At 41.5% G+C, this 72,089-nt stretch overlaps 2 protein-coding genes across 2 annotated transcripts; both read left to right on the top strand.

The window, feature by feature from the left end:
* Window positions 1–25,236: 25,236 nt before the first annotated feature.
* LOC131997957 (uncharacterized) lies at window positions 25,237–31,290 on the top strand. The gene is made up of 4 exons (XM_059369863.1): window positions 25,237–25,299; window positions 30,589–30,675; window positions 30,733–31,071; window positions 31,138–31,290. Exons 1-4 carry the CDS (start codon window positions 25,237–25,239, stop codon window positions 31,288–31,290), a joined length of 642 nt encoding a protein of 213 aa, XP_059225846.1.
* Window positions 31,291–41,093: 9,803 nt separating this feature from the next.
* On the top strand, window positions 41,094–41,756 carry LOC131997958 (uncharacterized). The gene is made up of 3 exons (XM_059369864.1): window positions 41,094–41,150; window positions 41,208–41,546; window positions 41,604–41,756. Exons 1-3 carry the CDS (start codon window positions 41,094–41,096, stop codon window positions 41,754–41,756), a joined length of 549 nt encoding a protein of 182 aa, XP_059225847.1.
* The last annotated feature ends 30,333 nt before the right edge of the window (window positions 41,757–72,089 follow it).

Below are 72,089 nucleotides of genomic sequence, written 5' to 3' on the forward strand. Positions count from 1 at the left end.
TGAAGTAAAAATTGCATCAAATGAAAAATCACTTATTTATATTGTCAATGTACCGACTACGAATTTAGATTCCTGCAGTAAACTCTTGATTAAACCCACTAAGAGTGGGGATCTTATTAATAAAATTGATTATAATGAAATACTAGTTTGTAAAAATGAATCCTATGGGATCCTTAAACCATGTAAATCTTTCAATAATCTGACTGTTTGTAATTTAAATAATGTCAAAAGAATAGAAAAAGAAAATTGTTTGTTAAATCTTTTAAAAAGCGTAGAAGCAAACTGTACTTTATTGAGACATAGCACCACCCCTACAGTAGAGGAAGTCTTGCCTGGGATGATTCTACTAAATCAATTCGATGGTACCATTCTCATCAACGACGAGCAGTACAATCTTACGGGAACCTTCATAATCAAGTTTCAAAACGCTTCCATAACAATTGACAACGAGACATACAACTATTTCCAAACAACGTATGCCGAACCATTACCTGCAATCCTACAACCTAGATCTCCTGGATCAAAAATAGAAGAAGTAACCACTTTGGAATTTGTAAAAAGGATCCATCTAAACAATACAAAAGCGATAGAACTGTTGAACATTAAAAACAAATGGAGTGCGGCCGTGCATTTACTCACAATAGCTGCAGCTCTCATTCTGGTATTGTTCTTGATAAGAAGAAAGCAGCGCCCATTGATTGAAACCGTTAATCTAGCATCTCCCAATCAACTATCAGTTCCGACATCGAATTCAACAAACTTTCCAAGAGACGTACCAAGATTATCTCAGATACCTTACTTCTAACGGTATTACGATCGAGGACGCTCGTAACTAAGAGGGGAGGTGTTAACATCAAAGATGTTTGCTGGGATGTCAGCCAAACAAAAAATTCTTTATATTGGATTTCGATACCAAAAAATTTGCTGATTCTATTGATTAATTCATTGACCGCTGTCAGTCAACATTGTCCGCCTGCAACAACAAACAGTGAACCATCATGATTTGTAAGCAACAATATGAAATGGTAATGGTAATGAAATGTAAGCATTTCTACAGCTAACGCAAGGGTCAACAATCCGTATCCACCAGTACCGCAAGTCAACAGCAAACACAGCAAAGCGGGTAACCTGACACCTCATGACGACAACAATAACAAAATCGTCAATCAGCAAGAAACCAATAGCAGCACCAGCAACAGCACCAACCAACAGCAGCAGCGCCAACAGCAGCACCAACCAACTTCAACCTAAGTTTAAGATTTTTGATTCAGTTCTGTAAAAGCACTCAAATTAATAAAAACAGAAATGTAGTAACTGTTAACTTATATGTTCGTCCGATTTGCAGTAATATTGCAATAAAATGGTCTTTTGTTAACCGATTTTCTCGAAATTTGACAGGGGGGATTTTCTCTTGACTCTCAATATCACTAGAGAATTTCATGGAAATCGGTTCAGATTTTGATATAGCTCTCATATATATATATCGCCCGATTTTAACTTCTAGCATTTATTGACCCTTCTTGCTGAAATTTTGCAAAACGCTTTTCTCGACGACTGCCACAGTATCTGAGGTGTTTGCTCGAAATCGGTTCAGATTTTGGCATAGCTCTCATATATATATGTTCGTCAGATTTTGGGAAATTTGCCATAATGTTGTCATTTGTCAACCGTAGTTTTTACAGTTTGAACATATTTGCCCGCCGAGGTCCATCAAAATTGGTTCAGAATTGGATTTAGGTCCTACATTGCACTTATTGTGTAGGTGTAGGGTATTATACAGTCGGCACCACCCGACTTTTGCCCTTCCTTACTGTTTCATGAATATTATTTATCAGACATTTTTTTTCGGGTGTAACAATTTTCATGTGGTAGGAGGTCAGGACAGAGGTGGAAGCTGATGTAAGCACAATTTAAATGAAATTTGTGGAAATGAATAAAACTATTCATAACACTATCTCTATTATAACTGAAGTTTACAAATTCTTATAATTATGCTGTGGTGTATTGGCAAAATATAGCGTTCAATATGTATTCGTGTACACATAAATGAACTGTTGCAGAGTAAATGTTGTGGTTAATATCGGTTGGCTTTGTGCGTGTGTGTGTGTGAGTGTGTGTGCATCCGTGTTAAGATGATAGAAATACACAAAGTTTGAAAATCAATTAAATTTTAATTAAACCTTGTCTTATTTATCTTAACAAGCTATAATCACCGGTATTTGCGTATAATTGATAAGTAATTACATTAACACTTGAAAGCATTTATCTTGGTGGAGACCGAGATAGAGGCAAAGGAAATTATGTGGCATATGGAAATGTATATTTGTAGTTAGAATTTATGACAAGGAAATTTTTTCAAGAGTATATTTTTGAAATTTGATAGAGAAACAACATTTTAGAAGGTTGATGTCAAAATAGATGGAATTTTCCAATGAACACGAATTAAAATTTGTGAATCACATTGAACCATGAATTGTTATAAGGTTGCTGTTATTCAATAGGTGTATTAGTGAACTGGGGCTAATTGAGTGAAGTGTTGATGTTTACCCACACTAGGGACCTGTTCAAAGTTAATGGCAATAATTGTCCTATTGTTATGAAGTGCAAGTGTTACTCTACTTAATATAGGACTACCCAAAAAAAAAGTTCATATGAACTACTGGAACTGTGGCTCTCAAACTCTTCAGACCTTTTTATACCCTCCACCGTAGAATGGGGGTATACAAATTTCGTCATTCTGTTTGTAACACCACGAAATATGCGTCTAGGACCCCATAAAGTATATATATTTTTGATCATCATTTCATTTTAAGTCAATCTAGCAATGTCCGTCCGACCGTCCGTCTGTTTGTCGGAAGCACGCTAACTTTCGAAGGAGTAAAGCTAGCCGCTTGAAATTTAGCACAAATACTTTTTATTAGTGTAGGTCAATTGGTACTGTAAATGGGCCAAATCGGTCCATCTTTTGATATAGCTGCCATATAAACCGATCTTGGGTCTTGACTTCTTGAGCCTCTAGAGGACGCAATTCTTGTTCGATTTTATTGAAATTTTGCACGTAGTGTTTTGGTAGTACTTCCAACATCTACGGTAAGTATGGTTTTAATCGGTCCATGTTCTGATATAGCTGCCATATAAACCGATCTTGGGTTGTGACTTCTTGAGCCTCTAGATGGCGCAATTCTTATCCGATTAAACTGAAATTTTGCACGTAGTGTTTTGGTATCACTTTCAACAACTGTACTAAGTATGATTCAAATCGGTTCATAATCTGGTATAGCTCTCATATAAACCGATCTTGGATCTTGATTTCTTGAACCAATAGAGCGCGCAATTCTCATCCGATTTGGCTGAAATTTTGCATGAGGTGTTTTGTTGTGACTTCCAATAACTGTGTTAAGTATGGCGTAAATCGGTAAAGAACCTGATATAGCTACCATATAAACCGATCTTGAATCATGACTTCTTGAACCTCTAGAGGGCGCAATTCTCATCTGATTTGGCTGAAATTTTGTACGACGGCTTCCCTTAACATACGTGTCTAATATGGTCTCAATCGATCAATAGCTTGATACAGCTCCCATATAAACCTATCTCCCGATTTTGCTTCTTGAACCCCTACAAGGCGTAATTCTTATCCGAATGAACTGAAATATTACACAATGACTTCTACAAAGTTCAGCATTCATTTATGGTCCGAATCGGACTATAACTTGTTTTTTTTTTTTATAAAAATCACAAAGTTATTAAAAAACATCTTGCACCTTTGACCTAGCGACATCATGCCTCACCATGTCTCCGTAGGAACAGGTGTTGCCAAATGAAAAAAACGTTGTAAGGCCAATCTTCTTATATTGTATATAAAAATCAATTTGTGTTTGTTTGTATGTTTGTGTGTTCCTTATAGACTCAGAAACGGCTGAACCAATTTTCCTTTAATTTTCACAGATGGTGCATAATGACTCCGTGGTGAAAATAGAGTACTACATTTTTTGATATCTGAAGGGGGGACGGACCCTCCCCCTTACCCTAATTTTCCGAAACGCCAGATCTCGGAGATGGGTGGTGCGATTTAAGCGGAATTTTGTGTGCTCTCATATAGTACCCTAAAAATAAAAAATTTGGTATCCAAATATCGGATCGGGTCCCACCCTAAAACCTACCAAACATATTTTTAGACCAATCATGAACCATGGGACTCAAATGAAAGGTATTTAGGATAAGAAAACGTACCTGATATCCAATGGTCGGGCAAAGTGCTAGGGGGACCACCCCGGGCCCCAAAACACCTCTAAATCGGACAGATTTACCGACCATGGCAATATGGGACTCAAATGAAAGGTATTTGCGAGTAGAATACGAATCTGATATCCAAATGTGGGACCACGTTTCTGGGGGTCCACCCCTTTCCCAAAACACCCCCCAAGCACGACTTATATACTGACCATGGGGATATGGGGTTTGAATAAAAAGTATTTTAATGTATAATACGAATCTGATATCCAAATATTAGACCAAGTGTTTGGGGCGCCGCCTCTCACCAAAAACATCCCCCAAAGGGGACAAATTTACACCCATAGCAATATGGGGCTCAAATGAAAGGTCTTTGGGAGTATAGCACGAATCTGATATCAGTATTCGGGAAAAGTGTCTATGGGGCCACCTCAACCCAACAACACCACCCAAATATTATGTATTTTCTGACTATTGCAATATGTGGCTCAACTAAGAGGGTTATAAAGTGGAACACGGATCCGATATATATTTTCAAGGCCAACTCACTGAGTGGCCGCCCATCCCCCAAAACACCCCCCATGCCGGTCATGTTTGCCGACTATGGAATTATGGAGCTCAAATTAAAGGTATGTGGGAGTAGACCACGTATCTGATATCAACATTAGGGGCCAACTGTCTAGGGGACGTCCCACCACCATAACAACCCCCAAGTAGGACTTATTTGCTCACCAAGAAAATTTGGGTCTTAAAGATAGTGGAACTAAATATTCATACTTGTTAGGGCCAATACCCCAAACCGGACATATTTGCTGACTTTTGCCATAGGGAGTTTAAATGAGATTAGAAAACAAATTTGATATCCAATTTAAAGGGCAATGGCAATATGGGGTAAAAATAAATGATATTTAGATATATGAGAATAGAGCACGTTGCTGATATATTTTCCGGGCTTAGGGTTTTTGGGGGGACCACCCCAATCCCCAAAACACCCCTAAATCGGGCATATTTACCGACCATGTCAATGTGGAGCTTAAATGAAAGGAATTGGGGGGTAGAGCAAGAATTGATACCCATTTTCGGGACCAATTTTTCGGGGGTCTACCCCTTTCCCAAAATACCCCACAAACAGCAATTTTTTAGTGACCATTGCAATATGGGGCTCAAATAAAGGTATTTGGGAGTAGAATACCAATTTGATATCCAAATGTAGGACCATGTATTTAGGGCATCACCCCTTCCCCAAAGTGTTAAAATTTTTCGACCATACCAATATGTGGCTTAAATGAATGGTATTTGAGATTAGAAAACGAATTTGATAACCTATTTTGGGGCCATGTGTTTGGTGGATGCCTCATCCTGTAAACTCCTCATAAGCCAATGACAATATGGCGTCTAAATAAATGGTATTTTAGAGAAGAGTACGATGCTGATATTTTTTCAAGGCCACGTATCTGGGGGTCCACCTCTCCCCCGAAAACACCACTAAGTCAGACATCATGAGAATATCGGTTTGAAATGAAGTATTTTAAGAATGGAGTACACCTTACATCCAAATTCGTAGACCAATAAAGATCATATGGGATTCAGACAAAGGCACTTATATTGTTAAACTGTTAGTCAAGTTAGCATGGTATTTCACTAAAAGATCTTTAATTGTTGAAAATAAATATTCCAAGGAAACTTTTGTTCCATATAAAATAAATGAAGGCGCAGTGGAGCGGGCGCGGGTCAGCTAGTAATTCATAAACCGTTAGAGATATAGTGAACATTTCCGCATGATTTTTGAAAGATTTTACAAGCTCTATCTTTTTAAAACAAATCAAGCCGATCAGTCCATCAACGACTGTTTGGCAAGCAGAACAAAATGTGACATATTCATACCAGACATAAACCAACTGGCATGGAAAACATTTAAGAGTTTTGTAAGTATCAAAGAATTCCTAACTTAGACCTTCCTTTTGAGGTTTTTTTTGTGTTTAGAGCGCACAACAAGCCGATTAGTGGCTTAGGTGTATGTCCATAGTGGAATGGGGCGGATTAATATCTGCACCCTCTTTTCAACCTAACCTAGTTTCCTAGGGGTTCCCTTTATTGCCCGGCACCCAAACAATGCAGATTTTGTCATCCTCAGAGAAGGCGTTAATCTCCCTCTTACACTGCAAGATGGCTCGTGCTCTTATCGTCCTGGTTGAAATTGCCTTATGGCAATTTTACTGTCTATAAAGTTGTTCACACTCGACGTCCTCGCGTTACCACCACACCACACACTTCACGCATTCCCTGATAGCCCGGATCTCTGCCTGTAGGACCGTATTATGCTCAGGCAGTCCAAAACAGATCTCAGTCCCTGGGTTTTCAATGTAGAATCCAGACCAAAGCTGTCCTCTAGCTGTGATCCATTCGTGTAACATGATCTTCCAGATGGCAGCAGTGCCTCGCACTTGAATTCAAGGTTCATCTCAGGTATCCGATCGGAAACCTCTTCCCTTCCTTCCAGATTTCTTATAGTCGCCTCGCCTCGCCGATTATACCGCTATGGTATGAGATGCTTCCATCTTCAATCCATTCTCCCATCGCCTTAAGTCCCATAGCCGCAGTAGCTGCCTTATATAACCTTACCTAACCTATGCAAAACAACTCAACATTGACTATATAAAGTCAAGCCAAGAGAAGGCGTTAATCTCCCTCTTACACTGCAAGATGGCTCGTGATCTTATCGTCCTGGTTGTAATTGCCTTATAGCTATTTTAATATCCGTAAAGGTGTTCACACTCGACGTCCTCGCGTTAGCACCAAACCACTTCACGCATTCCGTGATCGCTCGGATCTCTGCCTGTAGGACCGTATTATGGTCAGGCAGTCTAAAACAGATCTCAGTCCTGAGCCTGGGTTGTCAATGTAGAACCCAGGCCCATTCTGTCCTCTAGCTGTGATCCAACCGTGTAACATGATCTTCCAGATGGCAGCAGTGCGAGGCAGATGAGAGATGAGATGAACTCAAGGTTCATCTCAGGTATCCGATCGGAAACCTCTTCCCTTCCTTCCAGGTTTCCTATAGTCGCCTCGCCTCGCCGATTATACCGCGATGGTATGAGCTGCTCCCATCCTCAATCCATTCTCCCATCGCCTTAAGTCTCATAGCCGCAGTGGCTGCCTTACATAAACTTACCTAACCTATGCAAAACAACTCAACATTGACTATATACAGTTTCGTGTACATAAATCTATCCGTTCAAAAGATTCAGGATTACTTCCAAGATTTTTATACCCTCCACCATAGGATGGGGGGTATACTAATTTCGTCATTCTGTTTGTAACTACTCGAAATATTCGTCTGAGACCCCATAAAGTATATATATTCTTGATCGTCGTGACATTTTATGTCGATCTAGCCATGTCCGTCCGTCTGTCCGTTCGTCCGTCCGTCCGTCCGTCTGTCTGTCGAAAGCACGCTAACTTCCGAAGGAGTAAAGCTAGCCGCTTGAAATTTTGCACAAATACTTCTTATTAGTATAGGTCGGTTGGTATCGTAAATGGGCCATATCGGTTCATGTTTTGATATAGCTGCCACATAAACCGATCTTGGGTCTTGACTTCTTGAGCCTCTAGAGTGCGCAATTCTTATCCGATTGGGATGAAATTTTGCACGACGTGTTTTGCTATGATATCCAATAACTGTGCCAAGTATGGTTCACATCGGTCCATAACCTGATATAGCTGCCATATAAACCAATCTTGGGTCTTGACTTCTTGAGCCTCTAGAGTGCGCAATTCTTATCCGATTGGGATGAAATTTTGCACGATGTGTTTTGCTATAATATCCAATAACTGTGCCAAGTATGGTTCACATCGGTCCATAACCTGATATAGCTGCCATATAAACCGATCTTGGGTCTTGACTTCTTGAGCCTCTAGAGTGCGCAATTCTTATCCGATTTTACTGAAATTAGTGCACATAGTGTTTTAGTATCACTACCAACAACTGTGCTAAGTATGGTTCATATCGGTTCATAACCTGATATAGCTGCCATATAAACCGATCTTGAGTCTTGACTTCTTGAGCCTCTAGAGTGCGCAATTCTTATCCCATTGGGATGAAATTTTGTACGACGGATCCTCTCATGACCATCAACATACGTGTTTATTAGGGTCAGAATCGGTCTATAGCCCGATACAGCTCCCATATATTTTACTTTTTGAGGCCCCAACATATAATTTAATTGTGGTCTAAACCGGATCATATCTTGATATCGCTCTAATAGCAGAGCAAATCTTTTCTTATATCATTTTTTGCCTAAGAAGAGATGCCGGGAAAAGAACTGACAAATGCGCTCCATGGTGGAGGGTATATAAGATTCGGCCCGGCCGAACTTAGCACGCTTTTACTTGTTCCATTTGGCAACACTGTACGGTGCAGGTACGTAGGTTACCAACTCAACCCACTTCAGACTTCTTGACGATGATTCGCACAAATTTTCTCTCTGTATTTTCCTTGTTCATTCAGCCAGTAAGAAGTTGGCAAGGACCACATTCACCCGGTAGCTATCCACCCCATCTGCTACCGTGTCTGCATGAATGTTGTCTAGACCTGCTTGATATGCCGCTTGATCTAGAGGTTCTCTCTTCTAACGTTGAACCTCACGCTCTAGATCTTGTAGATCTACCTTAAAGCTTCGGGGCGGTGGTTATCTATCCACAAGATGATGATTTTGATGGTCTCTGCGATAATAGCCCAAAAGGTATTGCTTGGACAGCATGTAGTCATGTCTTCGCACTGGTAGGATCTTCGTCTATTAATGGAGGTGGTCCACATGAAAACTGAGGAGACAGCCCGTCGCAGTTCAAAGGGCGGCATTGTGACAGATCTGAATATTGTTCCACTGCGTGTCACAACGTTGACGAGACCACACTAGCGATGCATAACTTACCACAGGCCGGCCAATTGCTTTGTATGTGGTCAACAAGGTTTCTTTGTTTGCACCCCAAGTGCTGCCGGCAAGTGGCTTGAGGACCTTGTTTCTACTTTTGACTTTAAAGCAAATTGCCGTGGCATGTGGGGAGAATGTGAAAGAGCTGTCAAATGTGACGCCAAGTATTTTGGGACACTTGATGGTCGCAATCATTTTTCCATCGACCATCGTAGTCAGCTCAGTATTCATCTCACGCCAGTTTGTAGTGAACAACGTGGCTGAAGATTTGGTGGCAGATATCTTCAGATTTCTTGCAGCGAAATATGAGGCAAGTTCGTTGAGATAGACGTTCAACCTATCGCAGATGTCATCAATGGTTGGGGGGCCTGATGCCATGATCGTACAACGTCCGCATATGATACGATCTCTATGCCGTCTGGAGGGGGTGGAATGGAGAATAGGTAGAAGTTAAACAGTGCCGGAGATATCACACCACCTTGGGGAACTCCCTGTCTCACTCTACGGTGTTTCGACTTCTTATCCCCAAATTCCACAAATGACTGGCGACCACACAGATAATTCGCCACCCAGCGTTTGAGGCCTGGCTGTAGGGACGTGTTGGCGATGTCCTCAAATAGTGTGGCATGGCTGACCGTTTCGAATGCCTTCGATAGGTCCAGTGCCACGAGGACCGTCCTATCACATGGCCTGGGCTGATTGAAGCAATGGCAAATGTGTGCGGTGATGGAATGCAAAGCTTTTGTTGTGCTATGCAGTCTTCGAAATCGATGTTGATGCTCGGCGAATGGAAATTCTCCTACGAGGCTCGGGAGGAATAATGCCTCAAGCGTCTTAGCCACTGGTGAGAGAAGGGAGATCGGTCTGTACGACTCCCCCAAACTCGGGTCTTTTCCATGCTTCAGTAGCGGGATCACTCTGCCCATTTTCCAGACAACGGGAACTATAAGAGTGTTCAAAGACAGGTTGAGGACAGTGGTATGGTACTCAACTCCAGGTGAATCCAGATTCTTCAACATCAATGTAGAGATTCCGTGTGGGCCCAACGCCTTAGATGATTTGGTGCCACCGTAAATTGTGATGGCTGTTCATCGGCTCGGAGACCACAAATACAGCGAATGGCTCTCCTCCTTGCCCTGTCTCTCTCGGGATGCACAATAAATTGACGGTTGAAGAACCTGGCGCATCTCTTCGGATCAGTCACGGTTATTTCGCCAAAAGTGACTGAGGTCCTGTCATCCCGTCTACCGGGGTTCGAGAGTGACTTAACAGTAGACCACAGTTTGTCTACACCGTTGCCTAAATTACATTGCTCCAAGTGTTCTAGCCACAAATTCCGCTTATGTTCGTTGACTACCCCGTTTATTTCCAGATTCAGTTCACTGATTCTGGAGTTAGCGGGGTCCATAGCACGAATCCCATCACGCTCATCTGCGAGTACCACTGCTTGCGCCGGGGTACTCGACCGGCTGTTATAAAGCGAGCGGCTACTGCGTAAATGATGTCTCGGAGTTTCCTCTCGGCAACCAGCACATTTGAGGGTGGTGTCAGTTCACTGAAGCGGCGATTGGTGTACTCTCTGAAGCCGACCCAATCGGCCTTCTTTTGATTGATAAACGTTCGGCGCTCAAAGGTTATAAAGTCGGGTTGTCAGTCGATGGTGAGAATTATGGGGAGGTGGTCTGATCCCAAAGAAATGACGGCTTACCAGGTTACGTCACTCAGGAGATTAGGGGATACAATGGAAATGTGTGTCCTTGTGGTGGCATCCCCATTCGCCGTGCAAAACGGTCAATCTGCTCTGCCAAAGCTATGTCCCGCTGGTTGTTACCTAGGGGAGAATGCAATGAAATGTGATGCGCATTAAAGTCCCCTAGAACCAGACGATTATGGCCAGACAGTAGTCCACTTATGTCGAGCTTGTAAGCTTGGCCATTAACTGGATCACAACTACTAACTGGAGTTGTATATCTCTATCTGGGCAGTAAAGGACTTGAATGCAATCACCATGCACTCCATGTTGGGGTCACTAGCGCCTGGCGCAAGCGAGATGGGTTTATACTGCAGAGAATGGTATATCATGAAGGCCACCATTCCTTAAGGGATCCTTACGCAGCACTTTGTACCCGTGACAGATGTGCAGGCTGCAGGTGTTGGTAAGCTTTGTCTCCTGGATCGTTGCAACCAATTTGTACTTCCGACTCATAAAATCCACTATTTCGTCGATCTTGCCTCTCAGACCATTGCAATTTAATGTTCGGGCTGCCAAATTTTAATTTTTAGTCCAATTTTCAAATTATTTTTTTGCTGGATAGTGCTCAAAAATACCTACAAAAATGTCCGCTTGCGGTATACAATAGCATACCCTCCACCATAGGATGGGGGTATACTAATTTCGTCGTTCCGTTTGTAACACATCGCAATACACACCGTCACACCACCTTGACATTCGTGGATCGTCGATTTAGCCATGTCCGTATGTCCGTCCGTCTGTCTGTCGAATGCACTCTAACTTTCGAAGGAGTAAAGTAAGGGGCTTGAAATGTTGTGTAAATACTTCTTTTAAGTGCAGGTTGGTTGGGATTGTAAATGTGCCACATTGTTTCATGTTTTGTTATAGCTGCCATATAAAACGATATCGGATCTTGACTTCTTGAGCCCCTAGAGGGCGCAATTCTTATCCGAATTGAGTGACATTTTTGCAACGTCTTATTATGAATTCCCACAATATGGGAGCTATTTCGGTTCATAACCTGATATAGCTCCCTGGTAAACCAATCTCGGATTTTGACTTTTTGAGTCGCTAGAGGGCGCAATTATTATCCGATATGGCTGAAATTTTGCTTGAAGTGTTTTGTTCTAACTTGTCCACACCTTCTCTGACTTTTGAATAAATCCCACCGTAATAGCTCTCGTTGATAAGATCTTCCTTGGACTTAGATGTTCCCTCCACTGAGCTTATTATAGCTGGTATTTTTGCATTTAAGAGGGAATTTGTGGTCATATATGCAGAATAGATAATAATGTCAACTTTATTTACATTTTAAATTTATCACACATTGGCCTTAATCAAGCGTCACTAATCACATTCTGCCACAGACTCTGACCTACATACACATATTGTTCGTTAGAAAATGTCATTAATTCTATGATTTAATTTTTTCCCCCGTCCCGGTTAAATGCAACAAAGAGAACTCTCATCTGATGACACAAATGGTCGACGTAGTTGTTGAAAGGATAACGAGTGAAATTAATTTATATTTTATTTCCAGTCAATCATCAAAGCGGACGGAAAGTGTGGTGGGTTGTAGTGGGCCCTAACTTGATTTGTCAAAGGAGATTATTGTGGTTATGACAACTGGCACAAAAGTGGCAACCGCAGCATTTAACTTCAATTCAATTCCATGTCACTCAAAACAATTCTAAACACTCATTTCAAGTCTTTTATTCTAGAATATGAAGTGACGCTTTTAGGTCAGTGAATTGGGTTGAGGAAAAATTTTACAATTCAACAAAACGAAAAGGACCAAATGTTACACAGAAAAGGTGAACTGTGATATGTTCCTGTATGTCAGATATATGAGTATATATTTGTACAATCAATATCAGGCCTAAGATGGAAAGTAACACCCATATATGGGCAGTGGCTCCAAAATGCACCTTGGCGCTACTTGATCGGATCCAGAGGAGATAGATCGTAAGGTATTCTACTCTATTTTTTGCCTAGAGCACCGGCGGAATGAGAACAGCGTGGTGCTGTTTTATCGATACTTTCATGGTTTTTGCTACGTATAGATACATCTTTTTATCCCTCAATCCCATGGCAGCCGCTTGTACGTACCGGATTGACCCGATGGAGTACTTCATCGGCAAGGACTGCCACCTCAGTGTATAACACACTGCTACAACAACAACAACAACACATCTCTTTATCCCTGAGGTTAGGAGGTTCGCCAGGGGCTCAATATTTTCTAGGAACCCGTACCATTTGGTGATCAATTGGCCAGTTTACCGAACTCCCATTAAGGAACAGGGGCAAACTTCTCCCACATCAATGACTGCTGTCTGATTCAAGTTTAAGCTCAATGATAATGGGCCTCCTTTTATAGCCGAACCGAACGGCGTACCGCAGTGCAACACCTCTTTGTGGGGAAGTTTTTACATGGCTGCCATACCATTTTTTCAAATGATCGAACACTCTATTACCGGGAAAATTTGTGTTTCAACCGACGGTATGACAGTGGAATCGACACTATTCCCTCTTTCCCCCCCTCAAACACCTAATTTTCCGTTCGCCAACGCAATGCACTGGCATTCTTTGCTGTCTGATTCAAGTTTAAGCTCAATGATAATGAGCCTCCTTTTTATAGCCGAACTGAACGGCGTACCACAGTGCAACACCTCTTTGTGGAGAAGTGTTAACATGGCTGCCATGCCATTTTTTCAAATGGCCGAACTCTGAATTACCGGGAAAATTAGTGTTTCAACCGACGGTATGAAAGTGGAATCGACACTATTCCCTTTTTCCCCCCTCAAACACCTAATTTTCCATTCGCCAACACAATGCACTGACATTCTTTGCGTGTTGGTTAAATAAAAACAAGTAAAAGCGTGTTAAGTTCGGTCGGACATAACTTTGGAAACCCACCACCATGGATTCTGCTAAAAATTTATACAAAACTAGCCGAATCGGGCCCGCTTCACTGCGCCTTTTATAACTCTCGTATATCTTTTTTTTTTTCGCCCTGAATGCGGATATCGAATTCGTGCCATTGTAGCCTATGACGCTGAACGGGTTCGAATCCTGGCGAGAACATCGGACAAAGCGGTGTCGCCCTCTTTATGTTGGCGACATTTGTGAGGTAAAATGCCATGCATGGTCATTTAAAAAATTTTCCCCAAAGAGGTGTCTCTCTGCGGGACGCCGTATTAGTTCGGTCGGACCGAATTTTGGAAACCCACCACCATGGATTCTGCTAAAAATTTATACAAAACTAGCCGAATAGGTCCCTTATCACTGAGTTTAAACTTGAATTGGAAAGCATTCATTGATGTGTGAGAATTTTCCCCTTCTCGGTTCCTGGTGGTAATGCTCTCATTAGGGGAGGGACGGCACCTCAAACATTTCGACTCAAATATGGATATCAAATTCCTGCTGCACTCCCAAATCCCTTTAATGATGAGCCCCATATTGCCATGGCCAGTAAATATGAATCGTTTGGAGGGTGTTTTGGGGCTGGGGCAGTTGGACCGTACTTGGGAGAGTTGTTAAAAGTCATAACAAAACACTATATTCTCAATTTCAGCCAAACAGGACAAAAATTGCAGCTTATAAGGGCTCAAGAAGTCAAATCGGGATATTAATAATATGGGAGCTGTATCTTAAACTGAACCGATATAGACCATTTGTAATCTCCTATGGCCTACATCAATAGTAAGTGTCTGAGCAAAATTTCAAGCCGCAAACTTAAGGCGTTCAACCGCTTTCGTGATTTCGACGGACATGGCTAAAGCGACCCGGAACGTCGTGAGGATCAAAAATATATACACTTTATGGGTCTTAGACGAATATTTCGAGGTGTTACGAACAGAATGACTAGATTAGTATATCCTCATCCTTTGCTGGTGGGTATAACAAGTACAACGCGTTAAGTTCGGCAGTGTCGAACTTTGAATACCCACCATTACTCATTTACACTTATTACCGTATTTTATGATAGCTTTACTATATCCATATTGGGTCGATCTGGACATATTTGGTTCAGGTACTGAGAAGCCTTATACAAGATTAAAATTTCAGAGAAAACCATTTAAAAAACGGCACTTCCGACTAGACGGCACCTATATCCAAATAAGGCTTAATGTGGACCATTATCGGTTTGGATATCGATTGACCTAACGCAACTCTCTGTTCCAAATGTCAGCCCAATCGGGTATTAAATACGCTTTTTATATGCTTAAGACCTAAAATTATAAGATCGGACTATACGGCAACTACATCTAAATAAGTTCTGCTGTTGAGCATACTCGGTTCGGTTATCGGGTTGCTAATCCAACTCACTGTTCCAAATTTTAGCGAAATCAGATAATAAATGCGCCTTTTGAGACCCTTAGTCGGCAGATCGGTCCATATGGCAGCTTTATGCAAGTGTGGTCTGATGTAGACCACACTTGGTTTAGATATCAAGTGGCTTTTCCCAACTTTGTTCTAAGTTTCAGAGAAATCGAGTAAATGAAGCTTTTATGAGCTTAAGTCCCTTAGTCCGCAGATCGGTCTATATAGCAGCTATGTACAAATATGGATCGATTTGGTCTCTACTCCTTTCAAAAATCGGCTGTCCTACTGTAACTCACTGTTCCAAATTTCAGCGAAATGGGGCCATAAATCCTGAATCCTGGCAGCTATAGCCTAATATAAACCGATCTGAACTAAAGGGTGATTTTTTTGAGTTTAGGATTTTCATGCATTAGTATTTGACAGATCACGTGGGATTTCAGACATGGTGTCAAAGAGAAAGATGCTCAGTATGCTTTGACATTTCATCATGAATAGACTTACTAACGAGCAACGCTTGCAAATCATTGAATTTTATTACCAAAATCAGTGTTCGGTTCGAAATGTGTTCATTCACCGTAACGTTGCGTCCAACAGCATCTTTGAAAAAATACGGTCCAATGATTCCACCAGCGTACAAACCACACCAAACAGTGCATTTTTCGGGATGCATGGGCAGTTCTTGAACGGCTTCTGGTTGCTCTTCACTCCAAATGCGGCAATTTTGCTTATTTACGTAGCCATTCAACCAGAAATGAGCCTCATCGCTGAACAAAATTTGTCAAAATTTGAACACATTTCGAACCGAACACTGATTTTGGTAATAAAATTCAATGATTTGCAAGCGTTGCTCGTTAGTAAGTCTATTCATGATGAAATGTCAAAGCATACTGAGTATCTTTCTCTTTGACACCATGTCTGAAATCCCACGTGATCTGTCAAATACTAATGCATGAAAATCCTAACCTCAAAAAATCACCCTTTATATTGGCACAGCCCACTGTGTCAAATTTCAGGAAAATTCGAATAATAAACGTGCTTTTATTGACCCTTGAACTTAAATCGGGAGATCGGTATATATGGCAGCAATACCCAAATATATTCCGATCTTGACCATACTTGGCATAAATGTCGAAGGGTCTAATAGAACTCAATGTGCTAAATTTCGGCGAAATCAGTTAATAAATTCACCTTTTATGGGTCTACAACCTTAAATCGGGAAACCAGTATATATGGCAGTTACACCCATATTTGCGCCATATTGAACAGGGATGTCGAGGGGCCTAACATAATGTACTGTCCCAAATTTCAGCGAAATCGGATAATAAATGTGGCTTTAAAGGGCCTAAAACCTTAAATCGAGAGATCGGTCTTTATGGCAGCTATATCCAAATCTAAACCTATCTGGGCCAAATTGAAGAGAGATGTCGAGTGGCCTAACACAACTCGCTGTCTTTTTAGCAAAATCTGATAATAAATTTGGCTTTTATGAGCTTAAGACCTTTAATCGGCAGATTGGTCGATATTGGGGCTATATCAAGGTATAGTCCCGTATAGCCCATCTTCGAACTTAAGCTGCCTATCTTCAAAGAAAGAATCTGCTCAATATCTCTATTTTGAAAGACTGTAGCGTGATTTCAACAGACAGACGGACGGAGATGGCAGGACCGTCTTTAATGAGGTTCGTTATTGGAGGGTATTCATGGAGCACTCCTTTTCGGACCATCGCTACATTAGGTTTAGAATAGCACGGGCAGCGCTAAATCGGATAAGCTTCCGTATTAAGGTGAAAACCAAGTGGACAAAATTCGGAAGACTACTCAGAGGAAGACTTGGGCAAGACACTTTGAATTGTCCATGTTTAGAAGACTTTGACGATGATGTCAACAGGATTTCAACTGCAATAGAGCGGTCTTTCGAGAAAAGAAATCGGTCCAAGAAAAACCCTGGTTGAACGGGGAGATTCGCAACATTGGGAAAGAAGTCTGAAGATATTATGACAGAGCATGTCTTAAATAAGAGGTTTATTAGGATGTGTATTAGACACGGATCACAGAATATAATATGATGATTTGAGCGGCAAATTGTGCCTCCTGAAAGCTTTTCTGCGCACAGGGCGATGGGGTTAATGACGAAAAGATGAAAAAGTTTTTCTCAAAAACCCATGTCCAAACTGAAATGTTCGGGAGTGAGAGCAAAAACAACAGAGGACATGTTGATGGGACGGGAGATACCTGAATTTTGTAATAATGATGTTGATCGAAGGCTTATCATTGCAGCATTTATGGCAAAGGAGGCCTTAAGGAGCTTTCAACCATTTAAGTTACCCGCACTTGATGGAATATTTCCGGAACTACTACAAAAGGAGGCAGACAATCTGCCGCCCCATCTGGCCACTATTATCACAGCGTGCCTAGGACTTGTATGTACTCCGAAAACCTGGCAGGGGTGGTGTTTATACCCAAGCCCGACCAGGTAAGTTATGCGACACCAAATGCCTACGTCATTCCTACTCAAAACCATGGAACGTATTGTGGATACCATGATAAAGAGTATGACATCCAGCGAAATGCCTACAGACCAATGAGCTTTACGTCACTCCTACTCAAAGCCATGGAACGTATTTTGGATACCATGATAAGGAGCATGACATTCAGCGAACTGATAAAATACAAATGTTATGATACTTCTAAGGGGTAAAGATCCGAATCAGGTATGCAGAAAAGCCAAAAAGGGTATTGGAGATGTCATACGACAGAGCTAGACCTCAATGTCAATGCTAGGCCTCAATGCTAACCTAGAGAAGACTGAAATTTTTTTGTTCATGAAGAAGACGCAGCTGGGTCAGTTTGACGCACCACGTTTCCTCAATAAAACGATTTCGATATCTGAAAAGGTCAAATACTTAGGGGACACTATATACTGAAAGAAAGTAAAAAGGAGGTCAGTAAAGCTTTTGGTTTCAAAACGGGACGCATAGGACTACGAGCTCACTACTACAAAATAGGTGCGCCAAGTGATTGCATGTGGGGAAGATGATGAGACGTTGGAGCATTTCCTATGTCATTGCGACTAAGAGGCACCGGCACTAAGATGTGGACACTATATCAGACATGAACTGACTTAGGGGCATGGTATGGAAAATACTTAGTGATTTTTGTAAGTAGAACGGAATTTTTAACTTAGATTGTCTTTTTCGAGGTTTTCTTTAGCATTTGGGGAGCACAACACGTCGATTAATGGTTCAGGTGTTTGTCCATAATATTCGCATCCTATTTTCATCCTAACCTAATACAGACAAGTCGTCAATGAAATGCGAATTTGAAGTGGATATCCTTCTGCTTGCCGGTGCAGAACACACATACACAGTGTGTCCTCTTCATGGACGTTGTTACAGCTTCTGCAGAAGTCTTTACTAAAGTCGATTAGCATGTTTTCCGATCTGACTTTGATCTGTCATTATGGACACAATGACTGAGATTTGCGTTCTCGTCTACGACGGCAAAGTGGTGGACCTCTTTAAATTCAGATTGCACCGTATAATTTTGGAGCGTTCACAATCCGCGATATATGACCATCTGTGACAGTAGAACAAAATTTTCCCACCCACAATTTCTCAGGGCACTGGACACTTGCAGTATGGATAATGATTTTCTAAATGCTTTCAAGCTGCTGCTGTCGAAGAACCTTCAGAGCTTTTTATTCCCCGCTAGCGCGCACCTTAATCAAAATCCACCGATTGAATTCCTTGGAGTCTTCATTGAATTCCTTGGATTCAGGGAATCTTATAGACTTTTGGAAGGGTACAGCGTTTTTCAGGTGGAGGTCTTTGTGATCCTGAAGGCACTGGAAACAATGTTGATGTGGAAGCGGCGGCCCGATCAGACTGTCGCAGTATACGTGGACAATCAGGCGACACTGAAGGCTCTGGCGTCGGGTCACCTGAGCTCAAAACTGGCTAGATGCAAAGAATTTCTTCAAACGATAGGAAAGGCTGTCAGACTTTGTTGCGTCTCAGGCCATCAAGGGGTAGCGGGGAACGAAGTGACCGACAAGCTGGTCAGGAATAAATTGCTGATTGCCGCAGGTCTAGCTATGGAATCAGTGAGACCTCCATTGTGCGAGCTTCTTGATAGGGTAGATACGTTTAACGTTGACTTCTCGAAAAAGGCGTGGGCTGGTGCTGTAGCTTAAAGGGTCTCTTATAGGCCCCGTGGCAGAGTATTTTGCGAAACAGGACACCACTTATCCGGAGTATGAAGGAAGGATGAGACTTAGGGCTGCTAATAAAAGTCCTGATTGGTTATTGATTGGTCTTTGACTTTGTATTGGATGCAGGGAGAGGTAGACTTCTGCAGGATGGGTGATGACGAGAAGGAGTTGGGGACTGTTGTGTTACTGTCACGCAATTGAGAGCAGAATACACATTAAAATGGGTGAAAAGTTTTTTCGGGCCTGGACACCCTCCTTGCTCTTCGTCTCTTGTCATTCTGGAATTAGGTAGAGGCCCGAATCGGCTAACTGGATCATACTCTCAACGAAGTCATGCCCTCCAAACTTCACCAAAACTAACGTAGCCAAATAATAGTCATGCGAATATAAGTTCGGTCTTGTGTTCAAGAGTCGAATCAGATGATTGAGTCAAACGCCGCAGTAGACGTGTCGCCTGACCGCTATGGGTACCTAAGGTAGCCACTGCACCAATCAAGATCTCTGTAGCAGACATTATGCAACAGTCTGATAACACCAACGAAAGCTATTGGGCCTTTAATAGTCCATTCTAAGCATACTCATGGACTGTAGATCTGCTCCTCCACGGAAAATAGACGTATACCATTAACCGCCTAGTGGATATCACTATCGTAGCTATCCTTGAGTGGGTGCGAACTTTCTGTTCTCTGATGTTCTTGTCAGGATTCGAATCCAGACGCTTCAACACCATGTGGTCCCACCTATGGTAGCGATAGTCAGTTGTTTTGACACAGCTACCAGGGACTGTTAACAATGCTTTATTACATATCGTTTACTCGTTTATTATTTTTATTGCTCAACACACTTTTCGCTGTTCTCGCAGTTTCTCATTCGCAACCACTTATTTTCAATTATTCTGTGGCTGACTTAGAACAGGACCCTTAACAATGCGAACAAACGACAGCAACAAGAGAGCAAATTGCCATCAGGCAGTGAAAATGTGGAAATGAAATGTGAAGAAAATTGAAATGTTAGGCTCCTCCATGGTCCTTGGTGGAGTCATGTTCAACAAGAAGTGATGTGACAAGCGGAAAATGGGAAAAACAAATCTCGTTAAATGCTATGCGGCGAAATAAAATTTGTTGTGTTATGCAATTTAGTGTTCAGTTTTTGAAATAATTTCCTCTTTGGAGGGACTTTTAAAAGTGGGCAAAGATTGATTGGTTAAAAAAAAAGCTAAGTTCGGTCGGCCAGGCCGCTTTTTACATACCCTCCACCATGGATTTGTGTTTGTCAAGTTCTTTGGCTGGTATCTCTAAAAAGGAAAACAAAGGATAGTGGATTGCTTAGCTTAAACAGATTATGAAACATTGTTGGTTTGTATGATGGAGGGAGACCATAGTAGAAGTTATGGTGCAAATTTTAAGGGTAGCCCTAAAGGGGCTCAAGAATTGCAATCGAGAGATTGGTTTCTATGTTGCGGAATATATTCATCTTCTTACAATCCATCTTATACAACCTTTTTGTTGAGCATATCAAAACTAGAGAACTGCACAAGATGCCTTGAACAGATACTTAAGGGGCATTATGCAAAACTCTAATGCCACAAGCTACTTGCTTTCAAGTCTCACTGTCACTGCGAAATGATTTAAAGTAGCTTCAAGTTACTTCAAATCGCTTTACCTGTAAGTCGCCCAGTTCTTAAAGCAAGTCACTTGTATAACAATTTTAATTCCAAAATAATTTTGCAGATATGATAAAAATGTGTCCTTAACATACATAAACATGTGCAGCATATGTTATAAGACTCTAACATATGTAAATGTTTGCATATGGAAGAATATGAATATTTAGGAATGAGAAAACCCACAAAAAGACCACACAATTGATTGACAGTTTTCTTCTCTGACACATTGAAAGATGTGTGTGGAGATACAATTTTAGAAAGTGATATGTTTTGAAGATGTTGTCATAACTTTTAATTGAAATGCCAATTTTAAGTAGGGATTTGCTGTTGGCAACAACAAACTTACATGTAATGCAACATTCAATTTGAGGAAAGTGAACAAAATTTAATTGCGAAATTGACTTTGAGAAAACACATAACACAGAAACTACGTAAAGACCAATGGAACTACATTTCGGATAACTACTCGGTGAATGGCTTGGGTAATATGCTTTGGACTGCCTCAGCATAGAATATTGTAAACTTAAAACATTCCATAGACATTGTAAATGAAGTTTTTACATGGCATAGTACCTCACAAATGTCACCAGCTTTAGGAGGGGATAACCACAGTTGAAATTTTTTCTGATGTTTTTGCCAGGATTCGAACCCAGGCGTTCAGAGTCTTAGGCAGACATGCTAACCTCTGCGTTACGTTGGCCTCCTTTGGCATAGAAGACATTGACTAATGCAAAAGTGTAGTATGTCGAAGTGCGAGAGAGGAAATCAGTCCAAGGTTTTCCTTTTTATACCCTCCACCATAGTATGGGGGTATACTAATTTCGTCATTCTTTTTGTAACTCCTCGAAATATTCGTCTTACACTCCATAAAGTACAAATATTCTTGATCGTCATGTAATTTTAAGTCGATCTAGCCATGTCAGTCTTTCCGTCCGCCCGTCCGTCTGTCTGTCGAAAGCACGCTAACTTTAGATGGAGTAAAGATAGCCGCTTGAAATATTGCGCAAATACTTCTTGTTAGGTCGGTTGAGATTGTAAATGGGCCATACCGGTGCATGTTTTGAGTGGTATGACCCACCATGAGTATTGACTTTTTGAGCTTCTAGAGGGCGCACTTTTTATGCTTATGCGATTATGCTGAAATTTTACACATATTGCTGTGCTAATTTTGGTTGAAATTGCTGCATAACCTGGTATAGCTGTCATATAAACCGATCTGGGGTCTTAACTTCTGGAGCCTCTAGATTACGCAATTCCCATCCAATTTAGCTGACAATTGCATGACATGTTTCGTTATGACTTCCAACGACTGTGCTAAGTATGGTTGAAATTTGTCCATGTTTTGATATAGCTGCCATATAAACCGATCTTGAATCTTGACTTCTTGAGCCACTAGAGTCCGCAATTCTTATCCGATTTGGCGGAAGTTTTGCATGATGTGTTTTGTTATGACTTCCATCGACTGTGCGAAATATGATTAAAATTGGTCCATAACCTGACATATAGCTGCCATATACACCTATCTTGACTTCTTGAGCCACTAGAGTTCGCAATTCTTATCCGATTTGGCTGAAGTTTTGCATGAGGTGTTTTGTTATGACTTACAACAACTGTGCGAAATATGGTTGAAATCGGTGCATAACCTGGATATACCTGCCATATAAACCGATCTTGAATCTTGACTTCTTGAGCTACTAGAGGGCGCAATTATTATCCGATTTGGCTGAAATTTTGCAAAACGTGTTTTGTTATGACTTACGCCAACTGTGCCAAATATGGTTCAAATTGGTTCATAACCTGATATAGCTGACATATAAACCAAACTGGGATCTTGACTTCATCAGCCTCTAGAGGGCGCAATTATTTTCCGATTTGACTGAAATTTTGCAAAACGTGTTTTGTTATGACTTCCAACAACTGTGCGAAATATGGTTGAAATCGGTGCATAACCTGGATATACCTGCCATATAAACCGATCTTGAATCTTGACTTCTTGAGCTACTAGAGGGCGCAATTATTATCCGATTTGGCTGAAATTTTGCGAAACGTGTTTTGTTATGACTTACGCCAACTGTGCCAAATATGGTTCAAATTGGTTCATAACCTGATATAGCTGCCATATAAACCAATCTGGGATCTTGACTTCATTAGCCTCTAGAGAGCTCAATTATTTTTCGATTTGCTCAAAATTTTGTACAACGGCTTCTCCCATAACCTTCAACATACGTGTCAAACCTATAAACCAATCTCCTTATTTTACTGCTTGAACCCCTAAACGGCGCAAATTCCTATTTCGGCTAGTTATCAATAAAACCTAGATTTTGTATCCCGAAAGGATACTTTAAGTGTGTTATATTTTGAGGTTTGTGGGAGCATAAAGGTAATCCCGGTCTACCTCAGGGGACGATAAAACCACTTTACAAGGGTGAGATACAGTTCGATAAAGTTGACTACTTGTGCCCCTCCATCCTACTGGAGGCTATCACTTTTAATCTAATGGTACGATTTTAATGATTCTTCCAAACATCCAGACCATTTTGTATAGCTCAGATCACTCTGGGCCACTTTGAGGCATGCGGATTGCATGCTCATTGCTAAATTATCTTATCTGATAGTATTGATGCAAAATATATAATATGTTCAATGTTATGATGGTAGATTGAGAGAAAAAATGCTACTACAATTGTTACTTCAAGCCTCATTAGTTATGAGGAAATAAGCCGTGAAATTTAGAACAAAAAAAAACCCCATTATTGTGGATACGTTAGAAATGATTTGTACATAAAATACTTTAAAATTTAGATACATATACCAACGAGAATTTCTGCAGTTATGATGTCAAGGGAAGTTGTATTCTTTTTATTGGCAATCCATATTTTTGCCGTAACTGAGGTGAGCCATGGCTATTTGAGAACATTTTTAGATTTTTCCAATTTTTTCATTTTAAGACATCAAAACGTCGCTTTAATCTCATCTTAAACAATGTGACCTGTATCAAGTTGAAATATCCCATGAAAAGCTTTGGTTGTCAGTTGAAAAAACTAGGCACTAGTCGTTATGCCATCAACTCCCATTTCATGCTGGAAAAATCATATGAAAAGAATGCAGAGATTCACATCTTGGCATACTTCACCCCGACTTCAGCTAAAAGATCTGTAAAATTCATGGATTTCAAATTGAATATATGTGACGCCCTATCCACTGTTATGCGGATTCCTATGGTCAAAGTTCTGTTAGATGAAACCAGAAGGTCAAGTAATTGGCCCTATAGATGTCCCATAAAGGGGGTGAGTATAGAAAACAAAAAAACATAAAATAAGAATTTCATTCTGGAGTTTTTTTCCGTTACCTTTTCTTTACAGAATTTTTTATACACTGTCTCTAATTTTAGCATAACCGCTGAAACTTTACCCTTGTATATGCCATTTATGATCTTTAATTTTTCTCTAAACACCTATGACAATGAAGAGATGGTTTCTAGTTTTGTGACATATGGAGCTGCAGTGCCAAAATAAAAATTGGTTTAATCAGGCTCCACACACACAGAGATGTGGAGCTGTGTCCACTTTATGTTCAACATAAATTTCAATCTTTGTTTGTTTCTCCTTCGAGACGAGTTAATGATCGGAGATTTTCTTTGTAAGTGGAAAAGGAAAGCCAGAGATCGCAACACACACCAATCACTATGGAACGCGTTTCGCAATTTGGTTACAATTATTTATCAGCCATAGTAGGGCTGTATATTGGTATGTTGTATTTGAACCGAATTTATTGCGAAAACGTCTTTATGATACAATACAACATTAACCACGCTCGACAACACTGTCTATAAGCTGTACTTATCCCAATGCATGTGCTTTTGTGTAACGGCAAATTTGCTGTCTGCACTAAAGCACGCTACTTCCATGGTAAGTACGCACACGATTCTGTGCATCTGTTGGAAGTTGTATTGATGGCTTCGAACGCTAGACGACGGCAACGGCTCTCGCTGTTGCTCCGTGTGACCAGGTTAATGTTAAGTGATGACAACTATCTTTATTGGGATGTACTTGAAAATGTAAAATTGGGTTTTAGAGTTGTAAGTCGAGATAGAATTCTAAAGAATGAGTTTGATATGCAGAGTAGATACTACGCTTATAATGTCATCGCGACCAGGAATATGTATACTTCATAGGGAATTCAGACAAAATGTCTTGCAAATGGTAGGCGGCGTGCCGTTTGGACTCCGCAATAAAAAGGAGGTCCCTGATCGATAAGCTTAAACTTGAATCGGGCAGCACTCATTGATATGAGAAAAGTATCGCTGAGAAGTGAAGTTCATGGTCACATTCTCTATGTCCATTAACCGAGTGAGCTCCTCAGACCTTGCCAACAAAAAAATGGAAAATGCCACAATCATCCCCCATATAATGAAAGGCTTCGACGTTGAGTTCTATCCATCTTTGATCCATGTGTAAGTTGTTTTATATCCCCAAAACTTATAAAGCCAGTCTGCCATGCCGTAAAGTAAGCCATCTGTACATAGAGTCTACTGTTCACTATGTCCATCCCTTGGATAAACCATATGCTAAGGAACAGGTGGATAAATTGTGTGTCCCATGGCATAAATATAAGGGAGAAAGTGGCACAAGAGACGCCACAGGGGGGCATATTATCGCCACTGCTATGGATGACCACCATAAATGACCCGTCTGCTACGCAGACGATGTTATAATATATCTGAGAGGTAAGGATCCGAACGAGCTATGCAGAAGGGCCGAAAGGGTCTTGCATATACCATGTGATTGGGCTAGACCCAGAGGTCTCAATGTTAACCCAGAAAAAACTGAAATATGCCTGTTCACGAGGAAGACGAAGGTGGGCGCACCACGTTTCCTCAATAAGACGATTTCAATATCTGACAAGGTCAAATACTTAGGTGTAATCTTGGACAGGAAACTGAATTGGAAGTGTCATATTCAGAAGCATACTGAGAAGGCTCACAGATGTTGGGCACTATGTAGACGGGCCGTAGGCTCAAAATGGGGCCTGAATCCGAGGAAAGTCCACTGGCTCTACAGGAATGTGATTAGGCCAATACTTACTTACGCCTCAGTAGTTTGGTGGGCTGCTATGGAGAAAAAGTGCAACATTAGGACCATACAACAGGTTCAGTGAAAATGTAGTCTTGGCATAGGCGGAGCGATGAGGACCACGCCCGCTAGGGCACTGGAGACTATTCTAGATATCCGACTCATTGACATACAGATTAAGTGTGAGACCGCCACTGCGGCTACGAGACTTAAGACGATGGGAGAATGGATTGAGGGTGGGAGCAGTATAATTGAACTGACGATAGGAAACCTGGAAGGAAGGAAAGAGGTTTCCGATCGGATACCTGAGATGAACCTTGAAGTCGAGTGCGAGGCACTGCTGCCATCGGCACTGCTGCCAACGGCACTGATGCCATCGCCACTGCTGCCATCGGCACTGCTGCCATCGGCACTGCTGCCATCGGCAATGCTGCCATCGGCACTGCTGCCATCGCCACTGCTGCCATCGCCACTGCTGCCATCGCCACTGCTGCCATCGGCACTGCTGCCATCGGCACTGCTGCCATCCGCACTGCTGCCATCGGCACTGCTGCCATCGGCACTGCTGCCATCGGCACTGCTGCCATCGGCACTGCTGCCATCGGCACTGCTGCCATCGGCACTGCTGCCATCGGCACTGCTGCCATCGGCACTGCTGCCATCGGCACTGCTGCCATCGACACAGTCTTAGATTGACCGAACCCTAGTATTGCCATCTGGAAGATCATGTTACACGTATGGATCAAAGCTAGAGAACAGAGTGGTCCCTGGGGTATACATTGAGAACCCAGGGACTGACATCTGTTTTAGACTGCCTGACCATAATACGGTCCTGCAGGCGGAGATCCGGGCGATCACGGAATGCGTGAAGTGGTGTGGTGCTAATGCGTTGACGTCGAGTGTGAACATCTTTACTGACAGTGAAATTGCAATAAGGCCAATAACAACCAGGTCGGCAAGGTCACGAACAGTCTTGCAGTATAAGAAGGAGATTAACGCCTTCTCTGAGGATGGCAAAATCCGCATCATTTGGGTGCCGGGCCATAAAGGAGTAAGGGGAAATGAAAGGGCAGACGATTTGGCGGTGAAGGCCAGAGGACTGCCGTCAATAAACTTGGTTAACCCGACGCAGTCCGAGTTAAGGGAGTGGGCGACGAATGCGCATGCAACATTGTGAAAGAGCGAAACGGTCAATAGGACGGTGAAAATTCTATGGGGGAATCCAGATCGTGAGAAGACGAGGCTATTACCGAAAGGAAGCAAGAAGGAGGTCTGTATAGCTATTGGTATCATAACGGTATACCTAGGACTACGAGCTCACTTATGCCAAATCGGAATATGATGAGACGTTGGAGCATTTCCTTTGTTTTTGCCCGGCTTTCGCGTCCAACAGATACCGGTACTTAGGTGGAGACACAATATCAGACATGAACCAACTTAGGGGAGTGGCATTGAAAACAATTAAGGATTTTGTAAGTAGCACGGATTTCCTAAAATTTCTTTTTAGAGGATAGTTTTTAGAGCGCACAACAAGCCGATTACTGGCTTAGGTGTATGTCCATAGTGGCATGGGGCGGATTAATATCTGCACCCTCTTTTCAACCTAACCTAACTATGTCCACCTTTTACAGGTTTTCAGTTTACAGGACGGCTTTAGCTACATCGAGTATCCGGTTTGTCTGACTGTTAACCTTTGAAGCTGATTAACTACCAATAATGTGAACAGCGTCCTCTGTACCAAAGCCTTAGTCATCCTTTCGCACTCAGTCCTCACTGGACATTGTCAATATATTCTCTGACTTCTGAATATACCCCACCGTAATAGGTCTTGAGGACAGAATCTTTTTTAGTCTAGAGGCCTCAGATGTATCCTCCACGGAGCTGCAGAATTCTATCCAGTTTTTGTTCTGAGCCTTTCTCAGCTCGCCCTTATATTTTCTTAGGTCAGCCTTATAGATGTCCCAATCGTGTGGTGCTCTTGTGGCTTTTGCTCTGTTGAAGAGTTTTCTGCAGTCCTTTCTTAGACTAACCCGCTTTGGGGTCTAGCATGGAGGTCGCTGTTTGCCCCTTGACTTGGAACTAGGACATGCTGACATAAGCAAGTCATTCAGGGTCTTCGCGATCCACTTGATCACTATGTCGTCCGTAGTTTCTACTTGCTTTTCTGGTCTAGAAGGGATAGACGTGGAGGCGGACTCTCCCCCTTATCCCAAAAGTACTACCCAAAAATAAAAGTGGACCGATCGGAGCAATATGGGATTCAATTGGAAGGTATTCAAGAGTAGAGTACGAATTTCATAATAAAAATTGGATTCAAGTACCTGGGGGCCGTTACAGCCCCAATATTCCTTAAAATAGGTTTATTTGACGATCATGACAATATGGGACTCAAATGAAAGGTATTCGGGAGTAGATTACGAATATGGTTGGGAAGTAGGAATATTATTGATAAAGGAAGGGGGCGGACCCTCCACCGTTACGCCAAAAACACCACCCAAAATCAAAAGTGGACCGATAAAAACAATATGGGTATCAAATGAAACGTATGCGGGAGTAGATAACGAATCTGGCATACAAATTCATTTCGAAGTATAGGGGGTCACACCACCCCCCCCCCCCCCCACTAAAACGCCCAAAATGGGTACATTAGCATATCACGGATGTATGGGACTCGGTTTGTTTGTTCCGTATAGACTGAAAAACGGTAGAACCGATTTTATCGAAAATTGCGCATATTGTGTCGGTTTGTCTGGAAAAAAACATAGGCTATATAATTTTTCGATATCAGACGGGGGACGGACCCTCCCTCCTTATGTTAAAAAAATAACCCAAAATCAAAAGTAGATCGATCAGGACAATACAGGTATCAAATAAAAGGTAGACTACGAATATGGTATTAAAATTTGAGTCTAAGTACCCATCGGGCCGCCCCAAACAGACATATTGGACGTTCATTTCAAAGGTATTCGGGCTCAAGTGAAAGCTATTCGAATCTGGCCTACAAAATCTGACTATATGATACTTGGCTGATCTGATTTTCTTAAAATTTTCATAGATTGTGTACGTATGTCTGGAAGGACTCGTGAGCTACATCATTTTTTAGATATCAGGTGGCGGCGGACCCACCCCTTACCCCAAAAACGCCACCCATATCCCAAAGTGGTCCGATGGGCACAATAAGGGTATCAAATGAAAGGTATTGGAGACTAGAACACGAATATGGTACTAAAATTTGGGTTCAAGTACCCAGCGGACTCCCCCCCCACCCAACCCCAAATTTCCTCTAAACAGATATATTCGAAGTTCATGTTAATATGGGACTCAAATGAAAGGTATTAGGTAGTAGATTACAAATATGGCATAAAACATTAGGTTCAAGTAATGGGAGGTCGCCCACCCCCAAATGGGCATATTGGCCGACCGATTGGGCATGGTTATATGGGACTCAAATAAAAGGTATTCGGGAGTAGATTACGAATATGACATTTAAATTTGAGTTTAAGTCTAGGTGGCGCTTTTCCTCCCAAAGATACGTCAAATAGGTTATTTGACCCATTATGACAATATGGGACTCAAATGAAAGGTATTTGAGAGTAGAAAACGAATTTGATATCCAATTTTGCAGCCAAGTGTTTTGGGGTACGTCTTAAAGCACCGCCTAAACTGAACTCCATTTCCTTTGGGAATAAAGAACGTATTTGATATATATTTTCAATGCAAAGTGCCGGTGGCCGCCCTCCAAACGGTTCATATTTACTAGCCATGGCAATATGGGGTTCAAATGAAAGGGATTTGGAAGTGCAGCACGAATTTGTTATCCATATTTAAGTCGAAATGTCTGAGGAGCCATCCCTCTCCCAAAAAGCACTTCTCGTTACCCTAATTTTTAAAAACACCAGGCACCGAGCAGGAGCAAACTTCTCACACATCAATGAGTGCTTTTCGATTCAAGTTTAAACTCAATGATAAGGGACCTTTTTTATAGCCGAGTCCGACCGGTGTCCTGCAGTGTGACATCTCTTTGGTGAACATTTTTTAAATTACCATGCATGGCATTGTACCTCGCAAATGTCGCATTCGGCGTCATAGGCTACAATGCCACGAATTCAATATCCACATTCAGGGCAAAGTGTCCCCACCCTAAAAAGATATTACAGAGTGATAAGGAAGGCGCTGCGGAGCGGGCCCGGTTCGGCTAGTGACATATATAAATGGAATATTCATGGGCAAATTAGCAAATAAACTTAACACGAGTACGAGTACCCCACCTTATGGTGGTGGTTAAAAAATTTTATATAATCATTTTGATTTCATGCTAAGTCAATTATGTGGAACCAAAGCGTGAAGTCCAACAAGCCTATTTATAAACTTCATATGAAACTGTGTACATATTCATAAAAAAAAAACATTTAAATATAGGTATTCCATATAACCATAACAGCAGTTATGTTGTCTAGAAAAATTATTTTCCTTGTTCTTGCAATCCATTGCATTGACACCACTGAGGTGAGCCATTGAAATGTGAAACATATCCAGATTTTTTCAAATTTTTGTAACTCTCAGACAGCAAAAAGACGTTTCAATCTGATGCTAAACAATGTGACTTGCATCAAGGTGAATTCTTTAATGAAAAGCTTTGGTTGTTCGTTAAAAAACTTCGGAACTAGCCGTTATGCTGTGGATGCCCAGTTCCTGCTGGAAAGACCATTTGAGAAGAATGCAGAGGTGCATGTCATGGTATATTTCACTCCAAGTTTAGCCAAGAAAGCTGTTAAATTCTTGGATATAAAATTGAATATATGTGACATGCTATCCACTGTCATCTCCAATCCGCTGCTCAAAGTTATTTTGGATGAAACCAGAAAATCTAGTAATTTACCTTACAGATGTCCCGTAAAGGCAGTAAGTAAAAATTTTTTGAAATAGCGAGTTTGCTTGGAAAGTTATGTAATGTCCTTTTCTTTACAGAATTTTGTATACACTTTTTCGAATTTCAGCTTAACTGCTGAAACTTTGCCCTTGTACACACCATTTATGAAATTTAATTTCACTTTAAACACCTATGACAATGAAGAGCTAGTTTCCAAGTTTCTATTGGAGGGGACTACAGTACCTAAGTAGAATAAACGTTGGTCAAAATAAGATTGAACTGTGGCTTGGTATTGAACCACATAAATATTGAAAACAAAACGAAATGGAGTTTTTTATTATGTTTTTGAATAATAAAACAGTGGTGAGTATGGAAATTCAGGTTGGCCAAATCGTGGCAAAATTCTTTAATACTAAGGACCCAATAACACTTTAAACACAGGTAACACAGCTATCTCTTATTATCAGGGTTAGGGAAGAAGTTTTAGATGTGACAGTATGTTTGGAAAATCCAACCGAAGTGTAGCAGTTACTGTACCACTACTATGGTACAGGGTAACTTAGTTCATCTCTTTGTACGACCCAGGAGGAAGAGAAATAGACCCATTGATAAGTATACCGATCTACTCACAATCACTTTCTGATTCGATTTAGCTATGCCTGTCTGTCTGTCTGTCCGTCTGGCTGTCGTTGTTAATTTGTGTACAAACTACAGGTCGCAGTTTTCATCCGATTGTCTTCAAATTTGGTACAGGCATGTTTTTCTGCGTAGAGATGAAGCCTACAGAAATTGGAAAAAATCGGTTCAGATTTGGATATAGCTCCCATATACATGTTCGACCGATTTGCAGTAATCTTATATATAAATATATGAATTTGTGTTTGTTTGTAGATTTGTTTGTTTGTATGTTCCCCATACTCAGTAACGGCTGAACGGATTTTCTTGAAATTTTCACAAATATCTGAAGGGGGGGCGGACCCTCCCCCTTACCCTAATTTTCAGAAACGCCAGATCTAGAAGATGGGTGGTGCGATTTAAGCGAAATTTTGTGTGCTCTCTTAAAGTAACCCACAAACAAAAATTTGGTACCCAAATTTTCGATGGGGTACCTAGGGGGGCGCCCCACCCCAAAACCTACCAAATATATATAAACATCAATCACGACAATATGGGACTCAAATGAAAGATATTTTAGATTAGAAACCGTATCTGATATCCAATTGTCGGACCAAGTGTTTGGGGAACCACCCCAACCCCCAAAACACCCCTAAATCGGACATATTTACTGACCATGGAAATCAAAATGAAAGGTATTTGCCAGTAAAATACGAATCTGATAACCAAATGAGGGATCAAGTTTCTGGGGGTCCACCCCTTCCCCAAAACACCCCCCAAACAGGTCTTATTTACTGGGGCTTAAATAAAAGGTATTTGAATGCAGAATACGAATCAGATATCCAAATATGGGACCAAGTGTTTGGGAGGCCGCCTCCTACCAAAAAACATCCCCCAAAGGGGAAAAATTTACGACCATAGCAATATAGGGCTCAAATGAAAGGTCTTTGGGAATAAAGCACGAATTTGATATCAATATTCGAGAAAAGTGTGTATGGGGCCAACCCACCCCCACAACACCACCCAAATAGGATGTATTTGCTGACCATTGCAATATGAGGCTCAAATAAGAGGTTTTTTACAGTAGAACATGAATCTGATATATATTTTCGAAGCCGAATCACTGTTTGGCCGCCCATCCCCCAAAACACCCCCCTTACTGGTCATATTTGCTGAACTCACCATGACAATTTGGGTCTTAAAGAGAATGGAGCTCGCTATTGACAGTTTTTAGGGCCCATACCTTTTAAATGAAAGGTATTTGAATTTAGAAAACGAATTTGATATCCAATTTTTAGTATGTTTGTTTGTGTGTTCCTTGTAGACTCAAAAAGGGCTGAACCGATTTTCTTGAAATTTTCACAAATGGTGCATAATGATCCCGTGGTGGAAATATGGTACTACATTTTTGATATCTGAAGGGGGGGCGGACCTTCCCCCTTACCATAATTTTCAGAAACGCCAGATCTCGGTGATGGTTGGTGCGATTTAAGCGAAATTTTGTGTGCTCTTATATAGTACCCTAAAAATAAAAATTTGCTATCCAAATTTCGGATGGGGTACCTAGGGGGGCTGCCCCACCCTAAAACCTACCAAACATATATTTATATCAATCACGAAAATATGGGACTCAAATGAAAGGTATTTAGGATAAGAAAACGTATCTGATATCCAATTGTCGGACCAAGTGCTAGGGGGACAACCCCAAGCCCCAAAACACCCCTAAATCGGACATTTTTACCGACCATGGCAATATGGGACTCAAATGAAAGGAATTTGCGAGTAGAATACGAATCTGATATCCAAGTGTGGGACCACGTATCTGGGGGTCCACCCCTTCCCCAAACAGGACTTATTTACTGACCATGGGAATATGGGGCTTAAATAAAAGGTATTTGAGTGTAGAATTAGAATCTGATATCCAAATATGAGACCAAGTGTTTGTGGGGCCGCCTCTCCCCAAAAACCTCCCCCAAAGGTGACACATTTTCGACCAAAGCCACATGGGGCTCAAATGAAAGGTATTTGGGAGTAAAGCACAAATCTGATATCAATATTCGGGAAAAGTGTCTATAGGGCCACCCCATCCCCACAACACCACCCAACCCACAAAACACCCATAAATCGGACCCATAAATCGGGACTCAACTGAAAGGTATTGGGTTGCCCAAAAAGTAATTGCGGATTTTTCATATAGTCGGCGATGACAAATTTTTTCACAGCTTGTGACTCTGTAATTGCATTGTTTCTTCTGTCATTTATCAGCTGTTACTTTTAGCTTGCTTTAGAAAAAAAGTGTAAAAAAAGTATATTTGATTAAAGTTCATTCCAAGCTTTATTAAAAATGCATTTACTTCTTTAAAAAATCCGCAATTACTTTTTGGGCAACCCAATATTTGCGAGTAGAATACGAATCTGATATCCAGATGTGGGACCAAGTGTTTGGGGGCCGCCCATCCCCGAGAACATCCCCCAAAGAGGGCAAATTTACGACCATAGCAATATGGGGCTCAAATGAAAGGTCTTTGGAAGTAAAGCAAGAAACTGATATCAATATTCGGGAAAAGTGTCTATAGGGCCACCCCACTACCATAACACCACCCAAATAGGATGTATTTGCTGACCATTGCAATATAAGGCTCAAATAAGAGTTTTTTTACAGTAGAACACGAATCTGATATATATTTTCGAAGCCGAATCACTGTTTGGCCGCCCCATCTCCCAAAACACCCCCCTTAATGGTCATGTTTGCCAACTATGGGAAAGTGGGGCTCAAATAAAAGGTATTTGGGAGTAGACCGTGAATCTGATATCATCATTTGGGACCAGCTGTCTAGGGACGTCCCACCACCATAACAACCCCCAAATAGGATTGTCATGGACTCACCATGACAATGTGGTACTTAAAGAGTGTGGCGTTCGCTATTGATAGTTTTTAGGGCCTATACCCCTTAAATGAAAGGTATTTGAGTTTAGAAAACGAATTTGATATCCAATTTTTAGAACAATGGCAAGGTGGGGTTCAAATAAATGATATTTGAGGGTATTTCATGATGCTGATAATCGTTAGGGCTAAGAGCTTCTGGGTGTCAAATTACAGGTATAGGGAAGAAGAGCGCAAAATTTATATCCACTTTTGAGTAGAATACGAATCTGATATCCAAATGTGTGGCCATGTATTTGGGGCACCGCCCCTTCCTCAAAGAGTACAAATTTACCGACCATGGTAATATGTGGCTTAAATGAAAGATATTTGAGATTGGAAAACTAATTTCATAACCAATTGTTGGAGCCAAGTGTTTGGGGACGCTTCATCCCCTTAAACCAATGGCCATTGGTTGCAATATAGGGCTCAAATGAATGGTATTTGGGAGTAGAGCACGAAATTGATACTCACTTTCGGGACCACGTTTTTTGGTTCCATACTACACCCTTAACCCACCAACCACCACCCTGGGTGCCTTCCCATTCCCAAATTCCCCATGGGAATATCGGGCTCAAATAAAGTCTTTTAAGAATGGCCCTAAACCCTCCGAGCGAATTCATGGACCAATTGAGGTCATATGGACTCAGAAAAAGGTAGTTATATTGTTATACTGTTAGTCAAGCGATATACCATTTTCGTAGCATGGCAATTCACTAAAAGCTCTTTAATTGCCGAAAATAAATATTCAAAGGATAATATTATTCCGGGTTCAGCTAGTAATGCAATAAAATGATCATTTGTTAACCGATTCTCTCGAAATTTGGCAGGAAGGATTTTCTTATGACTCTCGACATTACTGGTGGGTTTTATAGAAATCGGTTCAGATTTAGATATAGCCTTAATATATATATATATATAAATCGCCCGATTTTTACTACTTTACTATTGACCAATCTTCCCAAAACTTCGTTCAACGCTTTCCTTAACGACTTACTCAATGTCTGTAAAGTTTGCTCGAATTCGGTTCAGATTTAGATATAGTTCCCATATATTTACATATACATATGTTCGTCAGATTTGGACTAATATTGCAATAAAGTGCTCATTTGTTAACAGATTCTCTCAAAATTTGGCAGGAAGGATTTTCTAATGACTCTCGATATTACGAAGAAGTTTATTAAGAAGTTTTTTTTAAAACCGGTTCAGATTTAGGTGTAGCTCTCATGTACTTATATGTTCGATAGATTTGGACTAATATTGTAATAAAGGGCACATTTGTTAACCGATTCTTTCAAAATTTGGCAGAAAGGATTTTCTTATGACTTTTAATACAACTGGTGAGATTTATATATAGCTGCTGTATATGTATTTCACCCGACTTTCTAAGGTTAATGCAAGCGCATTATTGGCCAATACTGCCAAACTTGTGCACAACTCTTTCCTCGATGCCTACTACAATATCTAAGAAGTTTGATCAAAATCTGTTCAGATTTAGATGTAGCTCCCATGTATATGTTCGTCAGATTTTGGCTAATTTGCAATAATAATGTCATTTGTCAACCGTATTTATTACAGTTTGAACATATTGTATTTGCTTGAAATTTGAAACGGATTGTTTAATAACTTATCTGAAAACATCCGCCGAGGTCCATCAAAATTGGTTCAGAATTAGATATTACTTCCACTTTGTACCTAAAGTGTAGATGTAGGTTATTATAAAGTCGGCACCGCTCGACTTTTGCTTTTTTTACTGGTTTGAAACTACTCTAGGTTAGGTTTGGTTTAAGTGGCAGTCTGCCATTAGAATCATTTAGACGTTTTCCTCTACTGTGATACCTTAAAAACGGGAGAAGCAATATGCTTTCTAGCTCCTATCGTTGAAACATCCAGATCGCTTTAAACTTGCGATTGTTTACATCAGCTAAATCAGACCGGTTCTCAAAGAAATGAAAGCCTAAAGGGAAAATTCTTCTGACTGCCAATGCCGGACACACAAACAGCAAATGTTCCATAGTCTCTTCTTCTTCAATGTCCTCCCAGCTTCGGCAAAAGTCTTCAGTCTGTCAGCATGTTTTCCGATTAGACAGTGGCGTATCATGACGGCCACAATGACTGAGACCTCTGAGACCCCTTTAAGTCCAGATTATCCACCCTGTTTGGAACATGGGGCATTGTATCAGGGGTAACACAGTGTCCGTAGCTGTCCCGTGACCAAAGAGAAAGCTCCCTTAGTCTCATAGCAGTGGTCGCAGCAATATGTCTAGCCGCAATATCCGGAGGCATTAGGTGTAACATCAAATTCATTACATCAAATGGCGTAGACTTCAATGCGGCTGTGTTGCTTAAAAAAGCCATACTTTAGATCCGGCTGAACATTGAACAGCAGGTGGACTATTAAGGCGCCGTCCACCAGACCATAACACTATACCCAGTGCATCATACACGGTATAAACTCCCAAATTTTGGTAATAACTCTTTTGTAGATGAATGTGGCAAATGTCATTCGCAGAGGCAGTTGGTTCAAGGCGCTGGCCGAGAAATTCTCTACACTAATGCTGAAGAACCTAAATGTACGAAGAGTCCAGTACATTACTAAGGTGTTTAAATTGTCTTTGGACATTTTTCCAGACGGTTTTGAAATCATATCGTACAATTGATAGTAGTTTACAATAGCACAATTGATGGTACTTTGATCTGGCTAAGCATTGAACAGTAGGTGGACTTTTTAAGCGCCGTTCACCATACCACAACACCATACCCAGTGCAGGATACACGGTTTAAACCCTCAAATTTTTGGCAATAGCTCTTTTGTAGGTGTATATGAAGAATGTCATACGCAGCGACAGTTGGCGCTGGCCGAGGAATTCTCTACACTAATGCTGAAGAAGAGTCCAGTATATGACTAAAGTTTTTAAGTTGGCTCTGGACATTTTTCCAGACGGTTTTGAAATCATATCGTACAGTCGATAGTAGCTTCAGGCCTCTATGTGGATGATATCTGTGGTAGCTTAAACGTATACCTTGTTGTAAGAACTTTTGAAGACTTCCGCGGCTAAGTCTTGAACCACAATGTTCTTAACAGGGACGGCGGAAGTAGGTAAGCAGCTGAATTTAAGAGACGATGTCGTAATGGTAACGACCGCCACACAACCGATCACAACCGATAATGTTTAGTGGCAGTTTTAAACTCACCTAGACTGTTGAGTCTATTCACAGTGGAACAATTTCAGGGTCATTATCTAGGACAAGGAAAACTCCAAATGGGGTTGAAAGTACTAGGTCAGTAGAGCAAAACCCCAAACCGGTTTTGGGGTTTCAGACCAAACTCTTTTATTATATAAAATGCAATAAAATCTATATTACGCAATATATCAGCGATGGGTGGCCCGATTTAGGCGAATTTTTGTTTTTACTCTTATAATAACTCAAGAATATAGGTTTGATCTTTATATTAAGGGTCAAGTATCTTGGGGAACGCCCAACCAACCGAAACGGGCATATATATATATAAGGATCGGTAAAATTTTCTGTACACAAATACCCAGCAAAAACTTGCTGAATTTTCAGCAGCTATGTAAGAGAGCTCTTGAATGCGCATCCACTATGTATACAATTCAGCACATGCAGAAGCACAAAAAGGAGAATAGAAAAGCACTAACACTCCCATGTTTGTTTAAAATCGTTACATGTTGTGTCATTCGCTAAAGATCGTGCCATACGGAATGCAGTTGTGTGTGCGGATAGGGAAGCACCCACTTATGTTAGTGCACCGAAAGTGCTCTAGTTTCAGAATTTAATTTTTTTCTTCGGAATAATCCATTATTAAATAACTCCCTTGCGCAATTAAAAATGGTAGTCCTAAATTTAGCGCAAGATTCAATTAATCTGCATGGTAGAGGTCACAGTATGCACACAGAATAGCTAGTGCTTCCAATTTTTTGGAATTTTTTTTTTTTTTTTGATAGGCAATTACTCTTCTACGACCAGACGAAATGCATGAAGTTAGAAGCTGCGAGTATACTAAATTTATCAGTATAGGTGTTTCTACTTGCATTACAAATGGGAGAATTTAAACAAGTAAGAGCGTGCTAAGTTCAGTCGGGCCGAATCTTATATGCGCTCCACCATGGATCGCATTTGTCGAGTTCTATGCGTGGTATCTCTTTTTAGGCAAACAACAAATATTGAATAAGAACTGTTATGCTATTGGAGCTATATCATGTTATAGTCCGATTCGGACCATAAATGAATGCTGAACATTTCCGAAGTCATTGTGTAATATTTCAGGTCATTCGGATAAGAATTGCGCCTTGTAGGGGCTCAAGAAGCACAATCGGGAGAGAAAGAGAGGTGGAAGCTGTATCAAGCTATTGATCGATTCAAACCATCTTAGACACGTATATTGAAGGTCATGAGAGAAGCTGTTGTACAAAATTTCTGTCCAATTGGATGACAATTGCGCCCTCTAGAGGCTCAAGAAGTCGAGATACCAGACCGGTTTATATGACAGCTATATCAGGTTATGAACCGATTTGAATCATACTTAACACAGTTGTTGGAAGTGATACCAAAACATTTCAGTCAAATCGGACGAGAATTGCGCCCTCAGGACCATAAATGAATGCTATAACAAACATTTTCAAAGTCATTGTGTAATTATTCAGGTCATTTGGATAAGAACTGCGCCTTGTAGGGGCTCAAGAAGAGAGAGAGGTGGAAGCTGTATCAAGCTATTGATCGATTCAAACCATATTAGACACGTATGTTGAAGGTCATGAGAAAAGCCGTTGTACAAAATTTCTGCCAAATCGGATGACAATTGCGCCCTCTAGAGGCTCAAGAAGTCGAGATCCCAGATCGGTTTATATGGCAGCTATATCAGATTATGAATCGATTTGCATCATACTAAACACAGTTGTTGGAAGTGATATCAAAACACCTGGTGTAAAATTGCAATCAAATCAGACGAGAATTGCGCCCTCTAGAGGCGCAAGAAGTCAAGACCCAAGATCGGTTTATATGGCAGCTATATCAAAACATCGACCGATTTAAACCACACTTAGCGCAGTTGTTGGAAGTGATACCGAAACACAACGTGCAAAATTTCAGTCAAATCGGACGAGAATTACGTCCTCTAGAGGCTCAAGAAGTCAAGACCCAAGATCGGTTTATGTGCCAGCTATATCAAAACATAGACCGATTTAAACCATACTTAGCGCAGTTGTTGGAAGTAATACCGAAACACCACGTGAAAAATTTCAATCAAATCGGACGAGAATTGCGCCCTCTAGAGACTCAAGAAGTCAAGACCCAAGAACAGTTTTTATGGCAGTTATCAAAACATGGACCAATTTGGCCCATTCACAATCCCAACCGACCTAATAAGAAGTATTTGTGCAAAATTTCAAGCGTCTAGCTTTACTCCTTGGAGAGTTAGCGTAATTTAGACAGATAGACGGACGGACGGACATGGCTAGATCGACTTAAAATTACATGACGATCAAGAATATATTTATGGGGTCTCAGACCCATATTTCGAGGTGTTACAAACAGAATGACGAAATTAGTAGCTGTTGTACAAAATTTCTGTCCAATTGGATGACAATTGCGCCCTCTAGAGGCTCAAGAAGTCGAGATCCCAGCACGGTTTATATGACAGCTATATCAGGTTATGAACCGATTTGAATCATGCAAAACACAGTTGTTGGAAGTGATACCAAAACACCTCGTGCAAAATTTCAATCAAATCGGACGAGAGTTGCGCCTTCTAGAGGCTCAAGAAATCAAGACCCAAGATCGGTTTATATGGCAGCTATATCAAAACATAGGCAAATTTGAATTATACTCAGCTCAATTGTTGGAAGTGACACCAAAACACCATGTGCAAAATTTCAGTCAAAACGGACGAGAACTACGCCCTCTAGAGACTCAAGAAGTCAAGACCCAAGATCGGTTTATATGGCAGCTGTATCAAAACATAGACCGATTTGAACTATACTTGGAGCAGTTGTTGGAAGTGATACCCTCTAGGGGTTCAAGAAATCATCACCCAAGATCGGTTTATATGGCAGCTTTATCAAAACATAGACCGATTTGGCCCGTTTACAATCCCAACCGACCTACGTAAATAAGAAGTATTTGTGCAAAATTTCAAGCGGCTAGCTTTACTCCTTCGAAAGTTAGCGTGCTTTCGACAGACAGACGGACGGACGGACAGACGGACGGACATGGCTAGATCGACTTAGAATGACATGACGATCAAGAATATATTTGTGGGGTCTCAGACGCATATTTCGAGGTGTTACAAACAGAATGACGAAATTAGTATACCCCCATCCTATGGTGGAGGGTATACAAATTTCATTACCTTATTGATTTTACGCATCATTAACTGTGCAGTAAATGAATTGCTAAACCTAATACAAACCAGTAACAGTCGAAGCAATTGAATTTGGGTATATAGAAGTTTTAATTTAAAAATAAGATATTCTCTCAAAATATTCTGCACTTATGATGTCTACAAAAATTGTATTTCTCTTGTGCATTGCCCTTTGTTTAAGCCAAACTTTGGTAAGACTAAGATTTTTAAATTTTTCTAGAGTTTTTCTCTGAAATTTTGGTATTCAGGGGGCAAGAAGACGCTTCAACCTCATCCTAAACAATGCAACCTGCAACACTTTAAACTCATTAATGAAAATCTTTCAGTGTGAGTTGGAGAAGTTTGGTACCAGCCGGTATGGCATGAACGCTCGTTTCATGCTAGAAAGGCCATTTGAGAGAAATGCTGAGAGTCACATCTTGGCATATTTTACCCCGACTTTAGCTAAGAAAGCAGTAAAATTCTTGGATCTTAGAATAAATATATGTGACATGCTTTCCACGGTCACATCAATTCCATTGATGAAAGTTATTTTAGATGAAGTCAGAAGGACAGGCAATTTGCCCTATAGATGTCCCGTAAAGGGGGTGAGTAAAAAATGAAAATTACTAACGTATGCTGAACTATTTTCTTTGACTTTACAGAATTTCCTATACACTTTAAAGAATTATAGCGTATCCGCAGAAACGTTGCCTTCCTATATGCCATCTATGAAATTTAATTTTTCCTTTTACACCTACGATAATCAACAGTTAATTTCCAAGTTTGTCATGGATGGCGCTACAGTGTCTAAATAGTATGATAGGGTCAATATTAAGAAAAAAAAAAAAATAATTTAGACCCTTTGTAATACAACATAAATTTGTAATATGGAAGTAGAATCTTAAAGTGAAAACTTCCAATTTAAAATTGGTTTAAGTGTGGTAGTACTTGAACATAAGATTAAATTTTTGATGTTGAAAATTCTATTGGGATATCATGGTATCATACACGAGATATCGGTCTATATGGCAGATATATCCAAATCTGAGCCGATCTAGGCCAAATTAAAGATGGCTGTCGAAGGGCCTAACACAAGTCACTGTCCGAAATTTCGGCGAAATCGGAAAATAAATGCGCGTTTTATGGGCCCAAAACCTTATATCGAGAGATCGGTCTATATGGCAGCTATATCCAAATCTGGACCGATCTCAGCTAAATTAAAGAACAATATTGAAGGGCCTAACGCAACTCACTGTCCCAAATTTCGGCGAAATCGGACAATAAATGCGGCTTTTATGGGCCTAAGACCTTAAATCGAGAGATCGGTCTATATGACAGCTATGTCCAAATCTGAACCGATCTATGCCATATTGCAGAAAGATGACGATCGGCCTAACACAACTCACTGTCCGAAATTTCGGCGAAATCGGCCCAATAAATGCGCCTTTTATGGGCCCAAAATCTTATATCGAGAGATCGGTCTATACGGCAGCTATATCCAAATCTGGACCGATCTGAGCCAAATTAAAGAACAATATTTAAGGGCCTAACACAACTCACTGTCCCAAATTTTGGCGAAATCGGACAATAAATGCGCCTTTTATGGGCCCAAAACCTTATATCGAGAGATCGGTCTATATGGCAGCTATATCCAAATCTGAGCCGATCTGAGCCAAATTAAAGAACAATATTTAAGGGCCTAACGCAACTCAGAGTCCCAAATTTTGGCGAAATCGGACAATAAATGCGCCTTTTATGGGCCAAAGACCTTAAATCGAGAGATCGGTCTAAATGGCAGCTATATCCAAATCTGAACGGATCTATGCCATATTGCAGAAAGATGATAAAGGGCCTAACACAACTCACTGTCCGAAATTTCGGCGAAATCGGACAATAAATGCGCCTTTTATAGGCCCAAGACCTTATATCGAGAGATCGGTCTATATGGCAGCTATATCCAAATCTGGACCGATCTGAGCCAAATTAATCAACAATATTGAAGAGCCTAACACAACTCACCGTCCTAAGTTTTGGCGAAATCGGACAATAAATGCGCCTTTTATGGGCCAAAGACCTTAAATCGCGGGATCGGTCTATATGGCAGCTATATCCAAATCTGAATTGATCTATGCCATATTGCAGAAAGATGACAAAGGGCCTAACACAGCTCACTGTCCTAAATTTCGGCGAAATCGGACAATAAATGCGCCTTTTATGGGCCTAAGACCTTAAATCGAGAGATCGGTCTATATGGCAGCTATATCCAAATCTGAACCGATCTATGCCATATTGCAGAAAGATGACGAAGGGCCTAACACAACTCACTGTCCCAAATTTTGTCGAAATCGGACAATAAATGCGCCTTTTATGGTTCCTAAACTTTATATCGAGAGATCGGTCTATATAGCAGCTATATCCAAATCTGAACCCATCTGAGCCAAATTGAAGAACAATATTGAAGGGCCTAACACAACTCACTGTCCCTAATTTTGGCGAAATCGGATAATAAATGTGACTTTATAGGCCTAAGACCCTAAATCGGCGGATCGGAGGAGGCTATATCAAGTTATAGTCCGATATAGTCCATCTTCGAACTTAACCTGTTTATGGACGTAAAAAGAATCTGTGCAAATTTTCAGCTCAATATCTCTATTTTTAAAGACTGTAGAGTGAATTCAACAGACAGACGGGCAGACGGACGGACATGGCTAGATCGTCTTAGATTTTTACGCTGATCGTCTTAGATTTTTACGCAGACCATGATTAGGTTAGGTTAGGTTTAAGTGGTAGTCTGCCCCCAGACTCACTTAGACGTTTTCTTCCATTGTGATACTACAGGAACAGAAGAAGGAAGATGTCTTCTAGTTCCTACCGTTGAACCATCCGGAACGCTTTAAAAAGCCCAATTACTTGCGAAAGTTTACATCCGACAAATCAGACAGGTTCTCAAAGAAATGAGAACCTAATGTGGAACTCCTTCTAACTGCTAGTGTGGGACATACACACAGAGGGTGTTCTATGGTCTCTTCTTCTTCGATGTCCTCACAGCTTCCGCAAAAGTCGTTGCTGGCAACCATCAGTCGGTCAGCATGTTTTCTGATTAGACAGTGACCTGTCATGACGGACGCAATGACTGAGACGTCTGTTCTAGACAATGACAGCAAAGCAGTAGACCTCTTCAAGTCTAGATAAGGTCACATAGTTTTGGAATGCTCACACTTTGTGACCACCTATCATTCGTTGTCCTTCGGGCCTGATCCTGAAAACTTAGCTTACATGTCGCTAGATGTATACCCACAGATTCCAGTATCCCTGGAATGTGTAGGGTAGTTCCTAGTCTTGCAGGCTCGTCCGCTTTACAATTCCCTGAGATATCTCTGCGGCCCGACACCCAGAACAGATGAATTTTTAACCGTTCAACCATCTCATTGAGAGATATGCGACAGTCGAGGGCGGTTTTTGTGTTCAGAAATAAGTTTTCCAGGGATTTAATGGCTGCCTGGCTGTCAGAGAAGATATTTATGCCAATCGTCGACATTATATCTTTGCTATTCCACCACTTTCTTAATTGCAAACATCTCCGCTTGATGCACACTGCAGTGGTCGGGTAACCTTTTCGATATGACCAATTCTATATCGTTAGAGCACTCCCCAAAGTCCACCTGGTCGTTTAGTTTGGAAGCATCCGTACAGAAGTCTATGTAACTTCTGTTACCAGGATTATCTTAGTTCCAATCGGTTCTATAAGGAATAGTGGTACAGTAATTTTTATCAAAAAGTGGCTCCGGTAGAATGTAATCCACACTGCCTGGAACATCGGATATTGTATCAAAGATAACATAGTGTCCGTTGCCGCCACATAATCAATGAGAAAGCCCCCTTAACCTCACGGCAGTTGTCGCTGCAATTTGGGTAGCCACAATGTCCAGAGGCATAAGATGTAGCATCAAATTCAATGCATCAGATGGTGTCGTCCTCAGTGCGGCTGTGATGCACAAACAAGCCATTCTTAGAATCCGGTTAAGTATTGTACAGTAGGTGGACTTTTGAAGCGTCGTCCACCAGACCACAACACCATATAGCATTATAGCTCTGACAACTGCAGTATACACCCATTGCATGACACGCGGTCTAAACCCCCAACTTTTGCCAATGGCTCTCTTGCAGATGTATAGGGCAAGAGTGGCCTTTCTTGCCCATTCCAAAATGTTGGATTTGAAGTTCAATTTCCTGTCCAGCAAAATGCCCAGGTATTTTGCGCTTTCTGTGAATGGAAAATTCTCTCCACCCAAGGAGACAGGTTCCACTGTAGGAAACTTATATCTCCTGCTGAAGAGAACTATCTCTGTCTTGCGGGGATTTATACCTAGACCCATTTCGGTAGCCCACTTTGCTGTTGCACGTTCCTGAAGTATATCTCATAGAGTGCTGGGAAACTTTCCCCCTAACCGCAATTGCCACGTCATCAGCATACGCGACCACTTTTACACCTTTTTCTTCCACAGACAATAATATATTATTATTGGCTATATTCCAAAGTAGAGGAGGCAGTACACCTCCTTGAGATATACCTCTGCTGACCCATCTTGTAAGATCCACAGATCCCAAGCCTGCCGTAATGCATCTTTTAGTAAGTTATTTATAAACTTTCTTACGGTAGAGTTGATGCCTAGAAACTCCAACTCCTTCATGATTGACTTCGGTTTTACATTATTGAAAGCACCTTTAGTGTCAAGAAATGCTACCATTGTATATTCCTTGACAGCGAGGGAACTTTCTATGTAGCCGACCAGGTCGTGAACGGCTGTTTCAGTGGATTTTATGCATGCTGCTGCCGTAACAGGCGATCTCCAGGAATATTTGCCCTAAGATATGTTTCTATCAACCTCTCAAGGGTCTTCAGCATAAAGGATGACAGACTAATAGGACGAAAATCATTGTCCCTCGTGTGGTAGGGTTTTCCTGCTTTCGGAATGAAAATGATCTTCGTATTCCTTCATCCCACAGACATTCTGATACAAGCAGAGTATATCTCCCTAAGCCTGGGACCCAGTCTATCAGACACAACTTGCAATTCAACCGGTGATACATCATCAGGGCCTGGCGACTTATAGAAGTCGCAATTTCTTATCGCCCAAAGGATTTTCGGCTCAGACACAATTTCCTTAATAGCCATCGACGAATGCATACCAGTGACTACCTCTTCCGGCGCCACGTTGTCCGTTGGAGAATTTCCCGGGAAATGTGTATCAATGAGTAGTTCAAGTCTTCCCTCACTAGGCATTGTCCATACATTCTCTGACTTCTGTATATAACCCACCGTAATAGGTCTCGAAGACAGAATCTTCCTTAGCTTAGAGACCTCAGATATATCATCCTAACTGCTGAAATCCACCCAGGATTTGTTCTGAGCCTTTTTAAACTCGCTCTTATATTTTCTTAGATCAGCCTTATAGATGTTCCAATCGTGTGGTGCTCTTGTGGTTTTTGCTCTGTTGAAGAGTTTTCTGTAGTTCTTCCTTAGACCAACCAGCTTTGGGGTACACTATGGCGGTTGCTGTTTGTCCCTTGGCTTGGCACTAGGACATGGTGACACAAGCGAGTCATTCAGGGCCTTCGTGATCCGCTTGACCATTATGTCTACATCCTGCGCAAGTACCACTTCCTTTTCTGGTCTAGAAGGGATAGACGTGCAGAATTTGTGCCGAAATTTATCCCATCCGCCTTTCTTCTGTTTAGCCGAGGGATCACTACTTCAGTATTTTCTCCAAGGCTGAAACTTATATAAAAATGATCAGAGAAGCTGTGGTAATCCAGCACTTCCCAGTCGCATATTTTTGTGCTTATATCTTCCGAAACAAAGTTAAGACCCAGTACCTCCTGCCTGTTCCTGGTAATAAAGGTACTATGCCGTGTACCTTCTCTCCAAAGAGGTGTCGCACTGCGGCACGCCGTTCGGACTCGGCTATAAAAAGGAGGCCCCTTATCATTGAGCTTAAACTTGAATCGGACTGCACTCATTGATATGTGAGAAGTTTGCCCCTGCTCCTTAGTGGAATTTGCATGGGCAAAATTTGCATTTGCATATCCCTTTTATCATAATTCGTCAGATTGCAACTTACAATATATTCGATAAGCAGCTCACCCCTTTCGTTGACATCCGAACTTCCCCATATCTGGTGGTGTGCATTAGCATTACTTCCTACAATGAGGCTCTTCTCCCCCAAAGAGCGGCTTCAAACAGCAACTTAAGGTTTGAAGGCGGCATCTCTGAATCGTTTGCCATATAATAGGGAAGCCTGCCAGTAATGAGACTTACTGGCAGGCTTCCTTAGTGCCCTAACCATTCCTCCACACCCCCATGGTTCTTGGATAAGAACTACGTCAAATCCTCCTGCCAACAGGAGGCCCTTTAGTGCCGCCGAAGCGGTCTTACAATGGTGGAGATTTATCTGCTGAAACCGGACCATAGTCAGGATTCAGAACTTCCACCACTGTTGTGTTAGCCTTGTCTTCTGATTCCACCAGGAGTTCATCCTCACAAGATTTGTTAGATCTTGTCATGATGAGCTTCCGTTCGCATCCAAGGAGAGGTGAGAAAGCAGTGGTACCACTCTTACTCAGGACACTGGACACTTGCGCTGTGGACGATTTCTTCTTAGGTGCTTCACTAGCTGCTGCTGTCTAAGAAATTTTTGAGCTCCGTGCTTCCCCGCTGGCGCACACCTTGAGCCTAGTCCAACTGGATGACCCACCCACTCAGGGCTTGTCGGGTCCCGTTTCGATGCCATCCTCTCCTGTCACGATTGTGGCAGGGGGATTTTCAGTCTCCTGCAATCCGCCAGACTTTAGCGATGTGGTCGATAGTTCCTCAGGTAAGTGTTCAGCAACAACTGCTCAGTCGTCTCCCGATTCCCCAACCCCACCGATTCTAGAGACCTTCAGGTTGAATCCGTAGGATACAACCCCTCCAGACTTGTTGAGGTCCGTGAGACAGTCGGAGCTTAGTACGAATACTACATGTCTCCGGTCCCCATCATCTTCATCCAATCTACCAATCTTCCAGTAGGTGGTTGAAAGATTGGGATTACATTCCCTTAGTCTTCCAAGTATCGATTCAGGATCTGAGGGAATCCTTGGAATCCTTGGTCGAGAAAGAATATCTTCCTTCTTGACTAAATCTAGTGCTGCACCTGGCCAGATCTCACCAATCTTTTTTAGCGCACAACGATACATTTCAATTGCGCGTTGATCACCGAAGGTAATTAGTCTGTATCGGCTTCGATACCAGCCTGCATCGTCACAAACTGGAGGAAATTCCGCAAAGATATCGGATTATACCGATGACAGTCCATTGACTATCCCACTCCAATTATTCCTAGGTATGCAGCCCTGTTCATATCCCTTGTTGACAACTGTCATCATCAAACTGTTCCTAGCGACATTAGCAAAGATTCTTGGACCCATCGTACTGTTGTTCGTCCAAGTTCTTTTAGGCATAGGATGCCCTCCAGGTGACCGCAGCCTTTTGGGTGCACGTCTAAATTCGGTGCAGTTTCCGAATTCAGATGTGCAGTCTTTGGGGTAGCATGTGCAGCGAATCCCGAGCCTAATTTAGGGAGTGTCTCTCTCCCTATTAGTGAGAGACTTAGGATCATTCACACCAAGCCTCTCAATAAACCTGAGAGCGATGCGTCTTCTATTATTCCAACCTCTTAAAGAGCGTGTTGGTTTACCGGGGAAGGCCGATGGCCTAGGCAAATTATAGGCATGGGAAGAAAGCAAAGGTTCTGCCTTGTCCTTACGACTCGAACCAGGTTTTTTCGTCAAAAGCCCCTGCTGACCAGTCGTCTGTCGGCTAGTGAAGCCTGGAGCAGCCGCTCCGTCAGTCGAGATTTCAGAAGCAGACAACATGCTACGGCCTGATACCACCACCGCAGCTGTTGGGTCTTTGTGGTCCATTGTAAGCCTACTCCCGGGCTATAGATCTGTAGCTCTAATGGAAACAGACGCAGATCATCAACCGCCTAATGGATACCTCTATCGCAGTTATCCTTGAGTGACTTAAATTTTTTTACCAAAAATAATGACCAAAACGTCCGCTCCACTCAACGGTCTTGTGTCTCCACCAATAATTTTTTTCTAAGAAATTTTCATAAAAAAATTGTGCTTTTATCCCAAAAACATGCAGTTGTCATTTTCGAAAATGACAATTCTTATTGACACGCAATGAGAATTTGGTAAGTGCCCATAAAATAGTGGCAAAATGGTTTTTGTCTTCGCAGTTAAGCTGCAGCGACAGCCTGTTAATAGAGTAGCCATTGGCCCAAATGTCATTTAATTTTTTAAGTGCTTATTCATGCCATTTGCACTGAGTACATTGTGTCTTAAATTCCAAATGCTTTGCATTGTGGTTGGTGTTCCTTTTATTTGTAAATGTGATGTGCGTGTTTTGTTTTAAAATATTCCTTTTCCTTCTCGGAACAAAACTATCACAAAATATTCCAGACATGGTCCAAGGGGAGAAAGGAAAAAATGATGGAGAATGAAATTTCGCATAGTGTGAAATAGAAGGGGGTTACTTATCCCTCACGTAGCGAACAAATAGCTTCTGTGCCAGGATTATAGAACACTAGAATTGAGGTCAATAGTTAAATCGCTCTCTATGTTTTATTTGATAGCTTCTAGTTTTTTTATTAGCCTAAAGTTTTATTTCTGGTCTCATCCCTTCACCACTGATAGGGGTTAAAAAAAGTTCGTCAATTTGTGTTAAAAATAATTTGGCTCCGCCAAAAGCAGGATCTAGAAGGTATCTTCTATCTATTGATTATGAGGTATAAGAATATACTAACGGCCGTATTCACAAAACTTAATGTAGCCATTTAGATTTGTGAATACCGGTGCAAAAGTCTAAGTGTCTAAGTCTTCAAACAGAAAGCCACTAAAACCTAACATACGGGAAAGCGATGTTAGTGAACACCTTTCGAAACGGGACGCATGCTAATGGCTGCTGTTTGGGCTTAACATATTTCTCATGATCATTAAGCTCGACTCCACTTTGGAGAAAAAACAACTAGAGTAATCATGTAAAGGGTGATTTTTTAGCTATTATCTTTTTGGCAACACTGGTTTAAACAGCTCACGCACATTTCGTGTTTTGTTTCCTTGTCAAACATCTTCAGTTTTGTCTGTAATTTTACCATGAATCGTCTTACAAATGAACATGGCTCAGAAGAAGTATCAGCATCGTGCTCTTCTCTCAAATACCATTTATTTAAACCCCATATTGCCATTGGTTTGAGGGTAGTTAATGGGATGCGGCATCCTCAAACATTTGGCCCCAAAATTTTTACTCTTTGGGGGGTGTTTTGGGAAAGGGGCAGTGCCCCAAATACATGGTCCCACATTTAGATATCAGTATTCTACTCCCAATTACCTTTTTTTGAGTCCCATATTGCGATGGTCATTAAATAATTGTTGTTTGTGGGGTGTTTTAGGGAAGGGGTAGACCCCTAATACCTTTCATTTGAGCCCCACATTAACGTGGTTGGTAAATATGCCCGATTTAGGGGTGTTTTGGGAAGTGGGGTGGTCCCCCAAACACTTAGCCCTGAAAAAATATCAGCATCGTGCTCTACTCTCATAAATCATTTATTTGAATCCCATATTGCCATTGGCCTCAAAATTGAATATCAAATTCGTTTTCTAATCTCACAATTTTTCCCGAATATTGTTATCAGATTCGTGCTTTACTCCCAAAGACCTTTCATTTGAGCCCCATATTGCTATTGTAGTAAATTTGTCCTCTTTGGGGGTTGTTTTTGGAAGTGGCGCCACCAGTTTCACCACGGGAAATGTTGGACCATATACTTGGTCCAACATTTGGATATCAGATTCGTATTCTACACTTAAATACCTTTTATTTGAGCCCCATATTGGAATGATAAGTAAATAAGTCCTGTGGGTGTTTTGGGGGTTGGGGTGGTCCCCAAAACACTTAGTCCGACAATTGGATAGCAGATACGTTTTCTACTCTTAAATACCTTTCATTTGAGACCCGTATTATCATGATTGGTCTATATATATATATTTGGTAGGTTTTGGGGGTGGGACGGCCCCTCTAGGTACCCCATCCGAAATTAGGATATTAAAATGTTATTTTTAGACTACTTTAAAAGGGCACACAAAATTTCGCTTAAATCGCATCAACCATCACCGATATCTGACGTTTCTGAAAATTTGGGTAAGGGGGAGGGTTCGCCCCCCCCTTCAGATATCAAAAAATGTATTACGCTATTTTCACCACGGGAAATGTTGGACCATACACTTGGTCCAACATTTGGATGCCAAATTCGTATTCTACTCGCAAATACCTGTCATTTGAGTCCCATATTTCCAAGGTCGGTATATATGTCCTAATTAGGGGTGTTTCGGGGGTTGGGGTGGTCCCCAAAACACTTAGTACGACAATTGGATAGCAGGTACGTTTTCTACTCTTAAATACCTTTTGTTTGAGACCCATATTATTGTGATTGGTCTATATATATAATTTATGTAGGTTTTGGAAGTGGGGCGGCCCCCCTAGGTACCCCATCCGAAATTTGGACATTAAATTATTAATTTTAGACCACTTTAAGAGAGCACACAAAATTTCGCTTAAATCGCACCACCTATCACCGAGATCTGGCGTTTCTGAAAATTTGGGTAAGGGGGAGGGTCCGCCCCCCTCCTTCAGATATCAAAAAATGTATTACGCTATTTTCACCACGGGAAATGTTGGACCATACACTTGGTCCAACATTTGGATATCAGATTCGTATTCTACTCGTAAATACCTCGCATTTGAGTCCCATATTGCCAAGGTCGGTATATATGTCCTATTTAGGGGTGTTTTGGGGGTTGAGGTGGTCCCAAAACACTTAGTCCGACAATTGGATAGCAGATACGTTATCTACTCTTAAATACCTTTCATTTGAGACCCTTATTATTATGATTGGTCTATGTACATATACATTTTGTAGGTTTTGGAAGTGGGGCGGCCCCCCTAGGTACATCCGAAATTTGGATATTAAATTGTTATTTTTAGACCACTTTAGGAAAGCTCAAAAAATTTCGGTTAAATCGCACCACCTATCACCGAGATCTGGCGTTTCTGAAAATTTGGGTAAGGGGGAGGGTCCGCCCCCCCCTTCAGATATCAAAAAATGTATTACGCTATTTTCACCACGGGAAATGTTGGACCATGCACTTGGTCCAACATTTGGATGCCAAATTCGTAATCTACTCGCAAATACCTCGAATTTGAGTCCGATATTGCCAAGGTCGGTATATATGTCCCATTTTGGGGTGTTTCGGGGGTTGAGGTGGTCCCCAAAACACTTAGTCCGACAATTGGATAGCGGATACGTTTTCTACTCTTAAATACCTTTCATTTGAGACTCATATTATCATGATTGGTCTATATATATATTTGGTAGGTTTGTGGGGTGGGGCGGCCCCCTAGGTACCCCATCCGAAATTTGGATATTAAATTGTTATTTTTAGACCACTTTAAGAGAGCACACAAAATTTCGCCACCCATCACCGAGATCTGGCGTTGCTGAAAATTTGGGTAAGGGGGAGGGTCCGCCCCCCCCTTCAGATATCAAAAAATGTATTACGCTATTTTCACCACGGGAAATGTTGGACCATGCACTTGGTCCAACATTTGGATGCCAAATTCGTAATCTACTCGCATATACCTCGAATTTGAGTCCCATATTGCCAAGGTCGGTATATATGTCCTATTTAGGGGTGTTTCGGGGGTTGAGGTGGTCCCCAAAACACTTAGTCCGACAATTGGATAGCGGATACGTTTTCTACTCTTAAATACCTTTCATTTCAGACTCATATTATCATGATTGGTCTATATATATATTTGGTAGGTTTGTGGGGTGGGGCGGCCCCCTAGGTACCCCATCCGAAATTTGGATATTAAATTGTTATTTTTAGACCACTTTAAGAGAGCACACAAAATTTCGCCACGCATAACCGAGATCTGGCGCTTCTGAAAATTTGGGTAAGGGGGAGGGTCCGCCCCCCCTTCAGATATCAAAAAATGTAGTACCCTATTTTCACCACGGGATCAGCCAAAAGCGTTGCAGGAGCTACCAATGTATCTACAAAAAGTCACAGTTTGGTGCGGTTTATGGACTGGTACTTCTTCAAAGATGATGCGAATCGTATCATAACTTCGAATGGTGAGGTCTATGGTGAGATGATATCCAACTTTTTTTTGGCCCAAAATGCAAGAGCTTGACTTGCTGACATGTGGTTTCAACAAGGTTCAACAAGTAATAACAGACTTATTGAGAGCCGAGTTCGGTGAACATTTTATTTCACGATCGGGATCGGTCAATTGGCCGCCTAGATCGTGCAATTTAACTCCTTTAGACTATTTTTTGTGAAGCTATGTTAAAGCGCATGTCTATAGAGTCAAGCCCGCTTCAATTGACGCATTGGAAGACAACATTGAAGCATTTATTCGTGAGATACCGGCCGAATTGTTGGAAAGAAATTTAAGGGTATGCCAAAATTGGACTAAGCGGATGGACCATTTGAAAAGCAGTCACGGTCAACATTTGCATGAAATTAATCTTTCGACATTAAATTATATGGACGGATCTATAGATTCAAATTAAGATTTCATGCATTTTTCTAAATTTTATGTTTTGGTTTTGGAAAACTTTCTTATAGCTCTTATAAAATCACCCTTTATATTCTATCCACATGCCATAGCAATTTGCGTAGTAGAAAAGTAGAAACAAGATCCTCCAGTCACTTACCGACAGCACTTGGGGTGCTGACAAAAAAACCTGGTTGACCATGTACAAAGCAATTTACCTGTCTGTGGTAAGTTATGCAGCGCCAGTGTGATCTCGTCAGCTATGTGACACGCAGTGCAATAATATTCAGATCTGTCAGTATGTTGCTCTTCGAACTGCGACAATCTGTTTCCCCAGTTCTCACGTAGACACGTCCGAAAATATTGGGTTGTCCAAAAAGTAATTGCGGATTTTTCATATAGTCGGCGTTGACAAATTTTTTCACAGCTTGTGACTCTGTAAGTGCATTCTTTCTTCTGTCAGTTATCAGCTGTTACTTTTAGCTTGCTTTAGAAAAGAAGTGTAAAAAAAGTATATTTGATTAAAGTTCATTCTAAGTTTTATTAAAAATGCATTTACTTTCTTTTAAAAAATCCGCAATTACTTTTTGGGCAACCCAATATAACTACATGCTGACCAAGCAATATTTTTTGGGTTGTTGTCGCTGGGGTCATCCCAGCGAGAGAGGTTCAGCGCTACCAGAAAGAACCTCTGGATCAAGCGGGACTAGACAACATTCACGCAGACATGGCTGCAGATGCGGTGAATAGCTGCCGGGTGAATGTGGTCCTTGCAGAACCACCGACTCCAATTCCACCTGAAGACATCGACCTCCCCCGACAAACCATAGTAGATCTGGCTCAATTACGATCCGGCAGATGCAGCCGCCTCAACTTCTACAGAGCAACGATTAATGCCCACCTGCAGGATGTGTGTCCCGATTGTGACCTGGGACCACACAACACACGTCACTTGCTTAACTGCCAGCCAGTCTCATTAGACTCAGACCCTGATCTCTTCTGGATGCACCCCACCTACTTCGCAGTGTTGCTGGATCTGATTAATCAACAGAATCAAGCAGACGAAAGATAGAACACTGCTACAACAACAACCAAGGTCTCATCCAACTAAAACAGAGCATCCGCCTTCCACACCTCCGTTCCGGGAAAGCGAATTCAGAACACCCCTCCCGAATCGGTCTCAACTACAGGCAGTCTGAATGGTCCCGTCCAAAGACGGAAGTCTGAAATCCCTTTTTTAATATCTCCGGGTCAAGCACCTTGGTTTGGTCCTTAATCCATTTCTCGTTGCCTATCTCGATAACCTCCACAATGATCCATCCATAATACCGCTGATCTTCGACATAAATCTACCTCGAATCAGTAGGATGATGTCGTCCGCACATGCGATCAGTTTCACGCCATCTTCGTTGAGATCCAATAGGACGTCATTTATCACCAGTATGCAGGAAATCGGCGAGAACACCCCTGCTTTAGGTGTCCCCTTTTAACCCGTCTATTGACCACACTTTCTATTAAGTCCGCATTAATAATCCTGTCGCAAAGCATATAATCCTTCTACAGTGAGGTCCAGGGCAGCGACTATCGACTCTAACTCCACTTCATTAAAAGCCCCCCCAATATCGAGGAAGGCTACCATTATGTATTGCTGCTGTTGAAGAGACATCTCAACCTCTCGTACCTCTTCAGGTAGGGCCGTCTACACCGAAATGCCCTTGAGTTATGCATGTTGTGTCCCACTGAAATTCTCCGGGGTCATTCCTTCCCACTCCTTCAGCTCATTCTGTCTTTCCAGTATTTTATGTAAAAACTATGACAAACTAATTGGCCTATAATCCATCTCATTGAAAAATAATGAATCATTTACTCACATTGATGTGAAATTACCAATCCATATTTTAATGACAATTATTTTCGATAATCCTGCATCAACCACAAATAGTCCTTTGAATGCCCAAAGATCCAAATAAAAAACAAGCAATTTCCATTTATTGCATGCAACTAACAAGGCCTCCCCCGTTTCAAATCCTGCCTGCTAGCAGTCATACATTTTTAATGTTGCAAAAATTGCATTTCTCAAACTTCGATACATGGTTCGAGTCTCAAGTGCACACAAGTAAGTACTCAGTGGAGGAGCGTATCGTGCAACTTTGTTGCAAGGCATACAAATTGAAGGGAATTCCTTAATAATCCCCATGTCGTAAAATTGGCATCGTAATGTGAATGGAGGAAAAGTCCTTATCGCTAATTACTGTTGTATGAGTAAAGAACATGCTCAAGACTCGTTAAAGTGCAGTGAACATCAAAAGGAATGTAATGAATAGCATTTATATGTATGAGCACTAGGGTGCCCTGAATTTAGAAGTAGACACTAAATTGAACAATTGAAGAACGGATGTTTCTCTGCATCAGCTTAAGTTTTAGAAAAATTGGACAAATATTGGTCTTTTTGGCAGCCATATCCAAATATAGACCGATCTGAACCATATACGACACGCTATATCCAAATCTGAACCGATCTGGGCCAAATTGAAGAGGTCTGTCGAAAGGCCTAACACAACTCCCTGTCCCGAATTTCGGCTAAATCGGACAATAAATTTCCTTTTTATCGGTCCTAAACCTTAAATCGAGAGATCGGTCTATATGGCAGCTATATCCAAATCTGAACAGATCTGGGCCAAATTGAAGAGAGCTGTCGAAAGGCCTAACACAACTCCCCGTCCAGAATTTCGTCGAAATCGGACAATAAATGCGCCTTTTATGTGCCCAAAACATTATATCGAGAGATCGGTCTATATCCAAATCTGAACAAATCTGGGCCAAATTGAAAAGGGCTGTTGAAGTGCCTAAAACAACTCCCTGTCCCAAATTTCGGCGAAATCGGACAATAAATGCGCCTTTTATGGGCGCAAAACCTTAAATCGAGAGATCGGTCTATATGGCAGCTATATCCAAATCTAGACCGATCTGGGTCAAATTGCAGAAACTTGTTGAAGAGCCCAACACAACTCACTGTCCCAAATTTCGACGAAATCGGACAATAAATGCGCCTTTTATGTGCCCAAAACATTATATCGAACATTATATCGAACAAGTGAACAAGTCTGGGCCAAATTGAAAAGGACTGTTGAAGTGCCTTAAACAACTCCCTGTCCCAAATTTCGGCGAAATCGGACAATAAATGCGCCTTTTATGGGACCAAAACGTTAAATCGAGAGGTCGGTCTATATGGCAGCTATATCCAAATCCGAACCGATCTGAGCCAAATTGAAGAACAATATTGAAGGGCCTAACACAACTCACTGTCCCAAATTTTGGCGAAATCGCCTTTTGTGGGCCCAAGACCTTAAATCGAGAGATCGGTCTATATGGCAGCTATATCCAAATCTGGACAGATCTAGGCCTAATTGAAGAAGGATATCGAACGGTCTGCCACAACTCACAGAATCTCGAATGGCCTAACACAACTCACTGTCCCTAATTTCGGCGACATCGGACAATAAATCTGGCTTTTATGGGCCTATGACCCTAAATTGGCGGATCGGTCTATATGGAAGCTATTTCCAAATCTGGGCCGATCGGGGCCAAATTGAAGAAGAATATTGAAGAATCTAACACAACTCACTGTCCCAAATTTTGGCGAAATCGGACAATAAATGCGCCTTTTATGGGCCTAAGACCTTAAATCGAGGGATCGGTCTGTATGGCAGCTATATCCAAATCTGGACCGATCTGTGTCATATTGCAGAAAGATGTCCACTTCCTAACACAACTCACTGTCCCAAATTTTGGCAAAATCGGACAATAAATGCGCCTTTTATGGGCCCAAAGCCTTAAATCGAGAGATCGGTCTATATGGCAGCTATATCCAAATCTAGACCGATCTGGATCAAATTGCAGAAACTTGTTGAAGAGCCCAACACAACTCACTGTCCCAAATTTCGACGAAATCGGACAATAAATGAGCCTTTTATGAGCCCAAAACATTATATCGAGAGATCGGTCTATATCCAAATCTGAACAAATCTGGGCCAAATTGAAAAGGGCTGTTGAAGTGCCTAAAATAACTCCCTGTCCCAAATTTCGGTGAAATCGGACAATAAATGCGCCTTTTATGGGTCCAAAACGTTAAATCGAGGAATCGGTCTATATGGCAGCTATATCCACATCTGGACCGATCTGTGTCATATTGCAGAAAGATGTCGACTTTCCTAACACAACTCACTGTCAAAAATTTTGGCAAAATCGGATAGTAAATCTACCATTTATGGTCCCAAGACCTTAAATCGAGAGATCGGTCTATATGGCAGCTATATTCAAATCCGGACCGATCTAGGTCAAATTGAAGAAGGATGTCAAAGGCTCTAACACACTTCACTCTCCCAAATTTTGGCAAAATCGGACAATAAATGCTTCTTATATGGACCCAAGACCTTAAATCGAGAGATCGGTCTATATGGCAGTTATATCCAAATCTGGATGATCTGCATCTGTTTCCAGTGGAGCGGCAGATCTAGAGCCCGGGAATAGGCTCAGAATGGACTCGAAAGACCCAACAGCTGCGGTGGTGGTATCAGGCCGTAGCATGTTGTCTGCTACTGAAACCTCGACTGGTGGAGCGGCTGGTGAATTGCAGGAGACTGGAAATTCCGCTGCCGCAATCGAGACAGGGGGAAGACATCGAAACGGGATCCGACAAACCTTGAGTGGGTTGGACTGGGCTCAAGGTGTTCTCCAGCGGGGAAGTACGGAACTCAAAAAGTACTCCGACAGCAGCAGCTAGTGAAGCATCTAAGGAAGAATCGTCCACACTGCAAGTGTTCAGTGTCTTGAAGAAGAGTGGTTCCACAGCATTCTCACCTGCATCCGGATGCGAACGGAAGCTCATCATGACAAGATCTAACGAGGTGAGGATGAACTCCTGGTGGAATCAGAAGACGAGGCTAACACAACAGTGGTGGAAGTTCTGAATCATGACTCTGGTCGGGTTTCTACAGATAAATCCCCACCATTATAAGGCCGCTTCGGGGGACTAAAGGTCCTCCTGATGGCAGGGGGATTTGACGTGGTTCTTATCCAAGAACCATGGGTGCGTGGAGGAATGGTTCGTAGACTAAGAATTCTGGGATTTAAACTACTCAAGGGTACGGGGAATGGGAGACAAAGAGCCTGTATTATTGCAAAGGGTAGTCTAAATGTTTTTCCTCTTCCGTCGCTAAACAGTGAAGATTTAGTAGTAGCCAGCCTTGAAATAAATAAGTCTCATTACTGGCTGGCTTCCCTATATATGGCACACGATTCAGAGATGCCACCTTCAAACCTTAAGATGCTGGTTGAAACCGCTTCTGTAGGGAAGTAGAGCCTTATTGTAGGAAGTGATGCTAATGTACATCACCAGGCATAGGGGAAGTTCGGATGTCAACGAAATGGGAGAGCTGCTTATCGAATATTTTATAAGAAGCAATCTGGCGATTTGTAATAAAGGGGATACATCGAAATATATTACCAGGAATAGGAGGAGGACCTAGATATTACCTTTGTATCGGAAGATATAAGCTCAAGAATATGCGACTGGGAAGTGTTGGATGATCGCAACTTCTCTGATTATCTTTATATTAGTTTCAGAGTTTGAGAAAATACTGCAGAAGTGGTCCCTCGGCTAAACAGAAGAAAGGCGTATTGGGATAAATTTCGCACGTCTGTCCTTTCTAGACCCAGAAAAGGAAATGGCAAGTGCGCAGGATATAGACATAATGGTCAATTGGGTCACAAAGGCCCTGAATGACTCGCTTGAGCCATGTCCTAGTTAAAAGCCAAGTGGTAAACAGCGACCGCCATGATGGACCCCAGAGCTGGTTGGTCTAAGGAAGGACTGCAGGAAACTCTTGAACAGAGCAAAAGCCACGATTGGGACATCTATAAGGCTGAGCTAAGAAAATATATGGGCGAGCTGAGAAAGGCTCAGAACAAATCCTGAGTAGAATTCTGCTGCTCCGTAAAGGATACATCTGAGGCCTCTAGGCTAAAGAAGATTCTGGGTTCGAGACCTATTACGGTGGGTTATATTCAGAAGTCAGAGAATGTAAGGACAATGTAAGGACAATGTGTGAGGAAACACTAGAACTACTATACTCGTTGGTACAAATTTCCCGGGAAATCCTCCAACGGACAATATGGCGCCAGAATAGGTTGTCACTGGTAGGCATTTGTCGCGGTTGCTGGCACTCGTTGGTATACATTTCCCGGGAAATTCTCCAACGGACAACATGACGCCAGAAGAGGTTGTCACTGGTACCCATTTGTCGGAGGTTATTAGGGAAATTGTCTGATCCGAAAATCCTTTGGGAAAATCTTTTGAGAAGTTTTGACTCCTTTAAGTCGCTAGGCCCTGATGATGTATCACCGGTAGAATTACAAGTTGTGTCAGATAGAATGGTTCCCTGGCTTAGGGAGATATACTCAGCTTGTATCAGACTGTCATATATAACTGTGGGATGGAGGAACACGAAGGCCATTTTCATTCCGAAAGCTGGAAAATCCTAAAATACGAAGGCGAAAGATTTTCGTCTTTATGCGGAAGACTCTTGAGAGGTTGATAAAAACATATCTTAGGGCAAAGATTCCTGGAGATCGCCTGTCGCGGCAGCAGCATGCATATAGTAAAGGCAAATCCACTGAAACAGCCTTTCACGACCTAGTCGGCTACATAGAGGGTTCTCTCGCTGTCAAGGAATATACGGTACCAACGGTAGCATTTCTTGACATTGAAGGTGCTTTCAAGAATGAAAAGCCGAAGTCAATCATGAAGGAGTTGGAGTTTCGGTAATTCTGCTTATTTACATACCCATTGAGCCCTTCACGACCTAGTCGGCTACATAGAGGGTTCTTTCGCTGTCAAGGAATATACGGTGCCAACAGTAGCATTTCTTGACACTGAAGGTGCTTTCATAAATGAAAAACCGACGTCAATCATGAAGAAGTGGGAGTTTCTAGGCATCAACTCTACTGTATGAAAGTTTATTAATAACTTATTTACTAAAAGATGCATAACACATTAAAAACATGGGTCAGCAGAGGAACACCTCAAGGAGGTCTACTGTCTCCTCTATTTTGAAATATAGCCATTAACAATATATTATTGTCTCTAGAGGAAAAAGGTGTAAAAGTGGTCACGTATGCTGATGCCGTGGCAATTGCTGTTAGGAGAAAGTTTCCCAGCCCTCTAGGAGATATACTTCAGGAAGCTCTACGTGCAACGAAGTGGGCTTCTGAAACTAATCTAGATCTATAAATCCGTGCAAGACAGAAGTAGTTCTCTTCAGCAGGAGATAGAAGTTGCCTACAGCGGCACCTGTCTCTTTGGGAAGAGAGAATGTTCCATTTACAGAAAGCGCAAAATACCTGGATGTTTTGCTGGACAGGAAATTGAACTTCAAATCCAACATTTTGGAAAGGGCAAGAAATGCCACTCTTGTCCTGTACACCTGCAAGAGAGCCATTGGCAAAATTTGGGGTTTTGATCGCGCGTCATGCATTGGGTATATGCTGCAGTTGTCAGACCTATAATGCTATATGGTGTTGTGGTTTGGTGGACGGTGCTTCAAAAGTCCACCTACTGTTCAATACTCAACCGGATCCAAAGGATGGCTTGTTTGTGCATCACAGCCGCACTGAGGACGACACCATCTGATGCACTGAATTTAATGCAACATCTAATGCCTCTGGACATTGTGGCTAGACAAATTGTTGCTACCACTGCTGTGAGGCTAAGGGAGAATTTTGTTTGGTCATGTGGCGGCTACGGACACTGTATTATCCTTGATACAATATCCTATGTTCCAGGCAGTGTGGATTACATCCTACCTGAGCCATTTTTTGATAATAAATACTGTATCTCTATTCCCGTAGCGCGCAGGTTAGCATGTCCGTCTATGACGCTGACCCCTCCTAATGCTGGCAACATTTGTGAGGTACTATGCCATGTAGGGCTTCGCTCCAAGGAGGCGTCGCACTGCGGCACGCCGTTTGGACTCGGCTGTGGGGAGGAGGCCCCTTGGTGGGAAGTTTGCCCCTGTTCCTTAGTGGAATGTTCATGGGCAGAATTTGCATTTTTGCATTGCCTATGACGCTGAACGCCTGGGTTCGAATCCTGGCGAGACCATCAGAAAAATTTTCGGCGGTGGTTTCCCCTCGTATGCTGGCAACATTCCCGAGGTACTATGCCATGTAAAACTACTCTCCAAAGAGGTGTCACACTGTGGCACGCAGTCCAAACTCGGCTATAAAAAGGAGGCCCCCTATCATTGAGCTGAAAACTTGAATCGGACTGCACTCATTGATGTGTGAGAAGTTTGCCCCTGTTCCTTAGTGGAATGTTCATGGGCAAAATTTGCAAATTACCTCTATTCCCGATAGAACCGATTGGAACTACGATATCCCTGGTAACAGAAGTTACATTAACTTCTATAGGGATGGTTCCAAACAAAGCGACCAGGTGGACTTTTGGGTGTACTCTAAAGATCTAGAACTGGTGATATCGAAAAGATTACACGACCACTGCAGTGTATAACAAGCGGAGATCCTTGCAATTAAGGAAATGGTGGAATGGCTAAGAAAAAATGTCATTACGACGATTGGCATAAATATTTTCTCAGATAGCCAGGCAGCCATTAAATCCCTGGAGAACGTATTTCTGAACACAAAAACCGCCCTCGACTGTCACATATCTTTCAACAAGACGGCTGAACAGTTCAAAATTCACCTGTTCTGGGTGCCGAGCCACAGAGATATCCCAGGGAATTGTAAGGCGGATGAGCTTGCGAGACTAAGAACTACCTTAAACACTCCAGGGACACTGGAATCTGTGGGTATGCCTTTAGCGACATGTAAGCTAAGTTTTCCGCACCAGACCCGAAGGACAACGAATGATAGATGGTAACAAAGAGGGGGCTGTGAGCATTCCAAAACTATGTGGCCTCACCTAGACTTGAAGACGTCTACTGCTTTGCTGTCATTGGCTAGAACAGACGTCTCATTCATTGCGTCCGTCATGATAGGTCACTGTCCAATCGGAAAACATGCTGAGAGACTGAAGGTTGCCAGCTACGACTTTTGCAGAATCTGTAGAGACATCGAAGAAGAAGAGACTATAGAACACCTTCTGTGTGGGTGTGTCCCGCACTAGCAGGTAGAAGGAGTTCCACTTTTGCAGAAGCTGTAGGGACATCGAGGAAGAAGAGATTATAGAACACCTTCTGTGTGTGCGTCCAGCACTAGCAGTTAAAAGGAGTTCCACTTTTGCAGAAGCTGTAGGGACATCGAGGAAGAAGAGACTATTGAACGCCTTCTGTGTGTGTGTCCCGCACTAGCAGATAAAAGGAGTTCCACTTTAGGTTCTCATTTCTTTGAGAACCAGTCTGATTTAGCGGATGCGAACATTCGCAAGTTATTGGTCTTTTTAAAGCGATCTGGATTGTTGAACGGTACGAACTAGAAGGCATCTTCCTTCTTCTGTCCCTGTGGTATTACAATGGACGAAAACGTCTAAGTGAGTCTGATGGTAGACTGTCACTTAAACCTAACCTTGACACCACAGATCGTGCTGTCAAACTGAAAACACATGCATTGGGAAAAAGTACAGCTAATAGGGGTTGTTAGGCGTGTTGAATGTGATGCTTGTATCACAGAGGCGTTTTCGCAATAACTACAATTCAAATACAACATACCACGGCCCTTGGAGCCATCACACTTAATATGGTTGAAAGTCTTCTAACCAAAGACGAAACGCGTCCCATAGTGGTTGGTGTGCGTTGCTACCTCTGGCATCCCTTTTCCATTTGCAAAGAGAAGTACGGTCCAATGATGCCACCAGCCCATAAACAGCACCAAACTGTGACTTTTTCTGGATGCATTGGTAGCTCTTGCAATGCTTCTGGCTGATCTTCACTCCAAAATCACCAATTCTGCTTATTGACATACCCATTGAGCCAAAAATGAGCTTCGTCGCTGAACAGAAGAAGCGCGGGATAAACTTTCTTAACAGAGCACGCATTTTGATAATAAAATTTATAAATTTGCAAGCGTTGTTCATTTGTAAGACGATTTTCATGGTGAAATTATAGACCAAACAGAAGGTGTTTGACAGTGAAACAAAATCCAGAACGTGCGTGAGCTGTTTAAACCAGTGTTGCCAAAAAGATAATAATAGTTAAAAAAATCACCCTTTATAATACTTTAAACATAATATAAATATGTTGGTACACCCTAATAACAACTAAGCATAGGAAGCTTTCGTTCATTTGGATTTTGCCCAAACAGTATATCCCAGAGGAGGCTGAAAAGCAATGAAGCTCACCAAAGTAGTACATGTTTTACAATATGATAGCCTATGATGGTAGACAGTGTTATTGCGTTTGTAACACCTCAAAATACTTTCTATTCCAGATGGTAATGGAGTTAATCAAATCTAGTTTGGGTGAGTAAAAAAGTCTCACCATGTCCATAACACTTGTGATGATGTTTTTCTTTATTCTTTCGAGGCTAACTCTGGTATTCGTTTTTAAAATCTAGCCTATGGATGCATGATGTTGGGTATCCAAGTTTCGGTCAGGCTAAACATTCCATTCTTGATTGTTGTATTTTCTCTGTATTGGTTGCAATTCTAAAGAACGAAATATTGAAGTAAGGAAGCAAACCATGAACGATACTTTGTAGCACAAAGTCAAGAAGGAAATGGATAACGATTTAAGGCATACATGATTGGGATGAAATACAAAATTAAAACTCATATTGAGTGGCAGTGAAGAATGGAAACTTTTTGCAAAGATAAAAACCGAATAGAAATCGTACAAATTTGGATTTTGTCTCATTCTACGGTTTGTGGCGAATCAAGCTATCCGTGTGGATGTTAAGCCCCAAGGAAAAAGCTCTGTTCTACTGATTGGATTACAAATGCGGGTTTTTAATGAAGCAAGCATATACCAAATATGTTTACCTAGTTTAATGACCGTAGGGGCCTCAATCATCAATCTCTCAAAACAATTTTTGTAATGAATTTAACAAACATTACTTTACTTGATTTAAATTGGCGATGACAGAACATTTGTCGCATTAGCCGAACGCAGAATAACGTTCCAAGCGCTTCGATCTCTGACACCAAGTTTCGTGGTGTCTCCCACCACTTGATCTTTCCATAGGGCTTTTGGTCGTCTTGGTTTGCGTGGTACCACCGTGATTACCTTCAAAAGACTTCTTTGCTGGAGCTTCTTCATCCATTCTTCATCCCAGCCAACGCAACAGTTGTACTTTGATACGTGTAACAATGTTATCGTCGTCATACAGCTCGTGATGCATACGTCGCCTATATTCTCCATCAACGAAAATTTTTCCATATATTTTACGAAAAATCTTTCTCTTAATCACACCAAGCACTGCCTCGTCTGCTTTCACAAGTACCCATGCCTCGGAACCATATAACAACACGGGTAGTATCAGTGTCTTGTATAGTGTAATCTACGTCTGTCGAGAGGTGGCCTTGTTTCAAAACTGATTACTTAGTCCAAAGTAGCATCTGTTTGCCAGTATTATTCTTCGCTTTATCTCAAAACTGGTGTCATTCTTTTCGGTTACGGCGGTGCCGAGGTAGATAAAGTTGCTGACTGTCTCAAAGTTGTTCCCAACTTTCTCCATTTTCTTCATCTGCACGGTTGTGCAAGGGAGTTGAAACCATCCATTTCGTCTTAACTGCATTTACTGCCAGACCCATTTTCACTGACTCTCTTTCGATTCTTTCAAAGACTGCAGTTACTACTTCCGGTGATCGACCTATGATATCGATGTCGTCGGCGTAGGCGAGTAGCATGTGTTATCTTGTGATTAATGTGCCATATCTATTCACATCTGCATTTCGTATAATCTTCTCCAGCAGGATATTAAAGAGATCACACGATAGGCTGTCCCCTTGTCTGAAACCTCGTGTGGTATTAAATGGTTCGGAAAGATTCTTTCCAATTCTTACTGAGGAACACCAATTCTTTTGTAGGGATACCAATCTCAGACATGGCTTGAAATACCTTTGAACGTAAAGGAGTATAGAAGGCGGCTTTGTAGTCAACAAAAAGATGGTACGTGTTGATTTATCCTTCTCGGGTCTTTTCCAGGATTTGGCGCAGGGTGAATAACTGGTCTAGGGTGGATTTACCAGGTCTAAAGCCGCATTGATAGGGCCCAATTATCTCATTGACTTTAGATTTCAATCTTTCACACAGTACGCGCGAGATTATCTTGTATGCGATGGGGAGGAGACTTAGTCCTCTGTAGTTGCCGCATTCCGTCTTGTCTCCTTTCTTGTGTACGAGACATAGTTTGATGAGGTTCCAATTATCGGGTATGCGTTCTTTTAGCCAGATTGAGCAGATAAGCTGGTGCATACCCCTTATCAGCGTGTCGCCTCTGGTCTTAAATAGTTTAGCGGGAAACCCGTCGGCTCCTGCTGCCTTGTTGTTCTTTAGTCGGGTTACTGCTACTTGGACCTCATTTTGACTAGGAGGTAAACATTCTATACCATCATCACGGATTGGTTCTGCGGTATCCTCTTCGCCGCCAACATCAGACACTAGCAGTTGGGTAAAATGTTCTTTCCATATCCTCAGCATGTTATCTGTGTCAGTTACCAGATTTCCATCTTTGTCTCTGCAGGAGGATGTGCCTGCACCAAAGTCATCGGTTTGATGTTTAATTCTTTGGTAGAATTTCTGGACTTCATTCTGACTCCTGTACATTTCAATTCGCTCACACTCACGTCTTTCCATTTCCTTTTCCTTTCTGCGGAATAGACGTTTCTCCTCTCTCCTATTCTCCCGATACCTCTCCTTCATCTGGCGCGTTGCTACTGATTGCAGGGTTGCTCTATATGCCCCATTCTTGGCTTCAGTAGCATCTGGACACTCTTGGTCGTACCATGGGTTCTTTGAGGGAGGCTTCCGGTAACCAAGTACGGATTTCGCGGCATTTTCCATGAAGTGGGCAATAGTTTGCCACTGCGCCATTATATCATCGGAACAAGGAGTGCTTTCATCAAGCAGTTGGGTCAGTCGAGTTGAGTATGCCGCTGCCATTTCTTGTGTTTGCAGCTTTTCAATGTCCAGCTTCCGTGCAGTGTCAGATTGTACTTTCCTCGCCATGTTCCAACGGGTGCAAATCTTGGCTGCAACAAGGTAATGATCCGAATCTATATTCGCTCCAGGGATCGATCGTACATCTACCACGCTGGATGAATGCCTTCCATCTATAACAACGCATTAAAATCTCCCATTAAAATCTATCATGGGCGGGGCAGCGGTCATATTCTCTCTCTAGGCGCTCGCAGAAAATATCCTTGGTCTGCTCGTCTTTGTCTTCCGTCGGGGCATGTGCACAAATAAGGCTGATGTTGAAGAATTTGGCTTTTATGCGGATTGTGGCTAGCCTCTCATCCACCGGAGTAAAGCTGGAGACAAGGTGTTTCAGTCTCCGACTAACCACAAATTCACAGCCAAATTCATGCCTCGTGTTACGCAGCTATAGTGTATTGTAGTTCGTCACCGTGTGGTGTTGTAGTGACGCCATTTCCCAGTCCATCGCACTTTCTGTAAGGCGGTAATATCTGCCCTGTACTTCTCGTATACTGCACCTTCTCTATAAAGAGTGCGGACATTCCAGGTGAAAAGCCGTAAATCATGGTCCTTTTTTCTATTGCATGGCGGGGTCCGTTTTAACTACTCTTTTGTTTCTCATAGTAGTTCTCATAGTTTTCCGGGGGCGGGTTACTAGCCCAGCAACCCAACCGCATGGGTTTTGTGGGATTGCACATGTATCCCTCGTTGTGGCGAGCCGCTTGCTCCAAGATCCGATGCTCGCCGCCAGCCGTCCCTAATCTTGGAACAGACACTGATGTTGGCCGTTGGTTATTTTAAGGCGCCAATAACTCGCGTTGTCATCTCGAGTATCATTGGCCCTTAGTATTTAATTAAGAGCCAGTGCCACCTCACTCCTCACTAAGACTCTCTTCTCGAAAATCGCAACGCAACTCACTGTCACAAATTTCAGCAAAATCATATAATAATTGTGACTTTTATAAGCCTAAGGCCCTAAATAGGCGGATCGGTCTATATTGGGGCTATATCATGCTATAAGCCTATATAGTCCATTTTCAAACTTAATCTGCTTATGGACAAAAAAAATCTGTGCAAAGTTTCAGCTCAATATCTCTATTTTTAAAGACTGTAGCGTGATTTCAATAGTCAGACCTAATATAGCTATCATTGAGCAAAATTAAAGCCAAATCGGATAATAGTTGCGTCCTTTAGAGGCTCAAGAAATCAAATCAATGGATGTGTTTATATGGGGGCTGTATCCAAATCTGAATCAATATGGTCGCATCCAATGTGTAAAAACCACTTCTAAAATATGAAAAATTGTTGCAACTTTCATAAAAAAAACCAAAAATACAAAAAAAAAAATATTTAAATATTTAGTTTTGGTTTTTAATGTACCTTAATCTAATGTACCACTTAAGCGCCACAAGTTTTGAGGCGCTAGATCAGTCATTTCGCCCACGTGTGATGTACAGGTAGGATATTTTATTTCGTTTGGAAGCTACAGTGCAGACCATTTTGTGCGCATGAAACGCATATTTCCGTGTAAGTGACTTAAAATATGTAACCTATAATCATTTTGTGTAAAATTTGATATAACACGTTATTGGTCTAGTACTAGTACTGCTACAAATCATTTAATTGTGCCGTTTTATTTTTTTTTTTTGTATGGTTTAAATGAGCTTACAGGATTAAATTAAAAATGTTCTCGCACATTTATATCATAAATTATGCCACTAAACTAAGTAAAAAATAACTTACCCAGTAAACACATAGATATCCCACAAGCTAATTAAGTTTTAATATTTTATTGCAGCAAACAGGTAAGCTGCAAACAAACAAGCCCCACCGCAAGGTGATGCTGCTGACATCATCAAATCGATGTAAATATTACCATCCGTTTCCCCTTAGAGTTGTTTTCATCATGCGTTGAGCAACCATTTGATATATTCTGCATACCCTTTTCCTATGCGCAGCCAACTATATGCGACGACAATGTTTAACAAATGCACTCACACGACGACGAACAAATAATCATTTGACGCGAGCTGCTCTGCCGGCAGAGCGACTACAAACCCATAGTATAACTGCAACCAAAGAAATATCAATCAAAGAGCGAGCGAGAGAGAGAGAGATTGAATGAGAAATGAGAGAGTGCGTTTTTAAGTCATTTGAAACAGAATTTGATATATTCTGCATACCCTTTTCTTATGCGCAGCCAACTATATGCGACGACAATGTTTAACAAATGCACTCACACGACGACGAATAAATAATCATTTGTACGCGAGCTGCTCTGCCGGCAGAGCTACCACAAACCCATAGTATAACTGCAGAGCTACCACAAACCCACAGTATAACTGCAACCAAAGAAATGGCAAACAAAGAGCGAGCGAAAGAGAGATTGAATGAGAAATGAGAGAGTGCGTTTTAAAGTCATTTCATTTGAAACAGAATTGTGTTGCTGTTACTAGGCGAGGAGTGAGTGCGAGCCTTTTCTTGCAAATCGTTTTTCTCTAACTTGTTTTTTATAACGGCATATTTTCATATTTTCATTACCGGACAAACACACGCGGCCGATGATTCACTTTTGTAATGCAAAAGATGTACTACAATATGTTTATATTATATTATGTTTTCCTTTCTATTTTCTTTATTAACCTTTTATTTTGAACATAAATGTTATCCTTAGGTACCTTTTATCATTAAAATCGTTTGCTTAATACTGCACATCTCGAAAACCACATAATTCTACTAGGAATTAGCAAGCACAGAAAAAAATTGTAAACCAACGTTTCGAATACACAATAGACGAGTCCGATATTGAAGCTGCTTCTGTGACAAGACACTTATTTTAGATTCCTGTTGTCTTTATTGATTTGCTTCTTAATTAGTAGACAATGATGCAAGGAAATCATGCGACGACGAAGTCCAAGTTGTTTACGCAACGATCACCCGAAAACTACTAAATGAAATGTCCAAAGCAAATTCCTTTGCACCAATAAGATTTGCGAAAACAAAACAGAATGAATGAAACTATTGTGGAGAACAACAGTTCTTGTTGGAATTTGAGAAAGCTAGAAAGTGAAAGAAGGAGAGAGTGACAGAGAAGAGGCATTGGGGCAATGATTTACATGGCTCATATTTTGTCAAAAGCAAACGACTAAGGGTTGTATAAAGGGAAATTTGTGGTACATATTACGGCAAAATGAATTTTAATGAAATTGCCATCAATTGAAAGATATTTTTCTAGAGATGCGACGAAAATAAATCAAAAGTAATGAGGAATTTATTTGCAATAAAAGTAGAAGAAGCATAAACACAGCAAATTCTGGTTGTTTTTTTTTTCTAAAGCATTCGTTTTGTATGTGAATGCAAAGCCATAGGTGGGAGTATTTGTGGTTAGAGTTAGAGAAATAAATGGTGCGAGAGAAAGAGTACCACTATTTAGGTGAGGGTGGTGTGGGGGTGTGATGTGCTTGGCTCGACTTGGCATGTAGATTAGCCAATCCGTACGAGACATTTGCAGTTGTTGTTGTTTGTATATGTTTTGCGAGGCTGCACAATGAAAGGAACCATTGTGGGGAACAAAAGTTCTTGTTGGAATTTGAGAAAGCTATAAAGTAGGAGAAGGAGGGAGACGGAGAAGAGACATTCAGGCAATGATTTACCTGGCTCACATTTTGTCGAAAGCAATTATTTGTTATTAAGCAGCCAAGGGATTTATAAAGGCGATTTTTTGGTACATATTACGGCTAAACGCCCGAATGGATTTGAATGAAATTGCCATCAATCGAAAGATACTTTTGCAGAGAAGCGACGAATATAATTGAAAAATTATAATACCCTACACCACCGAGTATACGTAATACTTTTAATAGATAGCAATTATATCCAAATTTAGTCAGACTTTAATTTTGCATACCTAATGAAATATCGCATGGAATCTTATACGATTTTCTTATGATGGTACGAAAATTGTGGCTTCTACAGCCTTAAAAGTCGAAACGCATAAAAGATATATATGGGAGTTTTATCTAAATTGATTTTGATGAAATTTTGCACACGTATTGTACACGTATTTGTCAATTAAACCATTTCATGAACAATTTTGTGGAGATCGGACCAAAATTGTGGCTTCTACAGCCTTAAAAGACCATATCGGATGAAAGATATATATGGGAGCTATATCTAAATCTGGACCGATTTTCATTAAACTCTGCACACATAGGAGGACGTAGAATAAAACGGCCCATGCCAAATTTTGTAAAGATCGGACTAAAATTGTGGCATCTACAGCCTTAAAAGGCCATATCGGATGAATAATATATATGGGAGTTATATCTAAATCTGGACCAATTTTCATTGAACTTTGTACACCTATGAGGTTCTTGAATAAAACGGCCCATGCCAAATTTTGTAAAGACCGGACCAAAATTATGCCTGCTACAGCCATTGATAGGACCCAATTATCTCCTAGACTTTAGGTTTTATATTTCACACAGTACGCTCGAAAGTGTATTGTATGTGATGGGCAGGAGACTTATTCCTCTGTAGTTGGCTCCTTTCTTGTGTACGGGACATAGTATTCTGAGGTTCCAATCATTGGGTAGGCGTTCGCCTTATCAGGGTATCGCCTCCGGTCTTAAATTGTTCAGCAGGCAACTCATCGGCTACTGCTACTTGGACTGCTACATTGTGACTAGGTTAGGTTGAAGAGAGGGTGGGGATATTAATCCGCCCCATGCCAAAAATCGACTTAATGTGCGCTCTTAATACCAAAAAACCAATCTCTTAAAATCTATGTTAGGAATTTCGTGCTGTTATGATACCGAAAGCTTTACTGTCTTCCTTTCAGTAATAGCATCGTCTTCTCCCCATTGAATTTTCGCAGTCCCACCGACCTTTCTCTGGTCTTCACTGGCAAATAACTACCGACAATAAACTTGGTTAACCTGAAGCCCTTCGGGTCGACACAGTACGAGTTAAGATCGTGACTAGAAGGTAAACTTAGGTTCTGCGGTATCCTCTTCGCAGCCATAGTCGGACACTAGCAGCTGGGTAAAATGATCTTTCCATATCCCAAGCTCAATATCTGTATTCGTTACCAGATTTCCTTCCTTTGTCTATGCAGGAGGATGTGCCTGAATCAAAGCCATCGGTTTGATGTTAAATTCTATGGTTCGATTTCCGGACTCATTTTGACTCCTGTACGTCTCAATTAACTCACACCCACGCCCTTCCCTTTTCTATTTTATACCCACCACCGAAGGATGGTCATTCCGTTTGCAACACATCGAAATATCCATTTCGGACCCTAAAAATCTAAGACGATCTAGACATGTCCGTGT

The sequence above is a fragment of the Stomoxys calcitrans genome, chromosome 5 (genome assembly GCF_963082655.1).
Source record: "Stomoxys calcitrans chromosome 5, idStoCalc2.1, whole genome shotgun sequence".
Lineage (NCBI taxonomy): Eukaryota > Metazoa > Arthropoda > Insecta > Diptera > Muscidae > Stomoxys > Stomoxys calcitrans.

Coding starts and splice junctions, on each gene's coding strand:
- LOC131997957 (XM_059369863.1), top strand. CDS start 25,237: ATGTCATCGCGACCAGGAATATGTATACTTCATAGGGAATTCAGACAA. Junction 25,300..30,588: donor GACAAAATGTCTTGCAAATG/GTAGGCGGCGTG, acceptor ATTTAAATATAG/GTATTCCATATAACCATAAC. Junction 30,676..30,732: donor ATTGCATTGACACCACTGAG/GTGAGCCATTGA, acceptor TGTAACTCTCAG/ACAGCAAAAAGACGTTTCAA.
- LOC131997958 (XM_059369864.1), top strand. CDS start 41,094: ATGTCTACAAAAATTGTATTTCTCTTGTGCATTGCCCTTTGTTTAAGC. Junction 41,151..41,207: donor TTTGTTTAAGCCAAACTTTG/GTAAGACTAAGA, acceptor TTTGGTATTCAG/GGGGCAAGAAGACGCTTCAA. Junction 41,547..41,603: donor ATAGATGTCCCGTAAAGGGG/GTGAGTAAAAAA, acceptor TTGACTTTACAG/AATTTCCTATACACTTTAAA.